Source organism: Hevea brasiliensis, chromosome 17 (assembly GCF_030052815.1).
Source record: "Hevea brasiliensis isolate MT/VB/25A 57/8 chromosome 17, ASM3005281v1, whole genome shotgun sequence".
NCBI classification, from domain to species: Eukaryota; Viridiplantae; Streptophyta; class Magnoliopsida; order Malpighiales; family Euphorbiaceae; genus Hevea; species Hevea brasiliensis.
In genome coordinates, this window is record NC_079509.1 from 42,844,368 (window position 1) to 42,916,456 (window position 72,089).

Consider the following 72,089-nt stretch of genomic DNA (forward strand, 5'->3'; position numbering starts at 1 on the left):
TGAAATCTTTATTAATAAATTTGAGAGACAAAAAGTATAGTCTGTATAAAAAATTATAAAAATAAAATATAGAAATTTAGCTTATTTATAATTAATATGTATTATTTTTATGTTAATAATTTAATATTCTTTTTGTTTCACTTTCTTAAGATTAATTAATGTTTATGATTACTATCGTTATGACCAACTTATGGCCATTGAATTGAAATGATCAAGGAGAAACATTTTACTGTTACAAAAATTGTATTTGAATGCATTTGCTACCATTTTTCATTTAAATAATATTTAATTATAAAATTAAATTTTTATTTAAATGGTTTTTATTTGTTTGTTTGTATAGTATATCATAAGAAACATCACTCTCCTATCACTAAATATTTCCATTTTACCTAAGTATTCTCAAATCTTTTTTTACTTTGCTCTATTTTTTTATTATTTCTTTTAAAAGTTATTAGTTATCATTCTTAAAATTTATTTATTTAAATATATTTATTAATATTTATTTAATTACTAATTTTTTTTTATAAATTTCTTACTTAATATTTCTTAATTAAACTTTTTAATATTTTATTTTATTATAATTATATGTCGAAAGCAATTATAACTAATATTTTGATTATTTATATTTTATCATCATTCATTTTCAACAGAATTATTTTCAAAATTTAATTAAATACCTATATTTCTATGCATAAATTATTTCTCAATTATATTTTTATATAAAAGTAGAATTTCAAAAATAAATTACAAATGTGACTACATGAAAAATTTTGCTATAAGTAAAGATGATTTTAAAAAAAATTAAAGTTACAATATCAAAATTATGATATCTGCCTTTTGAAAAATAATGTGTATTTTTAACATTTATTATATTAATAAAAAATAATGATATTTTTAATTTTTATGAAATATTTTTATTTTATATCATAAATTTATGTAAAGTGATAACCATTTTTTAAAAGAATTATTTCATAAAAAAAGATATCAGATTAACAAAAAAATTACACTATACAAAAATTTAAAGATATAGTATTTTTAAAAAATAATATAATAAAATGTTATTTTAAATTAATAATGATATATTTTCATTATTATTAAAATTAAATAATTCAATTTATTATTAGTAATTTATATTTTTATATTATATTGAAAAAATATTAAATTTATATATTTTTAAAATAACATTATTTTCTCATTAATTTAATATATTTTTTTGTAATCTATAAAAAAATATCAATTTACATAAATTATGAGATAAATATAAAAATTTAATGAAATTTAAATTATTTTTTTAATAAAATAATTATATTACATTTTAAATGAAGTAATCATGGAAATCACTATATATATATATATATATATATATATATATATATATATATATATATATATATATATAAAGAATTAAATAGGTATTTTAATTAATTACTTCATAAAGTAATTAAAATTTTATTATTATAATAGGTAAAAATTTATTCAAATTAAATTAAATAGAAGATGAGTTTTAGTAGAAAATCAATTTAATAGTAATAATTTATTTTTACTTGGAATGTAATTAAAAATTAAATTAAAAAATAAAAATTATAAATTATTCATGGATAAGATGGGTATTATGCTAGTATCTATATAAAACAGAAAGGTATTTCTATGATGTTGCCACGTGACATTTATCTATTTAATTCTTTTTAACTTTTCTTTTAACTATATAACAATATTTTGATATTTAAATGATAAAAGTAGTCATATGATGGAATCAATTTCAAATGATTTTATATCTTTGAGCAATATTCCTATTATATTACTATATTTTTATTAATTTTATTATAAATATTTATTAAAAAATTTGAGAGATAAACAATTAATAAAAAATATGAAGCAATATATAATTAATAAAAATAAAATATACAAAAAATAACTATATCTTTAAACAATATTCATATTAAATTACTATATTTTTATTATGAAATCTTCATTAAAAAATTTGAAAGATAAAAAAAAATTTAAAAAAATAATATTTAATTAATAAAAAATAAAATGTGTAAAAAATAAAATATGAAATAATTAATAAATAATTATAATATTATTTAATTTTTATATATTAAAATTAAAAAATATAAATTAAAATTATTTATATATTAAAATTATTAATAATCGCGTGCATTAACATGTTAAATTCTTAGTTTAAGTTAAGAGCTTAATTTAAATTGAGCTGCATTAAAATCTAAATTGTTAATATTGAGCTAGCCTATCATTCATGGACAATTTTATACATGAATTTTGATTTATATAAATTTAAATCTATCTATCTATTAAAGTACGCCAAGCTTTACTTAAAGTTATCATATTGGGAGTTTTCTCTTGAAATTGTCACATGGTGCAATGAGAGCTTAGTATACTTATTTAAATAATTATCTTTTTCTTTAATTATTATATTAATAATTTTTTTAATCATTTAAATTATATTTAATATTAATACATATTATAATCTTTGTAATTAATTAATAAAAAATAATTATTTTTGTTATAATACTTATTTTCATTATTATCATAATATTTATTATTATTTAAAATAAAAATATAATTTAATAAATTTGGCTTGCTTATTATTAATTATTATATTTTTCTTTAATTAATTATTATATTTTTCTTTAATATTATTATATTAGTATTATATTTTTAAAAATTTAAGGTATATTTAAGACTAATTATGGAGCCTATGTATAATACATATTGTAGACTAATACATATTATATTAATTTGTGTCCTAATTAATAAAAATTACCTTATTTAACTCTTTTTATATTCCAAAATCAATTTATTTGATTTTATAAAATTATTTTCTTTGCCTAAAGTTCATATTCTTAAAATTTATATATATTGTAACATAAATAATATATATATATATATATATATATATATATAAAGTAAAGAGGTATTCAGAATAAAATAATATGTGACACTTTATTTGAAAAGTTTGCTATGTGTCACATTCAATAAATACTTTCCTTGATACTAATTATTATTTAATTTTTCTTATTTCTCTTTTAATTATCATTATTATTTACAATACTATCTTAATATTTATTATTTAAATTATTATTTTTTTAAAATTTAATTTTTAAAAATTAAGATCTTTTATAATTAAATTAATTTTTAAAAATTATTTGTATTATTTTATAAATTCTAATTATTATTTAATTTTTTATTTCCCTTTTAATTATCTCTATTATTTATAATAGTACCTTAATATTTATAGTTTAAATTGTTATTATTTTTAAAATTTATTTTTAAAAAATTAACACCTTTTTTTATTAAATGTAATATTTAATAATTATTTATATTACTTTTTATAAATTTATTTATGCAAAAAATATTATTTGCCACTTGTTATCCATAATAATAATAATAATAACAACAAAAACAACAACAATAATAATAATAATAATAAGTTACTAATGGTTATTAGTTTAAAGAAAATTGATAATTAATTTATGATCTAATAATTAATCATAAATATTCTCCTCTATACTAATTATTATTTAATTTTTTATTATAAATAATAATAATTATTATTTATAATACTATGTTAACATTTATAATTTAAATTATTATTTTCTTTAAAATTTAATTTTTAAAAAATTAAGACATTTTCTGATTAAATATAATATTTAAAAATTATTTATATTATTTTTTTATAAATTTATTTATGAAAAATGGTATTTACAATATGTTACTCTCCATAATAATAATAATAATAATAATGATAATAATAATAAAATATCATTGATAACCATTAGTTTAAAGAAAATTGACAATTAATTTGGGATCTCATAATTAACTATCATATAATTTAATCAACTTTAAATTATTTGATATATTTAATAAATATTTTTATTACATTATTGTATTTTCTATTATTTTTATTATGAAATATTCATTAAAAAAATTTGAGAGTTAAAAAATATAATTTACATAAAAAGTTATAAAAATAAAATATAGAGATTTGTCTTATTTATAGTAAGTCTGTATTATTTTTTATGTTAATAATTTAATATTATTTTTATTTCATTTTTCTAAGATTAATTAATTATTATTATTATTATTATTATTATTATTATTATTATTATTATTATTATGGCAAATTTATGAAGATTTAATTAAAACGGTCAAATAAATAGGAAACATTTTACTATTATAAAAATTGAATTTGAATATTTGTAACTATTTTTTAATTAAATAATATTTAATTATAAATTAATTTTTTATTTACATGATTTTCATTTGTTTATTTATATATAGTATGTCATATGAGACATTTAATACACATCAAGCACTCTCTTCTCACTAAGTATTTTTATTTTACCTAAATACTCTCAAATCTTTTTTTAATTTGCACTATTTTTTTATTATTTATTTCAAAAATTATTAGTTATCATTTTCAAAATTTATTTATTTAAATATATTTAATTAATATTTATTTAATTATTAATTTTTTATAAATTTCTTATTTAATATATTTTAAACTTTTGAATATTTTATTTTATTATAATTATATATCGAATGTAATGATAATTAATATTTTGATTATTCATATTTTGTTATCATTAAATTTTAATAGAATTATTTTTAAATTCTAATTAAATATCTGTATTTTTATGTGAAAATTATCTCTCAACTATATTTATATGTAAAAGTAGAATTTCAAAAATAAATTACAAATATAATTTCATAAAAAATTTAATTATAAATAAAGATGATTAAAAACGATTAAAGTTACAGTATTAAAGTTATAAAATTTACTTTTTTGAAAAATAGTATGTATTTTTAATAGTTATTATATTAATACAAAATAACAATATTTTAAAATTTTAATTTTTATGAAATGTATTTATTTTATATTATAAATTTATATAAACTGATAATTATTTTTGTTAAAGAATTATTTTATAAAAAATACATGAGATTAATAAAAAAGAGTTTACACTTAGATATAGTATTTTAAAAAAATAATATAATAGAATGCTATTTTTAATTAATAATTTTTTTATATATTTTCATTATTATTAAAATTAAATAATTCAATTCATTATTAGTTATTGAATTTTTTTATTATATTAATAACAAAAAATATTATATTCATATATTTTTAAAATAATATTATTTTTTTATTAATTAAATGTATTTTTTATAATTTATAAAAAAATAAATATTTATTTACATAAATTATGAGATAAAATATAAAAATTTTATAAAACTTCAATTATTTTTTAAATAAAGTATTTTTATTACATTTTAAACGGAATTAAATATATGTACAAAAAGAATTAAATAGGTATTTTAATTAATTATATCATAAATTAATTAAAAATTTATTATTGTGACAAGTAAAAATTTATTCAAATTAAATTAAATAAAAGAAAAATTTTAATTTAAAATTAATTTAATAATAATAATAATTTATCTTATTTAAAATACAATTAAAAATTAAATTATAAAATATAAATTATAAATTGCTCATGCATTATATGCGCATTATGCTAGTTAATTAATAAAAGAAAGTAATTGTTTTTATCATAATACTAGTATAATGTCGATACTAGAATGATTTATAATTTTTATTTTTTAATTTAATTTTAAATAAGATAAATTATTAATATTAAATTAATTCTAAATTAAAATTTATCTCTTATTTAATTTAATTTTATTTAAATAAATTTTTATCTATTATAATAATAAATTTTTAATTAATTTATAGTATAATTAATTAAAATATTTATTTAATTCTTTTTATACATGTATTAATAGTGATTTCTATGATTATTTCATTTAAAATGTAATAAAAGTACTTTATTCAAAAAATAATTTAAATATCATAAATTTTTTATATTTTATCTCATAATTTATCTAAATTGATGTTTATTTTTTATAAATTATAAAAAATATATTAGATTAATGAAAAAATAATATTATTTTAAAAATATATAAATATAATATTTTTATTAATATAATAAAAAAGATTAAATTACTAATAGTGAATTGAATTATTTAATTTTAATAATAATGAAAATATATAACATTATTATTAATGAAAAATAATATTCTATTATATTATTTTTTTTAAAATACTAATTGTAAATTTCTTTTATTAATTTGATATATTTTTTATAAAATAATTCTTTGATAAAAATAATTATCACTTAACATAAATTTATGATAATAAAATAAATACATTTCATAATTTAAAATTTTAAAATATCGTCACTTTTTATTAATATAATAATATTGAAAATGTATATTATTTTTTAAAAGATAAATTTCATAATTTTAATACTGTAACTTTATTTCTTTTAATTATTTTTATTTGTAGTTAAATTTTTGGTGCAATCATATTTGTAATTTATCTTTAAAATTCTATTTCTATATAAAAATATAGTTGAGATAATTTATGCATAAAAATATAGATATTTAATTAAAATTTTAAAATAATTCTATTAAAAATTAATGATAAAAAATATGGATAATTAAAATATTAGTTTTAATTGTATTAAATATATAATTATAATGAAATAAAATATTGAAAAATTTAAGAAATATTAAATAAGAAATTTATAAAAATAATTAATAATTAAATACATATTAATTAAATATATTTAAATAAATAAAATTTGAGAGTGATAAGTAATAACTTTTAAAAAAAATAATAAAAAAAGCACAAATGAAAAAATATTTAAGAGTATTTAGGTGAAATGAAAATACTCGATGAGTGTTTGATGTGTATCATATCTCTCATATGACATACTATACACAGACAAATAAATAAAAATTATTTAAATAAAAAATTATTTATAATTAAACATTATTTAATTAAAAAATGATAGCAAAAATATTTAAATTTAATTTTTATAATAATAAAATATTTCTTATTTACTTGCCATTTCAATTAAATGATAATAATAGTAATAATGATAATAATAATAAGCATTAATTAATTTTAAGAAAATAAAATAAAAAAATTAAATTATTAACATAAAAAATAATTTATACTAATTATAAATAAGTCAAATCTTTATATTTTATTTTTATAATTTTTAATATAGACTACACTTCTATCTCTCAAAATTTTTAATTAATATTTCATAATAAAAATAATAAAAATATAAGAATATAATAAAAATATTTATTAAAAATATGAAATAATTTAAAATTGATTAAATTATATGATAATTGATTATTAGATAACAAATTAATAGTCAATTTTCTTTAAACTAATGAACATCAATTACCTTATTATTATTATTATTATTATTATTATTATTATTATTGAGGGTAACATATGATAAATAATATTTTTGCATAAAAGAATTTATAAAAAAATAATATAAATAATTTTTAAATATTACATTTAATTATAAAATGTCTTAATTTTAAAAATTAAAATTTAAAGAAAATGATAATTTAAATAATAAATGTTACGGTAGTATTGTAAATAATAACGGTAATTAAAAGATAAATAAAAAATTAAATAATAATTAGCATAAAGAATACTACTTATGATTAATTATGATATCACAAATTAATTGTAAATTTTCTTTAAACTAATAACCATCAATGACCTTGTTATTATTATTATGAAAGGTAATATGTAGCAAATAATATTTTTACATAAATAAATTTATAAAAAATAATTTAAATAATTTTTAAATATTATATTTAATCATAAAGGTCTTAATTTTAAAAAATCAAAATTTAAAAAAATAATAATTTAAATTATAAATGTTAATGTAGTATTGTAAATAATAATAATAATTAGAAGAGAAATAAAAAATTAAATAGTAATTAATATTTATAAAATAATATAAATAATTTTTTAATATTACATTTAACCACAAAAGGTCCTAATTTTCAAAAAATTAAAATTTTTAAAAATAATAATTAAAATAATAAATATTAAGGTAATATTGTAAATAATAATAATAATAATAATAATAATAATAATAATTAAAAGAGAAATTAGAAAATTTAATAATAATTAATATAAAGAATAATATTTATAAAATATAACGCATAGCAATTTTTTCAAGAAAAGTGCTACATAAAATTTTCTCAGAAATACCTCTTTTTATATATACATATATATTTATTATATTGGATATAAAATTAAAATTAAAGGTTAAAATTATGGACAATTAATATTCTATAAATAGTATATGAAATTTAACCAATATTAATAAATTCAATTCAAATGATTTTTTTTTAAATTGCCATTAATAAAATCGATATATGTAATAAACGAAAAAATTGCTAGCAATAAATTTAATTTAATATTGCCACTTGATTAAATATAATAATTTTAAAATCTTATGTGGTAGCATAAAAGAAAACTTGATTGTTTTAAATATTACCACGTGAGATAAATATAATAGTTTTAAAATCTTATGCAACAAATCTGTGTACTTTTTATATATATAGATAGATAGATAGATTAGTTGTCATTCAATATTATCATAATTGTTAGGGTTAATTGCAAAAAAAAATTATGAAATTTGTCAATTTTTGTAATTAAACTCTAAAGTTTATATAATTGATTCAACTGTTAACAAACTATTAATATATTTCGATAAATAAGAAATTACAAGTCAAATTCTATTATATTTTTTGTCTTTATCAATATTTTAACTCTGCTCTATAAATAATTAATTAGTGCATCATTTTAATTACATTATTCATTAAGCTGCATCCATTTCTTAGTGATTTTATTATTAATTTCCTCCAATTCTGTAACTTTCTTTTTAAGAACATTTCTTTGCTGAAGTAAATGTCAGTAGCTCATTCTCAGGACCATTGTAAGGTTAATCAAATTACTAAAAAAAAAAACAGTCATTCTCTTTTAATCAATTATCCATTAATATCAGCTATCAATAAACTTTTAAAGTGTAAGTCCTAATCAAAATAGTCAAAATAAAAGTTATTACAATTATCTCCCATGCAACACATATTAACATCTTACTGATGATCGGGTCAATCTGATATATTAATAAATTAAGGGTTAAATCAGTAATTATATAAATTTTAGAGTTTAATCATAAAAATTAGTAGGTTTTATGTTTTTTTTAATAATTAACCCTAATTGTTATTATTATTTAACATAAACAATAATTTCATTTAATACTAAAATTATAACTAAAATTTATAAAATATGTAATTATATTTATTTAATTAAATTTAAATATTTTCAAGATTATTTATTTGCTTATCATCGTTACGATATTTTTATATTGTTTTTATCTTTTTCATTTATTTATTTTTATTAGTGATAATATATTTTAATTAAATATATTGACTAATTTGTTGTTTCATAGAAAATGAAATGCAAAAAGTATAACAAATGCAAGTTTATGGAAATTTAAATAGAATATACAAAAGATTAAAAATATAGTATTAAAATGAGAGTTTTAAGATTTTATAAACTTTAATAATCAAATTATATAAAAGATAATATAAATTATTTTAATAAAATAAAAAATATTAAAATATAAAATAAATTTATAAAAAAATTAATTTCTATTAAATATTAAATTTGTGGATAGAAATATAAGTGGAGAGCTTTCGCATCCATCACCTTTCTGTCGATAGGCTTTCAATTGTGGGGTTTTTATTTATTTATTTTTATTTTTAATTTTTAAAATGTCGAGCAAATACTAATTAGTAATTACAAAAAAATTGAGCGCCGCATGCACCGTCCATCCTTTCACTGTAACTGCTGCGTGTTCTTGGCGCCTTAGGGTCTACGGTTCCCTTTTTGTACATTTTAGTACTGAAATGAACTGAGCGACGCTTTACTCCTTTCTTTGCGTCCAAACATCCATTGCTCAATTTAACAAATTTTCTCTTAGATTTCATGCTTCTGCTTTACAGTTATTATTTCTCTGATGACTAATGATTCTCTGCCCCGTATGATCGCCGCTACTTCGCTGCTTCTATCCCCGAAACAAATCGCGGTTTTCAACTCTGGTCATCACTATTCCGGTAGTTTGTTCTGTTCTATTCCTTTAGGATTTGTCTCAAATTTGGGTTTTGGAGGGGAGCGTGCTCTGTCGACGGTGGGGGGTCCCAGGATGATGGGGTACTTGCGGAGAATTGGTGGCGGCTGGTTCAAGGGGGGTAATGGGAAAGCGCTGAAGATTGAGGCTGACGGTGGCGGCGAGGACGTTTTTTATGCGGCGGCTGCTAAGGCGAGGGATCCGCCAGATCATATCGTCATCATGATAAATGGGATCGTAGGGAGGTAAAAAGAAAATATAAAAGGCCGCCTTTTTTTTTTTTCCTTTTTCAGTTTTCTATTGGAGTTTGAATTGAATTAGTAATTGCTAGGATGCTTATGTGATTTGGAATTAAAGGACTTCGTATTTTTCAAATTATTAATAAAACATGCGAGTATGTGAAGTGAGACACGAGATTATTCTCTTATATTAGTTATGGTTCTGGAAGATTACTGATAATCAACTCATAGTTGAAATTGTGTATGTTTTTAAAAACTCACCTCCTTGAAGTTCTCCAACTTATATCAATTTCACAATGGAGTCTTGGAACCCTTAATTTTCTCAAGCAAAAATTCTATTGAGCCCTCCAATTTTTATTTTAATCTGTCATTTTTTTTTTTTTTTGATTTTGAATATACTAAGTCTAATTTTTGAATATATATGAATAAAAATGATAAGAGGGAGAAAGAGGAGGATTGGATTATTTTTGAAGAGAAGAGGCTGGAAAACATGGATAATGTGAATTTCATAAAAATTCAAAATGTGACTGGATAATATGATAAGTATTTACTGAAAAATGCATGTTATTGACAATTTTAACATCAACACTAACTATTAATTAATTAATTAATTAATTTTTGCGTGCAAATATTTTAACTGCAAGATATGATTGTTGCCACCAAAAAGGAGTGTCATGGATGTTCTATCCAGTCTAAATGATCCTAAACCCATCTACATAAATTTAATTCCAATGGCTTGCTGTGTGGGCCAAACAAATCATGAAGGACTTTGTTTTGCACCTTGCTTTGTCATGTTGCTTTTTTTTTTTTCCTTTCCTTATGTTATTGTTGCATGTTTTTGCTAACTACAAGGAAGGCCTTACGTATAAGCTTAAAGCATATTGAAAATGTGATTATACCAGTACAAACATTGCAAGGTTTTCTTGATCTTTGGGCATTAGCTCAAGTGAGATGGTGGGGATGGTGTTGAGTTAGATCTGAGCTTAAAATCTAAAATGCTAGGTCATACTGAGATTAGGAAACACTTTTTATTCTTGATTAACCTACATGTGCTTCCTTAGTTTACTTTTGATGTAAATGTAAATATCTTATTGATGCTGTGGCTATCACTCGTCAGCAGTTCTATTTTTATGGTATTTCTGCATATAAGGAGTTGAGATATTGTACCTTGCATAATAATGAATTGCAAGGAAACTATCCTGTAATAGATTTTTGTGTGCAGTTCTGCAGATTGGAAGTATGCTGCAGAGCAATTTGTGAAGAAACTTCCTGACAAAGTAATTGTGCACCGTAAGTCCTTCTAACTTGTCCCAGCCCTTCCCTTGTACATTGGAGATTCTTGTTAATATAGTGGAATGATGCATGCTCTTGATTTTAGCACTTTCAGCACTTCTATAATAAGTTCATAATCTACATAAAAAATTAGTTAAAAATACAATAAAATATTATTTAAAATTTAATCTCTATTTTATAAGTTTAGTTGGTAGAAAATATATTTAATAATAAAATACAAATACACCTATCACTTATTATAGATTTAAAGATAGGGAATATGTTTGTTAACGTAAATTTATTATGTCTTTACAAATTTTTTGCAATAATTAATTTCATTTTAAAAAATAATTGAAAAACTAAATAGGCCAGTTTGGAAGAAATAAACTAGAAATAAAAAGGAAAAAACTAAAGTAAAAATAGAAAACAAACTAAAATGCCACATGAGAAAAAAAACCATTTTTAAAGGGTCTTACTTTTAATATGAATTCCTTAGCTTTTAATCCCTTTGTCCCAAAAACATGGTCAACTATTCCTTTTTATGATGGCCCAAATTACGTGCCCACTTTTTATAAGTAAAAATATTTTTAGAGAACTTTTCCTATTCTACACCATACTAACTCCATAATAAAATGTGAGATTGTTGAGAATTATGGGCCCAAGAGTGTTAATATCAAACTGGCAGGCTACATGTTGAACTAGGCTTGAAATTGGGCTCCCCATCACCAAAATGGCCTAAGCCGTTTTGGTTTGGTTTGCTTACATTTATATGCCCCTTAATTTTTTTTGTACATTGTCGATGTGAGACTTTTTTTCCCACAAGTGATATATCAACACTTCCTTCAAGTGGCAACAAGACATCCATTTGACACTTAAGACCTGAAACTGAATGTAGCGGAAATACTGAGAAATTGAATTGAAACTAAAACTGGGCCCTGACTTGCTTTGATACCATGTTAAAAATTATGGATCCAAGAGTATGAATACCAAATTAGCAGGCTGCATGTACCTCACTCGCCAGCGTGTGGAGGCGCGTCTGACACTGTCTGGTGGTTTGTTTTCTCTCTTCGATGTCACCTTGAAGGTTGGAGTGCAGTCTGTGGATGACTTTGAGTTTTGGTGATCCCTGTTGGGACTTGGGAGTGCCACCTTGCGAGTGGCTTAGTGTTTTGAAGCTTCTTTGTGAGTTTTATAGCCTCCTTAGGTTCTATTTTTTGCATATCTTTTCTTTGAGATCTGTTTTAAGACTGTTTGGGTTGAGCACAAGCTTTGGTATTACTTGGAAGTTGAAATTTTCATGTTTTGGGTTCTGTTTTTGCTGTTCATTTGAGTTCTTGGTTCAATTATGTGGGTGTTTGGGTTTGGACAATCATCATATCACAGTCCTGTGAGCTGTTGTATAAGCGTTCGCCTACTTTTGTTGTCTTTTTCCTTGAAAGAATTGCCTTTGGAAAGGGAAGTGCAATCCCAATTTATTGCTTTGTGGGTATTGCCTTTGGAAAGGGTTTGTCTTTTGTGTTTGTGCTTTTGTGTTGGTGTTTCTGAATTCGGTACGATATTGTTCCTTTGTAGTATTGAACCTGAGGGATCACCAGACCTGTTGTAGTCTTCTAAGAAGAATCTCATCAAGAGGGAGTGTTGGAATCGATGAGATTCCATTTTAAAAGGGAGTGTTATGGAAAGTCAATATGGATTTTAAACATTACATATATAAATATGTAATGTTCTATTTTATACCATCTTGAGAATTATGGACCCAAGAGTGTGAATATCAAATTGGCATGCTACAGGATAAATTGGGCTTAAAATTAGGCTCTCCATCACCAAAATGGCTTTTGGTTTGCCTGCACTTATGGTGATTAATTATAATTTTGTCTACAAGGCAAACAATTGTAAGTAAAGGTAAATATTGTTAATTTTTCTTAAAATTGATGAGGGATGTTAAAGGAAAAATGAAATAAAAAATGTGAGATGGCATGATATTAAAAAGTTTTTTTAAACTATGTGAAAAAATGTAAGGTGAAATCTTTTTAGGACCAAGGGTATAATATATTATGTATAGGTAGGTAAAAGAAAATGAACATAGTAATCAAATATGAAGAAAGCACATAAATCTAACATATTTTATTATAATTATTAACTTTGGTTGTTCAAAAAAAAAAGAAAAAAGAAATCAACCCTATTTGTTAAATATGATATAAAGCCATAATTGGTTTTCTTTTTCTTTCTTTGGCATCAGTTAAGCATTATTTGGTGTTCGGTTAACTTTGATTGAAGATCTAAAAAGAGGAAATAGTGGACTATGGCACATGCATTAATAAAATATTCTTATATTTATGTAAGGATATAAATAAGTTGAAAAAGAAAGTAAAAAAGGTTACTTGTAGAATTAGTTTAGGTAAGTGAGCTGCAAATACAATATTTAAAACATATAAAGAAGGAAATCAAGAAGAATGTGATATGGACCTGCAGCAGCTAGGAGAATCCCAACTTGCCGTGTCAGTTTATTTTTCTGTGTTAGTTTATTTTCCTATTAAATTAAAATTCCCTATTAAATTATTATTTCCTTTCTAGTTATAAGCCTGATGGAATTATGAATTCTAATTCTAATAGGATTCCAATAAATTTTGTGTAAATCTCTCTTATAAAAAGGGTCACTTAAATTAATAAAATTAAGTAGAATTATTTTCAATTAAATTATGGACTTTCTCTTCTCTAACGAGTCTAAGGTTAGAACTTCCTTTTAACAAGATCACGTCTCAACAACAATAGGTTGAGAAAAAAAATCGAGATAAAGCAAAAGCTTCAGCTTTTGAGTCAGATTTTACTGTTAGTAGGCCTGTGACCAGATCCTGGGCACAAGAACATAACAAATTAGTATCAGAGCCAAATGTCATAGGTGACTCACATACAAGAAATGACTTGCGGGCCCTTCTCTAGGAAGCACAAGCAGCTATTGGAATAAGGGTAGCCCAGGTTCAGTCAAGAATGGAGGCTAGGGTAACCCAATCAGAGTCAAGACTAGAAGCCTAGCTATAGAACCTATCTCAACAGCTCCAAGAACTCCTCAGTGGTATACAAAGGAACCAAGGAAAAGAACCAGCAGATGGCACAAGAAGTAGCGGTAGCAAACTGGTAAATCTTGACAATAGAATTGAAACAAAGACACGAAACGGGATAGGGATAGTACCAAGGTATGCAAAGCTGGACTTTCCCACATTTAATGGAGAGGACCCGTTGAGTTGGTTACACAGATGTGAGTAATTCTTCTCCAATCAGTGAACACTTGAAGGGGATAAAGTAGATCTTGTAACGTTTCGTATGATGGGAGACGCACAACTTTGATTCTATAGATTAGTACAAGAAGAACCCTGACTATGTGGAATGTATTCAAAGAGTATTGTAATTTGAGATTCGGGCCTCCACTCAATGGCAATCTTTTGGGTGAATTGGTTAATTTGAACCAAACATGAATAGTATAGGAGTACCAATGCCAATTTCAAAGTTTGCTTGAGCAACAACAGTCTGAGTAAACTATTTACTGGGGCTGCCTACTTCAATCAGGCTTGATATGGAGATGCAAATTCCACCAAGCTAAGTCCAAGCAATGAATTTAGCAAGAGCTTTTGAAAGAAAACAACAGTTGGGGGGAGACTTACGGCAAGGAAATTAACCAATTGATGGTCCAATACTTCATCAATTCCATTTGTAACTAAGGCCACCCCTAACTAGATCATTAACACACCATAGAATTTCAGTTCAAGAAGTGTTTTGTCGCCCTTTGTTAAAAGATTGAGCTGTGCAAAGATGACTGAGTGAAGAGCAAGGGACCTTGGCTATAATTTTGACGAACCATATTCCTTGGGGCATTAGTGTAAGAAGTTATTTTGGTTGGAGATGGATGATTCAAAGGAAGTAACGGGGAAAAAGGACTATGGATGATTCATATCTTATTCTACTCTTGAGCTTGAGGACAAGCTCTTTCTCTAGGAGAGGAGTGAAGATATGGACCTGCAGTAACTAGGAGAATTGCACTGCAACTAGAAGAACCCCAAGTTGCCTCATCAGTTTATTTTTCTGCATTAGTTTATTTCCCTATTAAATTACTATTCCCGTATTAAATTATTATTTCCTTTCTACTTATAAACCTGATGGAATTAAGAATTTTAGTAGGAATCCAATAAATTTTGTGTAAACTTCTCTTATAAAAAGGGTCACTTGAATTAATCAAATTAAGTAGAATTATTTTCAACTAAATTGATATCTGTACTCTCTCTTGTCCAATGAGTCTGAGGTTAGAGCTCTCTTTTAATGAGCTCACATTTTAGCGACAGTAGGTTGAGGAAAGAATTGAGGTAAGGGAAAAGCTTTAACTTTTGAGTAAGATTTTATTGTCAACAGGCTTGTGACTAGATCCTAGACGCGAGAACATATCAGAATGTTTGTGGAATTTTATAGGAGTGCTTTTTATAAATATCGACTCAAATCATGTACTGTTTTGTATGTTCAAATATCTTTCCTCTCGGATTGTGTGTGTGTGAGTTATAGTTATTAAAGGCTTAAGGTGCACTAAGGCAACAATTAGTCCTGGAGCCTAGGCGCAAGGTACAAAGCTAAGGCACGCGCCTGAGCGTGGTGAGGCGCAAAAGTAAAAATTTTAAAAAATTTGTAAAAGTCAAATAAATGTGATACTTTTTTTTTTCTTTGGCATATATCTTGAATTGAGTTTGCTGGTTTGAATTTAAGTAATAGTCCTTTTTGCTAATGAAAGTGCTCGCTAAAGATGGAAATAAAGAAGATATACCTTTCTAGAATCTTGTGCCTGGAATAAAGGCGCACACCTAGGCGCATAAGGCATTAGGGTTTGAGCCTGGTGAGCCTTGAGCCTGAGGTGCGCCTTTAATAACTATGGTGTCTGTGTGTGTGTGTGTGTGTTATAAATTATAGATGGTATTTGTTGTCTTAATATTTTAAGATGCCTTGCATGCCTCTATACATGATTTTTTTAGGGGGCAAGGAGTTTGATAAGTCCTCTTTGCAGTTTTTGACTTGATATTTTTGCAAGCAGGCAGTGAATGCAACTATTCAAAATTGACATTTGATGGTGTTGATTTGATGGGTGAAAGGCTAGCTAAAGAGGTATGTTTGGCAGGCACACTTGAGTCATTGCAATTGCAATCCCTTTTTTCACTGAGCTATTTTTGCCTAGTTTAACTGCTTCATTTTTTTTTTAAATAATCAATAATGGTAGAGTCCCTTAAGAGCCAATTCACATGAATTTTGAATTTTGGGATAATATCTGATGCAGGTATTGGCCGTTGTCAAACATAAGCCTGAGCTACGGAAGATCTCCTTTGTGGCTCACTCATTAGGTGGCCTTGTTGCGAGGTATGCTATTGCAAGGCTGTATGAAAATTTACCAAAATTGGGTCTCTCAAGTCTTTCTGTGAATTCCTTAAGTCAAGAACATATGAATTCAGTGCAATGCCCTGAGCAGCTTTATGAAGCCAGAATTGCTGGATTGGAACCCACGAATTTTATAACATTTGCAACTCCACATCTTGGTTCAAGAGGAAATAAACAGGTTAAGTGATCAATGTATCCACATGCTTTAGCTCAATTGCAAGAAGTATACATGCAGTATGGTTTTATTGGTTTGTCTGTTTCCTTGCTAATACAACCTTTTTCATTTAGTTTTGCTTTTACTAAAATGTTTAAAACATTAAGGGAAACCTTTTAGTCAGTAGCTCTTTTGGTGAAGAGGTAGCTGAATTATATAATGATTCTTTAAGGAACTTTACTTGGCTAGAATGCTGTACAACCTCTAATTAAGTTAGTGAAGGAAGCATGGAAGCCTTGATGTGATAATTGTTTTGATAAAATGGATTTTGCTCAGAGATTGGAAAGCAACTTGTTGAAGTTCCAATGATGCATTATTTTGATACTTTTTTTAAACAAGCTGTCTAAAGGCACTATTTTTGGCTCCCATTTTTTTTATTTAATATTTCATATTGAATTATATATCTAGTTTGTGTTTTTTTTCTACAGCTCCCATTTCTCTGTGGTCTCCATTTTCTTGAGAGAAGAGCATCCCAGACTGCTCATTTAATTGTTGGAAGGACTGGAAAGCATCTCTTTCTGACTGACAATGATGGTGGGAAACCTCCCCTCCTCCTTCAAATGGTTAATGACTCTGATGACCTAAGATTCATGTTAGTATAACTTACCTGTAATGCTGTCCTCAATTGCTCACACAATAAACTTGTAGCAAATAAAGGTTTGGTAACGTCATTTATGACCTGTGTAGATCAGCTTTACGTGCTTTTAAGCGTCGTGTAGCATATGCAAATGCAAATTATGATCGTATCCTTTTCTCTGCTACAGTAAACTTTTGTTTTATGAATATCTTTTTGTATATGATCTTTTCTCTACCTTTTATGTGAATCACTTCACTTATATTTAAGATATGGTCGGGTGGAGGACTTCGTCAATTAGGCGTCAACAGGAACTTCCTAAGGTTATATTTCCCCTTAAATTAACCATATCGAACCTTTTTTTTTGTCTTATGTATAGAGAAACATTTCTCATTTTTCTTGTTGTCATGAATAACTGACTTGGGATTTTCTCCAGCCCAACCTTCTTGTGACAAATCAGAAATATCCACATATTGTGTATGTTGAGCAAGAAACAATGAGCAACTGCCGTAATAAAGAATCTACTGCCATTAGGGACCAAACAACTGATTTGGAAGGTTTGTTAATCTTCTCTCTTTCAAATATTGCTCACATTTTTGGCAAATGGTTGAATCTTTTCATTGTGGAGCATAGATTGCATTCTTAGAAGTTAGAGGTTACTTATTCATGGGATCTTTAATTGAGACTTGATAGGACAAAGAAGTTTACAAATATATTTGATAATTCTATATAACATGAAATGACGCTAACAGAATAGCAGTAGGGAAAAAGTTATATCAGAATTTCTTGTAAATCCTTTCTTCTACCCTCTTTTGTCTATAAACCATTGGTGATACATATCATGTTCAAACTTTAGTTCTTAACCTTTGATCTTGTATATCTTTGATTCTTAGCTTATCATAAAATACATAAAATCTTGTCTCGTTCAATGATTTCATCATGAGTTAGCATACCTTGTGATTGAGTTCAAGTTGTAAATATCTTGAGTGTATTGTGCTTTTCACAATAGGTTGAGGAGTACTTGAAATTTGAAGTTGCACTTTTTTTTTTAATTGAAAAAAGAACATGTAGAAGAAAAGAGAATTAATGATAAGTGTTAGTAAGGCTATCTGTGAATGGCATGAGGGAATTGAATTCGTCTTTGAGTGTATCTACCTGACCCAAGTAGCGTGCCATGCCATGTCCTGATGATCCTATTGCAAGTAAACACTGTTAACTTTATAGATGTGTTGAACATCATTTGTTTATAATGTTTTAGCTGTGGCCCATACTTTGCAATATGTTTTGCAGGATTGAAAGAGAGTGAGTAACTTAGGATCAAGAGAGTGCCATAGTATACTACATAGTTGTACATCTATTTTTATCTAGGTTGCTCAATCAGAAGCTGCAATATTTATAGAGTTTTCACTAAATCATCATCTTACCCTTGTTCCATGAACCATAACTCCACAAAAGTTGCTCAGGATATATAATTGTAATGTAACTGCTGTATTTTGACAGTAATAATTATAAATGAAGACATCTAAAAGAATATTGGTTTTTCAACAACTAGATTTGAGGAAGTAGCTCATTTTTTAGACTTTTTTTTTTTAATATGTAACAGAAGAAGGTTAACGTAAAGAGAGAAGGGGTCCTCTTCTCTTGGGATTCAGTTGCAGGTGACTAATTAGACTTAGGTGACCTTGCTGGAGAGTAGTTCAGCGTGAAACGGTGGCCGGAAGAGGTGTGACTTGCTAGCACATGGAGGCAGGCAAAAAGCAAAAACAATGCATGGGCAACATGTGCCTTTTTCGACGAAGGGCTTCTAGTGGTGACCTTGCGGGCTTTTGGCGCTCCTGTCTAGGTGGGCGATGACACTTGAAACTTCCTATTCAGTTGGGAACCGCTTGAGGGTTGAGAAGCAAAGTCTGTTTCTCTGCGAAATAGGAGGGAAAAAAAAAAAAAAAGACCGAGAGCTTAGGGACTCAAACCTACTCAGATACCACGAAGAAGAAGAATTTAGGAGAAAATAGCTTGGTTATTCTTTCAGGCTTCTGGGGTATAAATATATATTTTTTGTGATACAAATAATTAAGGAATCCCTTAACTACAAGTATTTAATCTTCTAATTTCTTTGATAAAAGGAAATAAGAAAGGAAGATAAACCCTATACAAATATAGAAAAGCTCTATATTCATTGTGCATGTCAACTAAAGAGATTTCGTTGGAAAACCATTAATTGGGCACCATAGAGAAGCTAAAAATTTTATCACATGATAAACATGGAAACAAATTATGCTCTTTGAAATTAATTGCCTTAGGCTCCATCAAAACACATTCCACAGTTGCAAAAGTGATGCAGGAGCATATGAAGTCCTATTCAATTTTGGATTTTACTTTGTTTTCTATTCTATCCTGGATTTTATTTAGTTTTCTTCTCCTTTATTTAGGATTCGTGTTCATTAAGTTTTATTTATTAGGATTAGTTTTTAGTATTTGAATATGATTTATCCTACCTCATATAAGTAAGGTTGTTGGTACACATATCAGCAATTTTTTGTTTTTTTTTTCTTTTTCTTTTATTCAGAATTTCATCCAGGGCTTTTCTATAAACCCTAATTATCTTTTTCTTTATGTTATGAAAAGTCAATATTTGTATTTAGTTATATTTCTATTTAGTATAGAGTTTATATTCCTAAATATATAATTTGTATTCCTAATTAGTAGACCTATTTAGGTAGAATTTATATTTCTAATTAAATGGAGTAATTATAGGAGATTTATATATAATATGTAATGTTCTATTTAATAAAATTAATGAGAATAATAAAGATGTAGCCCTTTGATTTGTCTATTCTCTTCCCTTTCTTTTTCTTCTTCTAATTTCTAAATCTTAACATGGTATCAGAGCCTCAGTAATATTTGTTTTGTTTCTTGTTGAGATTTAAAACCCATTCTTAGGCTTCCCTGTGTAGAGAAGCCTTTGCCTCTCTAGCTCGCTACTTTAGGGTAGTCTTCGTGCCTCACCACCCCCCAAGGAGTTAGTTTGGTCGCCGACTAGCCTTCCCACAAAATCCCGTCACCAGTGGATTGGTGAGTAGCCCTCACGTGTTGGATCAAGGTTTTTGCGCCGTAACCACCGCATCTAACGTATTCTGGTGGTCAATCTTCTTTGCCCGTCATTGCCTTAAAAAGTATAGTGCATCCTTGGTGGTTTTTTGGTGTTTGGATGTCACCTTATGGTGTTGGTGAACCTGGAATGCTATTGTGAATTTACTAAAACTAATACCTGTTGCTGCAAATTCTTCTAAGGAAGCTTTTGACCTTAGTTTGAGTTGGGTTTTGGGACTTTTCTCTTGGTGGTGTTTTGGAAATTTGGCTGCTGTGTTCTTTCAATTCACCTGTTTTGCTTCTATCTTCTTTTGATAAGTTGTTCTATTTGGGTTATGATTTTCGTGCAACTTGCTTAGAGATTTGTTTTAAGACTGGTTTGGAGCATTTTTAGGTGCTCCAAGGCTTCAGGCACTCCTTCAGGGAATTCCTTAGTTGTTTATATGAGTTTGTCTTCCTTTGAGTACCGTTAGCTGGTGTTCCCTTTGAAGGTTTGTTGAAGTTTGGCCAGCTACTGTATTGCAGCTATATGCCCTGTTTGGGTAAAGATCCGCCTACTGTTTTGGTGCTTTGTCACTAGCATTGCCTTTGGGGAGGGAAGTGCAACCCTGTGAGTTGCTTTGGTGTTGATGCTTCCTCTCCAGCATTGCCTTTGGAGAGGGTTTGTTTTGGTGTTCGAGCCTTTGTGTAGGTGTTTTTTAATTTGGTACTGTACTGGTACTTTGTGTTTGAACCTGGGGGATCGCTAGACCTGTTGCAGTCTTCTAAGAATAATCTCATCAAGGGGAAGTGTTGAATTGAGATTCCATGCTCCATTTTTGGGAGAGTGTTATGGAAAGTCAATATTTCTATTTAGTTATATTCTCGTTTATCATATGATTTATATTCCTAAATAGATATAATTTATATTCCTAATTAGTAGACCTATTTAGGTAGGAGTTATATTTTTAATTAAGTGGAGTAATTATAGGAGATATATCTAAATTAGTGAGAATAGTAAAGATGTAGCCTTTTGGTCTTTCTTCTCTTCCTTTCTTTTTTTTTTTTTTTTTTTTTTCTAATTCTTAAATCTTAATGTTAGGGTTTTGGATCCCTAACAAGAGAAATTAGGAGAAAAGAAGAAAGAAGTAATTGAGAGGGAAGAAGAAAGAGGATCATAAGAGAGAAGAATTAGAGAGAAAATCGGAGAGAAGAGAAGAAGAATGTTATTTCTGAGATTTCAGTTATGCTGTTACAAGGTAACTCCCCTGTTTTATACACTTCAGCAGTTGTAATTCCTCATCTAATTAATTCCAGCTGCTTATTGACTTCTATAACTGCTATCAACCACTCTCCTTCAGTTAAAACAGTCTTTCCCTCGTTTTTATTCCTAAACTTCTTCCTATAATACGTAACAATTAACACTTAGTTCCAACCACAATTAACCCTATTTTAGCCTTAATTGTTGATATCTAATTGTCTTAAAAAAAAACTGTCTGGCAACCTCACAACTATAAGATATATTAATTACCTTCCTTCTCAAACCTCTAAATTGAAGCAATAGAAATTCCATAATGTGTTGGGGAAACTAATTGCTCACCAAGTAAAGCAAAAAGCATGTTTCTTATCTCGTGTGATTAAGCAATGCAGAGTAAAGTTCCCATTAATTTCATTACTCCATAAATATAAAAGGCAAATCAGGGGATAAAACCTTGTAGGGCCTTCAAATCTGTAACTGATCATGATGTTGATTCTATGAAGCACCATTAAACTGCCTTTCCCTTGAAGGGACTTTAGCATTCCATATGAAATTAGAAAGAGGGGGAAAAATCACAATTTGGAACACGAACAAGAAAGTATAGAATCAGAATTTGTGTCCTTGAATTTTTTGTGGAACAAAGTGGTGTTTCAACTTTTATGTGGATTTATGCTTCTGGAGCTTTTAGGGGTATTTCTTTGAGCTGTTTTGTAACTTGGTCAGACTTAGCTTGTATTTTATGCTTTTGTGGTTGTCTATTGAATTTTGTACGAGGATTCCTTGTCTTTTAATTAAATTTCTTCTCATAAAAAGAAAAAAAGAGCCTCACATTGCATCGTAGGACACAAGAAGCATAATTTCTGGTATTTTATTCATGGAAAATCTTGTTAATAAAGAACTACTATTATTTGTAGTTTTAAATAACTTTAAACCTATTATCATATAACTCTAAAAATTTATAATTATTCAAACTCCAAACAAAGGTCCCTACTTTTTTTCGGCTACTAGACTAATTATGACTTTATTATAGACTTAATTTAAGACCCAAAACATTGCAACTTAGCTCAATCCAGTAAAGCTAGAAATTATTAAAATATTCCAAAGTCTTAAAACCAATGATAAATACTTAATTCAACAACTAATTGTTTGAAATAAACATAAATACGAAACTAAAGTACATCTTTGCAACTGGAAAAGACTTTATGAGATCCCAAAACTAATCTAGGTCAAATATAGGAAGTTTCTTGATTTTTCTTCTTGTTTTTCATGGAGCTTCTTTTTGGCTGCATCAAGTGCCTGTCCATACTATTTCTTTATTTTTTATTTTTTTTTTAATTTGTCTTTCTAATTTTTAATTCTGGTTTTAAGTGTACTTTGTTTCTACATGTAGAGGAGATGATTAAAGGTCTCACTCAAGTACCATGGGAACGTGTCGATGTTAGCTTTCACAAAAGCAGACAGCGGTATATTGCTCATAGTACCATTCAGGTAAGTTCCATTTTAAGAACCTGCAATTATTATTGCATTTTATGTAGAACTTAGCTGATTGATTTATTTAGTCAAGCTTGGCTTTTCCACCTATGGTTGGAAAAATATGAATCACAGAAAATAGTTATGGACCTGTAGTTTAACTTACACTTGTAAGTTAATCTTGGTCCATGTATCTAACTAAAAGACCCTAGATGATTAGTGATTTGAATGTCATCAAAGTAACTGTAACTAAGATGGTATATTCATAATACATTGTTTTGATTAGTTACCATATGCATGCCATTTATGTATGAGTTAGTTTTTTTGGGCAAAAGCATATCCCCTGAACTTTTTACTTAAAAGTCAATTTGCCCCATTGATTTACAAATAAACTAATTTGCCCTCTCAATTTAAAAAAATGAACCAATTAAATACAATTTTGCTGTGCGGGCTGAAGAACCCATCATTGAATAAATATATGCAAACGTGGATTTTTTTTTTATTTTTATTATTATTTTTTTAAAATGGCTAGTTTCTCACTCCTAGGGATTTATGACCACTTCCTTGTGCTCCCCGTTGGTGGAAATCCATTCCTTGAGACAATAATCCAATGACTGTCTCTCTCTCCACATCCAATGAGTTTGGATCTTCTGGCAGTGGTGGTAAGTGGTTGCCATGGAGAATATTGCTGGAGGCGTGGTCAATCAAAGAGAATATCTTCTGGGTTGATGAAAAGCACGCTTGCATTTAGGGAGCAATCTGGGTTTATTCATCTATGGGCTACCTGCGTTGAAGAAACAACTAGAAAAATGATCTAAAGAAATTGATCCTCAATCATCTCGCAAATACAAGAAAGAAGAAGTGGGTTCTTGTGCAAGTTTATAGTTTACAGAGAAAATGGACGTAGTGGAAATGGCAATGCCAAAAGAGTATGGATATGCGTCTCTTATTCTTGTAGCCTATGCCCAATCTCTGGATGGCTCATTAGGTTGGCAAGGCCCGCAAGAAGTACAAGGTTCCATATCCTACCCTTTATGCTCTAGAATCTGAAAGCAAAGATGCTAAGCTCTTCAACTGTGTCATGTTTGCCTTTCACTTTGCATTTAGGTGTAAAAATTTTGATGGGTTTTGGGTTTTTCACAATTTGATAGCCTTGGAATATGAAATTAAGTGTAGGAGGCACAAGAACTCGTTAGAGATGATGCCGATGTTCTTCGTGTTCTGGTGCTGGTGGGCAGTGATGGATATATAATTCCTTAATTTAAAAGTGAACTAATTTGCTCCCCTAATTTAAAAAATTAAATCAATTAAACACAATTTTATTTAGTCAGCTGTGATATGGATAACACATCAGATGGGTTTTTGCTGCGTGCACATTCATGCATTCCCTCTCCTCTTTGCATGTGTTAAAATGGTTTAAAAAATGAAAGTTTGAATAGTCAATCTGTCAATTTTTTTAAACTGAGGGGGCAAATTGGTTCATTTGTAAATTAAGGGGGCAAATTGACTTTTAAGTGAAAGTTCAAAAGGTGGGATATGCTTTTGCCCTAGTTTTTCTAGTCAACACTTATTTTCCAGTAATCTACTATTAGTAGTATTCTAGAAATTAATGGATGCTCAACAAAGCTTTATTATTATTATTATTATTATTATTATTATTATTATTATTATTATTATTATTTATTTCTCCCCCTTTTCTTTTTTCCTCATTTTTTGTCATCTTCTTGCTGATGCATTCAGGTGAAGACATACTGGTTAAATTCTGATGGTGCCGATGTGGTTTTCCATATGATAGATAATTTCCTTCTCTAGCTATCCACTAGTTGTTCGCATCCAGTTGGTGATTTAACATTGGAATGGTTTGCTTCTGTTTTTGTGTATCATATACATGTCATATGTGAATCCATTGCAACACGTATTTGATGTCAATGATGAGATACTGGGGATGCTATGGTGGTGGTCCAATCTATATCCTTGTATGTGGCTTGTTTGCTTACTTCATGTATATTGGCATTGCTTTTCAAAAGTTATAATTTCTCATCTACCAAATGAGAAGTCATATAGAGGTGATTTTGTGCTTACTGCATTGAGGTGAGCTTTACATTCAACTTGATTGAAAAATTTATCTTATATCCTCAATTGTTGGGAAAATATACAGAATATGGTGGTTAGGTGGCTTTTTTTTCCTCCCTCCCTATTTCTTTTTCTTCTTTTCGGGCAAAGGAACCATGTCGCATGGCTTTAAATGCATGGTAACACCAAATGGTTAGCACTCCTTTCTGGGGTGACACAATTCAGTTAACTGAAATGTGGGGTGCATTCTGAATTAAATCTAAATTATCAACTAGGTTTATCGATTCAGTTAACAAGGATTTTTTTTTTTTCCCTTAAGCAGCCTATATTTAATTTGTAATCATTAATTTAATTTGTAACTCTCACTACTCGCTAGTTGTACCTTCATAATGAAACCATTTTTAGAATTAAAAAAATGCACTTTTTAGAATACAAATATACATTAAATCTAATTAAGCTAATTATTTAATAAAAGCTTCAATTACAAATTCAGCATGATAATAACTCCAAACTCTCTAATAAGTGTGATAGAATGACAATTTTAGAGATCTGGGGTTGAAAAAGAGGTGTTAAAGATGCATCTAAAATGCCAAATTTCTTTTGAATTGTGCTCGTCTTTAATTATTTTTTTCATGGAGTCTTTTGATAGAAAGAATGCGCCACATTTTTTATGAGTTTGGGCTCTTCCATGTGGGTGTATGTTTTTCGAGCTTTTAGGCAAGTTTTTTTTTTTAGAATTATTCAAATTTATTGGAGGGCTTGAACATGCTTTCATATTCTTAAACCGAAAATTTTTCATGTGAAAATTAAATCAAACTGATTTGTTCAATAAACCACTTTTGTCATATTGGGTTTTGGATTCGATCAAAGAATGATATGTATATTATTAAGAGTGATTATTTATTTTTTTGAAATTTAAAAAAAGAAAAACTTTGTATGCACATGACTACAGAAATTGAACATTAGATACAATTTAGTAGCATATTGGTTGAATTTTCTTTTTCAATTTTTACAAGTTAGAACCAAAAGATGGATGAATTTATGATGCATTGCCAATGTGTAACATAGAAACGGCATAGCCAGCTTTTCACCCCCTTTTGAAATTACCTTTTATCATTATGTAATAGATTATATGGACAATACATAATGCTTCAAGGATAAAATAAGCCATAACTGCTATTTCTGTCATTTAGGTGAGAGAAAAAGCTATAAAAAGGAGGAAGAAGATTCAGCCTGTTAATAGACCCTCTGCTCCTTCCTTTATTTTATTTAGGTCTTTTCTTGGCATAAAACCTTTTTCTAGAATTATTATGCCACATATTAATCTTCATTTACAGTAGGAAATATTATACTATTGGCTCTAGTCATATTGGGAATTTAAAAAAAAAAAAAATAGAGCACAAGAAATTGATTATTATTTAAATAGGGAATTGATTATTTAACTTCATAAGAAGTTGAATAAGCTATATATATTACTTGGGGATCGTCGTTTCCCGCAGTCATGAAGTATCTACCTTCTACTAACACAATGTAACACATGAAGGTTTGTCAAGAAAATGTCCTTTAATTGCAAGCTGTTAGGCTTTTTCTTTTTCTTTTTTCAAATGTTTGTACATGTGTAGCCTTGTTAACATGAATATGGGACAGCCTAAATATGATGCTTTTATGTTATCATTTTACATCCAATGGTTTTTCACTAAATAAGAAGTTGAATTTTTTTTTTCCCTGGTTGACTCTGATGAGTGTCATGGATATCTCAGGTGTGAAATTGTCATGTTCATCTTTGAAAACGTCAAGTTGGGTAGCTGATTTTTCTTTTGTGACAGAATAAACTAATCATTTGCATTTCATGCCAAATTGATGCCAGGTTAGAATGTTTTGAATCCTCTGTTTCATTGGTTCAAATTCACTTTTTACGTGATTATAGCTTCTTTTTTTTTCAGTTTATTTTAAATATAGTCCTATGAGAATTTAGTAGATCAATTGGGTAACTATATTAGATGTCCCCATAATTGTAGCTTCCAATTGGTTGGAATCGTTCTGCATGTGGAGTATGGTTTAGGAATGTGATTAAATCTTCTGGAAATTATTATTTAGTTCATATATTTTAATAAAAATAACTATTTAGTCATTGTATTTTAAAAAATATACTATTTAGTTCTTATATTTTGATTCTTTTAAACTATTTAGTCTATCCTTTAAATTTTTCATTAGTCAAAATGCTAGTCAAATTTATGGGACCCTCGAACTTAGTTTAACATCGTCTTCTAATAACAGTACCACGATACTTGGATATTAATGCCACTAAGGTAGAGGAAAGAAATCGCCACCTGAGTAATAACCAGGACAAAAATCATAAAAGGGAATTGGATGGCAACTTACCTTTACAGAGATCCATTACTCTTATTTTATCATGATTTTTACGCTAGTAAGTACAAGAGAAGGTGTCAGTCACCCTCTACACCTAGACTTACTTAAGAACAAGAGTCAACCTCTATTATTAATTCTTAAAGCCTATCTTATTGCTTTTTTATTAAATTCTCTAATCATACATTTATGCAAGCTAAGGCTACACACATTTTAAATTCAACCATTTGAAAAAAATAAGCACTGAATAGTTACTTAAAATGTCATATGTTTATTATTGCATACTTAGTCTTTTGAGTTTATTTCTTATTCAATTACTTAATGTTTGTTTCTATATTATTAGGTGTTTACAAGAGCAAGAAATAGTATATGAAGTATAAAGAGGTGAATTGAGCATAAAAGGAAGCAAAGGACACATCAATGGGCGATTTTGAAGAGGCCTTGGCCATTGACAAAACGAGCTTAGATGAGTCTTATTCATAGTATTTGGTGGCTAATGGTGAAAAAATGAACAGATTTGAACACCAAACTATGTTGGGCGAAAATCGAGCTTCTTTGGACAACCTTATTGGTGCTTATATGTGAACTACTATTTAGAGTATGAATTTGACTATATGGGCTTAGAGGGACCTTAATTGACATATGTTAAGTTGAAATATGAAAAATGAGTGCAATTGGATTAGATTTACTTGCGGGTCACATGTTGAGTGTGTTTGAGCTCTTTATGTTAAGTTATGTGTGGTTAAGAGTTAGCGCCTTAATTGATGGATTTAATTATATTATTTAGGGCCCAAATTAAATATAAAAAAAAAGGTGTATAAGTCCTCAAAGTCGTGCAAGTGGAAAATTAAAATTAAGTCATATTGCACCTAGGACTTCAAATCAAATCTGGATCCTAACATAACCTATTTTTCTCTATAAAAAAGGTTTCAAAAACAGATCTGAAGCTTTTCTATTTCCTTTTACACATAATGGCCAAATTCTCGCTTTGTGCATTTAAAGGTTTTGTTTGCTTGATCTAGTTGTTGGTGTGATTTTTTCTTCTTTTTTTGGCTTGTGGAGCTATTCTACATCCCTTTGGAGTGGCTTGGCATCATCATCAACACCAAATTCAAGTTATTCGAATTACATCATAAGGAGGCAACATGCTTTTTACTCTTCTTTTGTTATTTTTTTATGTTTAATATTTTCAGTTATGTGTGAGTAGTTTTGTAGTTCAGTAATAAGATAGTTAAAGCCATTGGACATGTTATCATGAGACTTTAAGTCATGTCTAATAAAAATCTAGGTTTATTTTATATTGAGTATTACTTATCTTTTGGTTTATTTTGTGAATATTGAATGTATGGTTAGTTAGAGTGGCTAACTAATTAATTTATACATGAAAACATTTTGTTAAATTAAGATAATTTGAGCATGTAATAGCTTAAATGATCTTGCTACAAGTTGCACATAATGATGTATTTCATTATGAAGATAAATGTCTAGGTTGAATGAACCATGCTGAATAAGTTTGTTATCTTGAATTAAGATGTCTTTCTAATGACTAATGTTATCATAAAACTTCATCTTAAGCTGTGCTAGTCGTAGGTTAAGTGTGATGGTATGGGATTGATTGCAGAGCTCTTCTTGGTTAATCTAAAATGTAAGAAATGAAAAGAAAGTTGTTAACTCCTATAACTAATTTACTCAATCGAATAAATTTGTATCTTTAGTCAATGATTGATACATGCTAGATGGTAGATGCACCCTCTGATGTGCCTTGTGAAGGAGAGAATGAAATTGATAAGTTATGAAAAAATAAGAAATTCTTCTGGAATGAATTGAGGAACAAAAATAAGCTAAAATTAAGCAATATAACACCAAAATCAACTTCAACAAAAAAAAAAGAAAGGATTTCTTTTTGGTATTTTATGATTTAAGATGCAATAGTAATGAAAGACGAAAATAAGAAGATAACTATGGAACATAAAATTTGATAAGAGTAATCTCGCTGCAAAGATTATAATCCCAATGAAGACGCCACACAAGGAACTCTTGTGATAAGTCAAGACTTCGCCACAAACAAATAATGTTTGATAAGAAAGAAAAAGCAGCACTTGCTATTGATTAAAATTCAGAATACTTTGAGCTTATAGGAGTTGGCTTTTATACAGGCTAATTACAAGCACTATAAAGGAAAATAGCAAGGTTACTAAATAGGAAGTTTGTATAGTCTTCTAAGTAGGAAATAATATTGAATTTTTGAGAAAAAATACTTCAGAAATCTGCCCATAGAGTGAAGCACGAATTTGAGGAGATTTGGTGACTTTTCAACCTTACTTTCCTTCTTTAATTGAAAGATATTTCAATCTCCCTCTGATTTCTTTGACTTGGTCAATTTCAAACAGCAAATAGGGACCTTTGACCCACATATGGGCTTGTTTTTTTTCATAATTAGCCCATTATCTTTATTTTAACTTAAGTCCAAACATTTTAGTTTGCACCGATCTCACATGCCCCATGGACTTGCCAAGTCCAGCCCAACTTCTTTAATTTTGAATACAAGCAAGCAAAGTAATGAGCTTGCTTTTGGACCTAGTTGATGGGCCTTCGTATGTCATGTCATCATATGGCACATCATCTCCCCCTTGTTGATTAGGATTTGCCCTCAAATCCAATTCTTCCCCATCCTCAAAATCATCTTCCAAGTAAGGAGAAAGATCCCTCATATTGAAAGTAGAAGAAACATTGTACTCACCAGGCAAATCCACCTTATAGGCATTATCATTGATCCTTGCTACCACAAGGAATGGACCATTAGCTCTTGGCAATAGCTTGCACTTCCTCTGATTTGGAAATCTCTCTTTCCTCAAGTGAAGCCACTCTAGATCACCTGGTTCAAACCGCACTTGCTTCCTTTTCTTGTTAACGGTTTTGCTGTATTGTTCATTTTTGGCCTCAACGAGCTTTCTAACTTGCTCATGCATAGACTTCACCATCTTTGCCTTCTTTTCCCCATCAACATTGGCTCTTTCTTGAATAGGAATTGGCATCAAATCCATTGGTGTGATTGGATTGAAGCCATAGACTAATTCAAAAGGAGATGCTTAGTTGAGCTGTGCACACTTCGATTGTAGGCAAATTCAACATAGGCAGCATTCATCCCAACTCTTCAAATTCTTTTTTATGATAGTTCTTAGCAAAGTAGAGAGAGTTCTATTCACCACCTCCGTTTGCCCATCTGTTTGAGGATGGCAGGCTGTGCTAAAGGAACTCCACTCATTTGGTATGTTGTTTATTCAGCTTACTTTGTCCTTTTAGGTGCTTCAAGGACTCATAGTCTGTGTGGATAACAAACTCTCTTGCCAAGAGGTAGTGTTGCCAAGTCTCCAAGGCACGAACAAGAGCATAGAACTCTTTATCATAGGTTAAGTAGTTCAAACTAGCTCCATTCAACTTTTCACTGAAATAAGTAATGGGACGTCCTTCTTGCATAAGAACAGCCTCGATTCCCACTCCGGAAGCATCGCATTCTACCTTAAAGGTCTTCAAAAAATCCGACAATGCAAGTATTGGAGTAGAGGTTAGTTTTGCTTTGATGAGTTCAAAGCTATTTTGGGCAGCTTCACTACAATTAAATTTCCCTTCCTTCTTTAAGCATTCTGTTGTGGGGGCCATGATGGTGCTGAAATTTTTTACAAACCTCCTGTAGAAAGAGGCTAGGCCATGAAAGCTTCTCACCTCCGAGATTGTAGTTGGTATTGGCCATTCTTGTATTGCTTGCACCTTCTCTTTGTCCACGTCCATGCCATGTTTAGTTACCACAGAGCCAAGGAATGTGACTTGATCATGGCAAAAAGTGCACTTCTTGATGCTCGCATACAACTTTTCTTGGTGTAGAAATTCAAAAATAGCCCTTAGATGCTTGAGATGATCTTCAAAACTCCTGCTATAAATCAAAATATCATCAAAATAAACAACCACAAATTTGCCAATGAAGTGGAGAAGTACATGGTTCACGAGTCTCATAAAAGTGCCAGGGGCATTAAAAAGGCCAAAAGGCATGACCATCCACTCATACAACCCAAACTTTGTTTTAAAGGCTATTTTCCATTTATCCCCCTCCTTCATTTAAATCTGATGGTAACCACTTTTCAGATTAACTTTTGGAAAGATAACAGCACCATGTAACTCATCAAGCATGTCATCAAGTCTAGGGATGGGATAGCGATACTTTATAGTGATTTTGTTGATGGCCCTACTATCAACACACATGCGCATGGAACCATCCTTTTTGGGCACTAACAAAGCTGGAACAGAGCATGGGCTTATGGGCTCACAAACATAGCCTTTTTTTAATAGCTCCATGACTTGCTTATGCAATTCCTTAGCCTCTTCGGGATTGCTTTTGTAGGCTGGTCTATTTGGTAATGCCACTCTAGGAATTAAATCAACTTGATGTTCAATGCCACGAAGGGGAGGTAGTCCCTCTGGCAATTCTTCAGGAAAAATATCTTCAAATTCTTTCAATAGTTTGGCCACCATGGGAGGAACTGTAATGTGATTAGATTCCAGCAATTATTTAACAATAAGCATAAAAGCAAAATTAAAGTTAGTGATAGCCTTCAAAACGTCCCCCTTGTTAAGGAACAAACTATCCTTCTTTTGTTTGTTACTAATCAGCTGCTTTTGATGTATTTGTTAGGGACTAAGAGGGGCTAATACAATTCTTTTCCCATCCTTCATAAAAGAATAAGTATTTTTAAAACCATCATGCACAGCCCTTCTATCAAATTGCCATGGCCTCCCTAACAACAAATGGCTAGCATTCATGAGCACAATGTCACATACAACTTCATCTTTATACTTGCCTATGGAGAAAAGGACAAGTACTTGCTTAGTCACCTTAACATCACCATCATCATTCAGCCATTGCAATTTATAAGGATGAGGATGCACTAAGGTGGGCAGATTAAGTTTCTCAACTAAGTTAGTAGAAGCAACATTAGTGCAGCTACCACCATCAATAATGACATTACATACCTTGTTGAGAATAGAGCATCTGGTATGGAAGATGTTCTCTCTTTGCTCTTCCTCTTTTGTTGCATGTGCATTTAAGGTTCTTTTGACCACTAACATCTCCCCAACTTCAGCATACTCTACTTCCTCATCTCCATATGTTGTTAAGCACATTTGTATACTATTTCATAGCATGTAGGCAAACAATCTCATGTATAGTCATTAATTTCATTAACTTTTGTGATTTTCATTGACAAACTCTAAATTCTATGTTTTCTATATCATTTCAGGTGTTTGGATGAAGTTTCAAGGTATAGGAGTACAAAAGAAAGCTTGGAAAAACACAAAGGGAAGAGAAGTGTTGCTGATACACTTTACACTGATCGTGTAAGCAAAGACACAGACTCATGTAACCTAGTGCTAAGGGAAAGCTAAAAGAGACAAGAAAGAAATGCAATACAAGGGTCTTGTACTCAGACCTATGTAAATCATAGCTAGGTTTAAAGAATTCTCTGAAGAACAAAAGTACACGGGTCGTGTACTTGGACCCATGTAACCAACTGCGTCTCGTGTAATCTTCAGTGAGATTGCGAGATGCAAACCTTCAGAACTCCAGTTAGTTACATGGCCCTGGGTCGTGTAGTGATACACGGGCCATGTATCAATTGACAGCCAGTTTCCTGATTTCGCTCCAGCTTCAGTTTTTGACAGAGAGAAGAAACTCCTAACGCTTTTGGGGACTCTAAAAAAAAAAAAGAAAACCTAATCCTAGGCTAACTATTAAAAATAGAAGCTGCAGAGAAAAAAAAAAGGGAGAGGGGAAGAAAGAAAAGAAAAGAGAAAAAAAAAAGAGGGGAAGAAAGAAAAAAAAAGAGAGAAAAAAAAGAGGAGAAATCCCAGAGTCGTATAATCACTTTCTCACAGCCGTCTAGAGGAGTAGGACATCAGTATCAAGTAGGAGCCTTCAGCCGAAGTTCCACAAGATCAAAGCTGCAGATACTCTTCGGTTCTTTCGTTCTATTTTTTTAGAGGATTTTTATTGTCCCTTACTTTATTTTTATCATGTTTGCTGAACTCACCATGAGTGATTAATTTTCATATTCTGGAATTAGGAGAGTAATGCTTGTAATCATTACTATAGATAAACATTAAGTTTTATTTATTGGATTTGAGATTTGTTCCTTAATTTAATTTCTTGTGATGTTAATGCATCCTATGTGTTGGAACCCACTTAGTATTGATTATAGATATTAATTGAAGGACTGAAAGGTGAAGATTAATGTTAGAAAATCAAGATTTTGAACCTAGGAAATCTGACCTAGAGATAGACTGATGACCTTTGTGGAGTTTCGAAATTAGTCAAAGATCTTAAAGGGTTTTAATTAATTTAATCGCCATGAAAGTAGGGTTTAGGTTAATTAAAATACACCTTAGGTGCCTTGAGAGAGGACTTTGGATATCTTAGGATTAATTTCCGTCAAGGCAAATGATTCTCAATCCAGTAAATAGACAAGATTACATCCATAGTGAGGTTAAAGTGTGAAATCTTAATTCCATAATTATTTCAAAATAAACTATTCCATTTTAAGTTTATTATATTTTTTTTATTCTAGCGTTTAAAATAGACAAGTTTCATTCTGTCATTTTATTTGATAGCCTAGATAGTCAAAATCACTGTATAGTTTGGTATTTACTAATTAAATTCCTCGTGGGATGATACTCTACTCACTACTTTATTATTTGTTTGCAATCCATGCACTTGTGGGGTTGTAAAACCAACAAACAAGTTTTTTGCACCGTTGTCGGGGAATTTTAATTTTAGTAATATTAGACGATAAGTAATTTAGCTGATTTAGGCATTTTAATTTATTGTTTACTTTTGTTTAAATTGTTTATTCTCAGGTGATTGGTTTGGTACATGACCAGAATGAGACCAGAGGAAGAAATCTTTGATTTGGATCCAGAGATAGACAGAACCTTAAGAACTATAAGGAGGAAGAGGAAACGTGAAGAACAAGATCAAAGAAATCCAAAAATTCCAAATATGGCCAGCAATAACAACAACAGGCCGAGACTCTTGAAGGATTACGGAGCTCCCTCTATATAAGGATTCCAACCTAGTGTTACAAAACCAACAATAGATGCCAACAATTTTGAATTAAAATTGGCATGGCTCCAGATGATTCAACAGACCCAGTTTGGGGGTTCACCAATAGAAGATCCGCACTACTACCTCCAGTGCTTTTTTGCCCTTTGTGACACTTTCAAGATGAATGGAGTCTCTGATCAAGCCATAAGACTTAAAGCATTTCCATTTTCCCTTCGAGATAGAGCAAGGAAGTGGTTACTTTCTCAACCAGCTGGAACATTCACCACTTGAGAAGACCTCTCACAAGTTTTTCTAGCAAGGTACTTCCCACCTGCAAAGACTACAAAGTTAAGAGTTGAACTCAAAACCTTTAGGCAAAGGGAAGGTGAATCACTCTATGATGCATAAGAGAGATATTAGGACCTACAGAGAGAATGCCTACACCATGGCATAGAAGATTGGCTCCTGATTCAGAACTTCTATAATGGTCTACTGCCCTCTACAAGGAGCATAGTAGATTCAGCAGCAAAAGGTGACCTAATGGAGAAAATAGTGGATCAAGCACTTGAACTTCTGGAGAGGGTCGCATATCACAACTATGAGTGGTCGAATGAAAGGGGGAATACAAGGAAAACAACAGGGATCCTAGAAGTGGATGCCCTAAGCATGATAAATGCTTAATTTGACCAGCTCACAAAGAGGCTTGACAAAATACAAGCCAATGCTACAGGGATGAACAGTCAACACGAAGACAGCTATGGAGGAGGATACATCGGTTCAGAGTATAATAGCTTCAGTGAACTCCCCACATAATAGATGAACTATGTGAATAATGGAGGGAACTTTAATCAGAGACAGTCCCACAATCCATATTCAAATACATACAACCCTGGATAGAGGAACTACCTAAATTTCTCATGGTCAAATTTGCAAAATCAACCAATGAACAAACAGCAAGAATACAGACCACCAGTACCCCTGGGATTTCAGAATAGGGGACAAAACCCTACACAGCCATTGCCAACCCCTCAGAGCCAAAGCCTGAACTAAGGTCGACTATGGAATCCATGATGGAAAGCTTCCTAGCAACCCAACAATAGCAGAATGAAATGATCAAATGGCTAGCTTCCAGAATGGACCAACTTGCCACCCACAATAAGATGCTTGAAAATCAAATTGCTCAGCAAGCAAGCTCTTCAAGCAAAATTGCTAGTAAGCTGCCTAGTCAACCGAAGATGAACCCAAGAGAGCACTGTAAGGCAGTTACATTGAGGAGTGGAAGAATTTTAGAACAGTTAGAGGAAGAACCAACTGAGAGAACCTCTGATAAATCTGAAAACCAAACAGAGGAGAAAAAGGAAGAAACTAAAGAGAATCAAGAAGAGGAAGCAAGGAAAAAAAAGAAGCTTCCAGAACCATATCAGCCTCCTCTACCCTTTCCTCAGAGATTCCAAAAAGCCAAATTGGACAAGCAGTTTAGAAAGTTTCTAGAAGTTTTGTAGAAACTCTATATAAACATTCCTTTTACAGAAGCACTCTCTCAAATGCCATCTTATGCCAAGTTCCTCAAAGACATTTTATCAAAGAAAAGAAAGCTGGAGGACTATGAGACTGTTGCTCTTATAGAGGAATGCAGTACCATATTACAGAACAAGTTGCCACCAAAACTCAAGGATCCAGAAAGCTTCTCCATACCTTGTCTTATCGGTAACATGAATATAGACAAAGCCCTCTGTGATCTAGGTGCAAGTGTGAGTCTGATGCTTTTGTCAATATGTAAGAAGCTTGATGTAGGGGAACTTAAGCCTACAACAATTTCATTACAATTGGCTGATCAATCTATGAAATACCCTGTGGGCATTCTAGAAAACATCCCTATCAAGGTGGGAAAATTCTTTATCCCAGTTGATTTTGTTGTACTAGAAATGGAGGAGGATGTCCAAATCCCTATAATCCTGGGAAAACCTTTTTTAGCAACTGCTGGAGCTATCATAGACGTTAAGAACGGACAGTTAAATCTCAAGGTAGGAGATGAAAAAGTGGAGTTTAGCCTATTCAGCACAATGAAATACAAACTTGAACCTAATGAATGCTTCAAGGTTGATATAATTGACAAGCAAGTTGAAGAGGAATTCATTAAAGCACACCCTGAAGATCCTCTAGGAGCATGCATCGTGCATAGCCACACAACAAAGAAGGAGAACATAGAAATTGTAGCTTGTGTGCAATCCTTGACAGCTAATCCACCCCTACTATTGGCTCAAGTTTTCACTATAGAAGAGTTAAAGGAGGAACAGCCCAAAGGCAAGTTTTAGGAAAACACCAAACAGGTAGAACTGAAACGTTTTCCCTCTACGCTAAGGTATGCATTCCTGGACTCAAATTCTGAATATCATATTATTATCAATGCCAGTCTATCTAAAATAGAAGAGAAAAAATTGCTAAGGGTACTTAGGACCCATAGCAAGAGCATAGGGTATAAAATAGAAGACCTGAAAGGGATTAATCCTTCCATTTACATGCATAGGATACCTATGGAAGAAAACAATAAACCCACTATTGAACATCAAAGAAGACTTAACCCAAACATGAAAGAAGTAGTAAAAAAGGAAAATTTGAAACCATTAGATGTAGGTATTATATACCCGATTTCTTATAGTAAATGGGTTAGTCCAATGCATGTAATGCCTAAGAAAGGTGGGACAACTGTCATTCAAAATGCAAACAATGAACTAATCCCTATTAGGGTAGTTACTGGTTGGCGCATGTGCATATATTACAGGAAATTAAATAATGCCACCAGAAAGGACCATTTTCCTCTTCCTTTCATAGACCAAATGTTAGAAAGATTAGTAAAACATTCCTACTTCTACTATCTGGATGGGTATTCGAGATTTTTTCAAATTCTTATTCACCTAGAAGACCAAGAAAAGACCATATTCACATGCCCTTATGGACCATTTACATATACAAAAATGCCCTTTGGTCTTTGTAATGCCCCCGCTACTTTCCAAAGATACATGATGGCCATTTTTTCTTATTATATTGAAAATATTATGGAGGTTGTTATGGATGATTTTTCTGTCTATGAAACTACTTTTGATGATTGCCTAACTAAGTTATCCAAAGTATTACAAAGATGTGAAGAATCAAACCTGGTCCTAAATTGGAAAAAATGGCACTTCATGGTAAGAGAATGTATAGTTCTGGGACATTTGATATCAAAAAGAGGAATTGAAGTTGATAAGGCAAAAATTGAAATCATTGAAAAGATGCCACCACCAACATCAGTCAAAGGAGTACGAAGCTTTTTAGGACACGCAGGCTTCTACAAAAGATTCATTAAAGATTTTTCCAAAATAGCTAAGCCACTTACCAACATGTTAAGTCAAGATGTTTCCTTTGATTTTGATGAAAATCGCCTTGTCTCCTTCAACAGGATCAAAGAAGCCTTGATTTCGGCACCAATAATGCAACCACCAGATTGGGGGATACTGTTGGAGGTGATGTGTGTTGCAAGTGACTATGCAGTTGGAGCAGTGCTTGGGCAAAGAAAAGGTAAAAAGCTCCACACCATTTATTACGCCAGCAAGACAATCGATGACGCACAAATTAATTATGCTACCACATAAAAGGAATTCCTAACAGTCATGTTTGCAATTGACAAATTCAGATCCTACTTAATTGGGTCAAAAATCATTGTATTCATAGATCATGCTGCCATCCGGTACCTTTTGAACAAGAAGGAGGCAAAACCAAGGCTAATTCAATGGATTTTACTCTTGCAAGAATTTGACCTTGAAATCAAGGACCAAAAGGAATTCGAAAATGCAGTAGCTGACCATCTCTCCAGGTTGAAACTGGAAGACACAGGGGACATTGAGGATTTGCCAATTGATGATTCATTTCCTGATGAGCAATTACTAGCATTCTCCCAAGCTCCATGGTGTGCTGACTTTGTTAATTGTCTTGTATGTAGGGTATTGCCTCCAAACATGACTTATCAGCAAAAGAAGAAATTTTTGCATGTTGTGCAGTTCTACACATGGGATGAACCTCTATTGTACAAGAGATGTAATGATGGGCTAATAAAAAGATGCATACCAGAAGAGGAAATAGAGAGCATTCTGCAATACTGCCATTCATCATTATATGGAGGACACTTTGACACCACAAAAATAGCAGCCAAGGTTTTGCAAGCAGGGTTTTACTGGTCACATTTGTTTAAGGATGTAAGGTCCTTTGTGCTAGCTTGTGATCAATGCCAAAGAACGAGAAACATTTCAAGAAGGAATGAGATGCCCCTACACGGTATACTTGAGATCGAACTATTTGATGTGTGGGGAATAGACTTCATGGGCCAATTCCCAACTTCTTTTGGAAATAAGTATATCCTAGTTGGCATCAACTATGTGTCAAAATGGGTAGAAGCAGTAGCCACACCAACAAATGAGGCAAGAGTGGTAACGAAATTTCTCAAAAAGAACATCTTCACAAGATTTGGCTCACCAAGAGTGGTAATCAGGGATGGAGAAAGTCACTTCTGTAATCGACAATTTGAAAATTTATTAAAGAAATATGGAGTAATTCACAAAGTGTCAACTCCTTACCATCCTCAAACCAACGGCCAAGTAGAAATTTCAAATCGGGAGCTAAAACATATCCTTGAGAAAATTGTCAATCGCTCAAGGAAAGACTGGTCCATGAAACTAGATGATGTATTGTGAGCATACCGCACTGCATATAAAACTCCCATTGAAATAACACCCTTCCGTTTGGACTATGGGAAGGCCTGCCACCTACCCATCGAACTTGAACACAAAGCCTATTGGGCCATCCAAACCCTAAACTATGACCTAAAAGCTACTGGTGAAAAAAGACTTCTACAGCTCAATGAGCTGGAAGAGATCAGACAGGACGCCTATGAAAACACCAAAATCTTTAAGGAAAAAAAAAATGGCACAACAGGCACATCTCGAAGAAGGAAATCAAAGAAGGAGATCTTGTCCTATTGTTCAACTCCAGATTGAAACTCTTTCCAGGGAAGCTGAAATTAAGATGGTCTAGACCTTTTAAGATAACCCAAGTCTTCCCGCATGGAGTAGTAAAAGTGTGGAGCGAAACCTCAAGCGCATTAAAAGTCAATGGGCAGAAGCTGAAGCCTTACTTTCAAGGAGAACCCATAGAAAAGGGAGCCACTGGCACCTTCGACAACCCTCCAGATAGACTATGAACAATAAAATCAAAGTCCAGCTAAAGACTATAAACAAGCGCTTTTTGGGAGGCAACCCAAATTTTTCTGAATTTTCCTTCTTTCTCTTTCTTATTTTGATTTTTGTTCTATATTTATTCGTGTTTTATTTTGTAGGAACCCCAAGATATCAATTCTGAAAAGCAAGGAACTGAAAGCAAGAGAGGAGAGGAATCGTCAAGTCAAAACCACACAAGAGGAAATTGAACAAAACCGGGAAAGTAATCATGCTGTTAATTCTTGCATTCATCTCATTTATATAAATAGGAATGGTCTGAGCACTTGAAAAAGAAAAAAAAAAAAGAGAAAACAAAAAAATAATAATAATAAAAATAAATGAAAAGGAAAAAATTTACACGGGCCGTGTAATAATTTACACGCGCCGTGTAACATTCTGGAGCCCGGAAATAAGGCTATATAAGGCTACAGGAAGTTACACGGGTCTTCAATGTAATTTGCATGGGTCGTGTAACATATTCAGTAAGACAACTTGAGAGACAAGAAGTTACACGGGTCCCCAAGCTAATTTACACGGACCGTGTATCTTAGCAGAAGTAAAAATTTTCAGACAAAAAATTACATGGGCCCACATGTCAGGACCCGTGTAGTGATACACGACCCGTGTATCATGTCAAAGATTCGACTTGAGTCTCAAAATGTGTGAAACGAAGGGTCACAATGACCCTTTGAATTCACCTCTCGTCCTTAAACCGTTCGCCATGCCAAAACCCTTCCTCTCCACTTCTCCTAGCTTATAAAAACCTCTCTAATCTCCTCTCCCCTCACCAAACCCTAGCTTTCCCTCTCCTAAAGTCGCCAATGGCTCCTGCAAAGAGACCAACAAGAAGAATGGACTCTCCCTCAAGATAAGGAAGCAGCTCCTCGCCCTCACCCCCTAAACCATCACCACAATGCCTAAGAACAAGGGTAGCACCACCTCCACCACCTCCACTGTATCCCCAACAGCCACCACAGCTAGAATTCTCCATCACTTAGGGATTCCGCGATGACACCCATAAAGATCTATGCAACTGGCTTTGTATCTGGAAAATAATCTCCACAAAGTATATGAATTTTGGGCTGGTGGAACAAATAGGGCTGCAAGACGAAATCAACAGACTCCTTGACAGTGTTGTGTGGACCAGATTCGCCTAACTCTAATTTTCGACCTACTGGGACACCACACTAGACTTTTTAGGGAGCTTCAAAGCCACTTTATGGCCCACTGATAGGGAGGACAGGGGCAAGATTGAATTTCAGCTCCTTGGTGTTGTCCGGGTACTGAATATGGACGAGTTCAATGCCATCTTCGGATTCGATAGCACCAGACACCAAGAGATCTCACAAAACTTGATGGTTTATAATAGCATTGACTTCTGGCATTCTATAACCCCAAACACAGAGCCTTACAACTCTAACAAGTCAAAATCTATAGGTATCACTAGTCCTGCTTTGCGTTACATGCACCGGTTAGCGGCACACACTATCATGGGTTGCGGTGACAGCTTAGGTGTAGTGAATGCTAATGAACTCTTCTTCCTTTGGTGTATGGTCACCGAGCAGCACTGCAGCATTGAATTCTTCTTCTCCAACCACCTTTGCCGCCTATCACACCAGCCTACAGGGCAAATCATGCTTGGTGGCCTTATCACAGCCATCGCACTCCACTTCGAATTTGTTCTAGGTCATCACAGGCTGCGCTTTATCGCTAGAACCTCAAAGATTGATCAAACCATCTGCGTATCCATGGGGATATGTAAGAAGGTCGGCAACACCGGCTACCTGATTGACGTCAAAGGGAATGTTATCCCTGAGAGAGACGAAGCACGAGAAGGCCTTAGTGAACCCTCACATGCCCAGGAGGAAGCCCAAGAGCCACTCTATCACAAGTTTCCCGCTTGAGTGCTCCATATACACCACCACCTGCAGACCCGATCCTTGCATACCTGCAGCGTATGGAGACCATGCTAAAAAACAAAATGCATGCACTTGAGGACAGCCTCTAGGAAGCCCATAACAAGCTGGACATGATACTGAAGAGGCTTGATGAAGATGGACCATCGTCACCATCAAAGACCTTTTAGAGTTAGGACTATAGGATAGGTTTTTTATTGTATAATTTCATATACCTTAGTCCTAAACTGCACTCTTAAGTCTGTTTTACTTGCTTTTTGTTCAAACTTTCAAATTCTTAATACACAATATGCTTCCTCATAATTTTTGTGCTTTCTTTTAATTTTGCATATTGTGTTTACATTGAGGACAATGTCTGATTTGAGTTTGGGGTTACAAGGTCATTCCATGCATTGCATATCATTACATTGCTTAAAGTTATCTATATTATACTTGTGTATCAAAATTCCAGAAAAATTTTGTAAATTTTGAACCTTGAGTTTCTGAAACTTAGAACTATAACTAAAAATTCTAGTGAGCTAATAATTGGACTCCATGGGATACAGGAATGAACGTATCTAGATAGGCAAAAAGGACTTTAATTTGTTGTCTGTGAAAAACCTAATCACCTTAATGGAGCTAGACTAATTAAACCCCTTCATAGCTATTAATTTGTCACATTATACTTGTGAAGTTAGGAGAAAATTTTTGAAATATAGACAAACCAAAAAAAAATTCCTCACTAGCTCTAGAACATGTCTCTTGGACCTATCAAGGTGAAATTTTAGCATATGCTTGATGAAGAAATGATTAAGATATTCTTTGATATAGTCTCATTAAGCCTTGACCACCCTAGTCACAATATATTCCTTGTAACAAATTTGAGCCTATACTTTTACCTATATGATTTTCCTTATTTACCCACAAATATTTACCTAGACCCTAACCTAAACTCTCACCTCACCCTTCTGAGGAAGCCCAGTGTATGAAGGATAGGTATACCATGTATTAAAAGAAAGTATGAGGAGAAAATAGGAAAACCAAGGAAAATGCAAGTGTACAATCAAATCAAAGAATGTTTTGCCTTTTCAACCCAACAAAAAGCAATGAGTTTGGAGTAGAGGACAAAAGGGACTTGATTTTAAGAAAAAAAAAATGAGAGAGAAGGAAAAGTCCTAAGATAAGTATCATGAAAGCACGCTTAGCACTATCAAGAACCCTTCTTTCTCACACAAAATCAGCAAAATAAACTTGGTATACTTAGAACTTTGTACATGAAAGCTATTCTCGTGTTTGCATTCTTTAAAACCCTTCATTGGTAGCCAAATCATCACCCCCCAACCCCAATACAACCTATCTAAAGATCTTTTGATCTTTTAGAAGTGTCTGCTTCGTTAGTGGAGATAGGAAATTGAGGCATGCCTATGGAGTTAGAATTAAATCAAACTCGCCACAATCATCATTAATAGAGACAATTTGGGGGAGTAAGTATTTCTTAATTTCATTCTAACAAAATAGGTTATTTGTGACTTATTAATAGCTTTGCATAGAGGAATAACTAGTTAAAACACCATGAAGGGAGAGTAAGTTCTAAGCAGGTAGCTATTGGAACCCTTATGCCTTGAAAGAGGGTAATTGGTATGAAGGATTGGAGGAGTTCAATTATGTGCTTATCAAATCGTTGGTTATATTCCTAAGTTATCTCCTAAAATATATTTTAAAACTGGGTTTTATTTTACTTGAGGACAAGCAAAAGTTTGAGTTCGGGGGTATCTGATATACTTGTATTATATAGATGTTTTTAAGCACATTTATATACTATTTCATTGCATGTAGGCAAGCAATCTCATGCATAGTCATTAATTTCATTAACTTTTGTGATTTCCATTGACAAAATCTAAATTCTATGTTTCCTTCATCATTTCAGGTATTTGGATGAAGTTCCAAGGTATAAGAGTACAAAAGAAAGCTTGGAAAAACACAAAGGGAAGAAAAGTGTTGCTGATACACTTTACACGGGTTGTGTAAGCAAAGACACAAACCTGTGTAACCTGCTGCTAAGGGAAAGCTGAAAGAGATAAGAAAGAAACGTAGTACACGGGTTGTGTACTTAGACCCGTGTAAATCATAGAAACCTGTGTAAGTCTCTGCCTGGCTAGGTTTGAAGAATTCTCTGAAGAATGAAAGTACACGGGTCATGCATTTGGACCTGTGTAACCAGCTGCGTCCCATGTAATCTTCAATGACATCGCGAGATGCAAACCTTCAGAACTCCAGTTAGTTACACGACCCTGGGCAGTGTAGTGATACACGGGCCATGTATCAATTGATAGCTAGCTTCCTGATTTCGCTCCAACTTTAGTTTTTGACAGAGAGAAGAGACTCCTAACGCTTTTGGGGACTCTAAAAAAAAAAAAGAAAACCTAATCCTAGGCCAACTATTATAAATAGAAGCTGCAGAGAAAATGAAAAAAAAAAGGGAGAGGGGAAGAAAGAAAAGAAAAGAGAAAAAAGAAAGAGGAGAAATCCCAGAGCCGTATAATCACTTTCTCACAGCCGTCTAGAGGAGCAGAACATCAGTATCAAGGAGGAGCCTTCAGCCAAAGTTCCACCAGATCAAAGTTGTAGATCCTCTTTGGTTCTTTCGTTTTATTTCTTTTAGAGGATTTTTATTGTCCCTTACTTTATTTTTATCATGTTTGCTGAACTCACCATGAGTGAGTAATTTTCATATTCTGGAATTAGGAGAGTAATGCTTGTAATCATTATTATGGACAAACATTAAGTTTGTTTATTGGATTTGAGATTTGTTCCTTGATTTAATTTCTTGTGATCTTAATGCATGCTATGTGTTGGTACCCACTCAGTATTGATTACATATATTAATTGAAGGACTGAAAGGTAAATATTAATATTAGAAAATAAAGATTTTGAACCTAAGAAATTTGACCTAGAGATAGGCTGATGACCTTTGTGGAGTTCCGAAATTAGTCAAAGATCTTAAAGGGTTTTAATTAATTTAATCACCACGAAAGTAGGGTTTAGGTTAATTAAAATACATCTTAGGTGCCTTGAGAGAGGACTTAGGATATCTTAGGATTAATTTCCATCAAGGAAAATGATTCTCAATCCAGTAAATAGACAAGATTACATTCACAGTACGGTTAAAGTGTGAAATCTTAATTCCAGAATTATTTCAAAATAGACTATTCTATTTTAAGTTTATTATTTATATATATATATATATATATATATATATATATATTTATTCTAGCATTTAAAATAGACAAGTTTCATTCCCTCATTTTATTCGATAGCCTAGACAGCAAAAATCACTGTGTAGTTTGGTATTTACTAATTAAATTCCTCGTGGGACGATACTCTGCTCACTACTTTATTACTTATTCATGATCTGTGCACTTGTGGGGTTGTAAAATCTGCAAACAATCAGCATACTCTACTTCTTCATCACCATATGCTTCATGATTCTCTTCCTCTTTGCAAGTCTCATCTTCACTCTCTAGCTCCCACAACACCATTACTCTCTTGTTGGGACATTCTGAAGCAATGTGTCCATGGCCAAGGTACTTGAAGCATTTTATGTCTCTACTTCTTTTGGAAGGGGCTAGATCTACTTCCTTCTCCTAGCCCTTGCTTACACCAACTGGTGCTTTGGCAGAGCTCTCCCCTTTGTCATGCTTTTTCACACCACCTTTATCACTAGTAAGTGGGGTGCTAGTGTTAAAAAGTTTTGTGAATCTTTTGGTAGTAGTGCCCTTGTATCCACCTTTCATTCTTTGCCTTTCAACCTTAATGGCAAGTTTGATCACATCTTGCAAAAACACATATGGTTGCAATTCAATAGTATTAGCAATTTCATAATTCAAACCACCAAGAAAATGGGCAATGGTTTGTTCTTGTGGTTCCCTCACATCACATCTCAACATTAGCATCTCAAATTCTTTAACATAGTCTTCCACACACATTCCACCTTGGTGCAAACTTTGGAGTTTGATATACAACTTCTGTTTGTAATATTCGATTACAAATCGCTTCTCCATGATTCTTTTCATTTCACACCAAGTTTGTACATCATCAAGCCCATCCAGGGTCTTTGAGCCTTTACGTTCTCCCACCATAAGTTTGCATAATCAACAAACTCAATGGCAGCAAGTTTGCACTTCTTTGCTTCGCTGTATTCCTGATACTCAAAGATCTTGTCAACTCTTTGTACCCATTCTAGGCACTCTTCAGGCAAGCTAGTACCTCAAAAGGTTGGAATCTTCATCTTGATGTTGTCTCTTTGGCCATGTGGATGCTTGGGCAGGTGCTGATCATAAGCACCTTCTTCAACTCCATGTTTTTCATCATCATCACTGCGACCTTGTTGCCTAGGACCATTGTGCTCTCTTTGTGGCTGGAGTGTAACTAGTCTTGCCAAAGCTTGTGTGATCTGACCAATATGCTCTTGCATTGCATTCTACTGTCTTTCAAGTCTTAGCATATGTGCTTGATCCAATATGAGACCTCTTGGAACTGGTGGAGGCACCTCTCCTTCATCAGACATGTTGCTATCACAATCAAACTCACTAAGTGTTTCACTCGATTAAAGGACAGGTTGGTTCACTCCCTCACTTGTTTGCACTCCAAAGGCTTTAAAGTGTTGCTTAACTAAGGCTCTGATACCAAACTGATGTGCCTTGTGAATGAAAGAATGAAATTGATTAGTTATAAAAAAAATAAAAAATTCTTTTGAAATGAATCGAGGAACAAGAATAAGCAAAAATTAAGCAATATAACACCAAAATCAACTTCAACAAAAAAAAAATAAAGAATTTCTTTTTGGTATTTTATGATTTAAGATGCAACAATAATGAAAGACAAAAATAAGAAGATAACTATGGAATGTAAAATTTGATAAGAGTAATCTCACCACAAAGATTACAATCCCAATGAAGATGCCACATAAGGAACTCTTGTGATAAGTCAAGACTTTGCCACAAATAAATAATGTTTGATAAGAAAGAAGAAGCAGCATTTGCTATTGATTAAAATTCAAAATGCTTTTAGCTTACAAGAGTTGGCCTTTATATAGGTTAATTACAAGTACTATAAAAGAAAATAGCAAAGTTACTAAATAGAAAGTTTGAATAGCCTTCTAAATAGGAAATAATATTGAATTTTTGAGAAAAAAAAATACTTCAGAAATCTGCCCATAGAGTGATGCACGAATTTGAGGAGATTTAGTGACTTTTCAACCTTATTTCCTTCCTTAATTGAAAGATATTTCAATTTCCTTCTGATTTCTTTGACTTGGTCAATTCCAAACTGCAAATAGGGGCCTTTTACACACATATGGACTTATTTTCTTCATAATCAGTCCATTATCTTTTTTTTTTTTAACTTAAGCCCAAACATTTTAGTTTGCACCCATCTCACATGCCCTGTGGACTTGCCAAGTCCAGCCCAACTTCTTTAATTCTGAATACAAGCAAGCAAAGTAATGAGCTTGCTTTTGGACCTAGTTAATGGGCCCTCGTATGTCATGTCATCATGTGGCACGTCACCCTCTCTACTAAATTTGTTGCAATCTAATTGTATTTAACAGTCATCAAGATTATTAGTTTAAGTTTACCTTCTGCATCCTTAGTTTTAATCTTAGGTAGTTTAGTAATTTTAAATCAAAATCCCTTTTTATTTTACTTTGCATATTTATTTTGATAGATTAGGTGTTTATTGTGTGTGTTATTTTCATATCAATTAATTCATTATTATTTGAGTGTGTTAGTGTCTTAATTCATGTGGTTTGACAAGCTATTGTGTGGCATGTGTATTGTGTCTAAGATCTATTTTCTTGTTTACATTTACTCATTTCTTGTGGAATCGACCTCTGTTTATCCTATATTTAAGTAATTTAGGTAGAATATTTTTAATTAGTGCATTCGGCACGCATCAAGTACATGAGCATTGAAAGTACTAGCATATGATGTTTCTAAGTTAAAAGAATTAACTTATTTACCATATTACCCTACATTTATATTTAGCCAAGTTAATTACATGCCAAGTCATTTTACATGTTGTAACATACAAAAGAAAAAGTTATGAGTAGATCTAAATAACATACTTAAAAATAAAGAAAAAGGTCATAAATATGCATAATTTCTAAGTTAATATGGGCTCATTTAATTAATTTACATAAAAATAAAATAAAATAAAATAAAGTAAGTATTTAAATAAAGAATATGGAAAAATATTTAAATAAATAATAAACATAAAATAAAAGAATCAAAATTGAAATTAGAAATTAATTCTAATTAATTTAAACGTCATAGTCTAATTAAGTTAATGAATCCTAATTCCAGTAGGTTTAACATTCGTAAAAAAAAATCGTAATAAATCGAAAAAAAAAGTGTGGGTATTAATTTCTAAATGCAAAAGAATTCTATTTTAACTTAACTAGTCTAATTTTTGGAAAGTTTCATATCAGTACAAAAATTTTGAAAATTACATAAAAAATGTGAAACTTAATGAAAGAAAATCCAGAAAAAAAAATATCTAGAACCTAAACATATCAACCTTCAACATGGGAAAAACAAAAATACTAAAACCTGACACTAAAAATCATACAAATTCAATAAAAGGCACTGTTATGGTAATCAGCCAGAATTGAACAACAGAAAGTAAAAGTACACTAAAAATACTAACAGATGAAACATTTGATTATGAGCCATCCAATTATCTTTTTGAGAATCTAGGTGATTATTATGCGACTTAATTAAAGATCCTTTGTTTTACGTGAAATGTGCTATAAATGTCTAGTTACAGTAGTTGAGGCATTGTCTTATTATTGGCGGGTTGATCTTTAGTTTTTGATTATTAATAATAAAAATTGAATCTCATTTTCAGCTATGAATTATGTTTATATCGTTTTCACATAGAAATGTTGTATGCATTACTACTGCTATAGATACCAGAGCATATTCTAACTCGAGGATGAAGAAAAATGGTTGTTTTTCATCAATCCACTTTTTAACTGATATGATTGGTTAATACCAAAAACCAATTCACATCACTGGAATATTGAATTTATTGGTTTTGTTATCCAAAAAAGACATTGTTGACGTCTTTACAGAAGAACATGTAAAGCTCGATGAATAAGGAAGGGAAAAAAGAAAATGGCTACTAGTTTAGGAGCGTGACCAGACTTGAGGCAGTAGATTGGAGGAAGGAGGAGAGAGTCTTCAAGAATAGGGAGGAAGAAGAAGAGAATCTTCAAGGAAAGTAGAAAAAAGATAGATCAATTGAAGCCAGTAGATTTTCTATGTTGATTTTATTTTGGTCACTCACTCTTATGCATGTGAATTAACATCCTCAGCTAATTGTGCCTTTTATTTTTAAATGTTAAGTTTTTTTTTTTAATTTTTTTTTTAAGTTCAGGTGTTCAGTAGGTAAAAGAATCAATTAAGTTGTCTGTTAGGTAAAAGTAAGAAAGTTTAGGTGTCTGATGATGTATTTGGCTTTTAGAGAATAAAGGCCATTTTAGAATTAAAAGGATTGTGATATGACTTAATTATTGACATGGCAACAATTTAGTAGAGGTTGTTTTAGAATTACAGGAGTTGTGATTACTGGTTGCTATTCTTCTAAATTGTGTCTACCCCACATTTTCAGAAAAGTGGGCATGATTTAAAAAATATTTAATTTTCCTTTGACTACTCTTTTTGTGTTCAGCTTATAATAGAGTAAATTATTTTTTAGTTCCTGAGTTATTTAATAATTAATGCATATGTTTCTCTTTTTCTCAATGGTTTCATCCCTGAGTTTTGATTCCATCAAAATTGAGGTTCTTTCATCTAAAAGAGTCGTTAATGAAGTATGTGATGATCATATCACCCTAAATTGAAAAATACTTAAAAGAGCTGTCACCCTCTTTTTGACATCTCTCACCATTAAAAAAATTCCTATTTTGGTAATGATGTTTCTCTCAGCCATTTCATCAAACAAGAGAAAAGCATTGCATAAATCAACATACATTCCACAATTTCCATCTAGATTATCAATCTATAAAGAAAAAAAGCTAACAAGCTAACTTCATCAGATTGTTATGACCCAAATGTAACTTCATTCATTAATTTTCTTTTAATCATAAAAATCAACATGCATTCCACAATTTCCATCTAGATTATCGATCAACAAAGAAAAAAAGCTAACAAGCTAACTTCATCAGATTGTTATGACCCAAATGTAACTTCATTCTTTAATTTTCTTTTAGTCATAAAAAGGCGACACACCAAATATTATGAAACCTAAAACTTTTATGAGTTAATAGCTAATGTCACGAAAATGGATAACAAATGGAAAATGGAATAAGGTGGAATGTCATATGACCACCTGCAATTATTCCTCATCCTTTACCTATTCTAGCCAATTAATAAAGGGGTTACGACCATCATTTCTTTTAAAAGAGTAAGAAATAAACTAAGTAATATCTTAGGAACCTTAATCAGTTTCACATTTGCCCCTTCTATAGTTTTTTTTTGTACTTTTCTTTGAGTTGCATTTGGCACAAATAGTAAATTGTTATGAGACGCACCAAATCGAAGAAATTGTGAAGATTTATAAAACAGATGTGTTTTGCATCAGGTTACCATTAACTCTCCTCTCTCTGAATGACCTAGGTTCCATTTCCTACGTCTTGAAATGTCTTTCTAAAAATCAATTTTATAGAGAGACCTCACTATTTCAGAGTAAAGAATGGTGTTGCAATGTTTCATTTGTGGGTCTTAATCTATGTGCCATAAGAGTAGGTCTCTCATTTGAGCTCATAAACTTTGGGAGACTAATATTTTTAAAGAGAGAGAGAGAGAGAGAGATCACTTTTTTCTACACCTAGTAATGTCAGCCACATGACCACCATCAGCCACTTGAAAGGAAGAACCCACGCAAGCAACAAAAGCAATAAGAAAATGATTTGTCAAAACTCATTTTTCAGCCAACTTTTCACGAAAAATCACAAAAGCAACAAAAACTTTTTTGGCCCTGAAAAATCCCAACAGAAAAGCCACCACCACTCTTACTATCAGCACGAAAAGACCCACCACCATTCTCATTCCCGTTCATCATTCAAGAGACCCAATCCTTGAAAATGGTGAGAAAGAATCATGACTGAGTCATGAAGACAAGAAAAAATTGGTAAGGGACAACAAATGGGTCACCTGTTGAATGGGTAAAGAAGAGCAAAGATGGAGAAGAAGTTTTGAGGGATTAAAGGATTTTTTATTTCTAAATCTAGCTTAGTATGGGTACTTTGGGAAATAAAGAGAGGCCTCTTATCATTGACCATGTTTTAGCTAGTCTTTGACCTAACAATTTTCATGGATAGAAGGAATTTTTGTGGGACGGAATTAAAACAAAAGGATTAAACCGTTTAATTTTAAAAATAGAGGGACATATATGTTAATTATGATATAAATTGGAGATTAAAAAGTAATTTACCATTCACAATAACTTCAAATTATTTTATAACACATACGTGATCAATATTATTTTAACTACAAATTATAATATCTATTTATTAAATCTATTATATTAATCAATGATTTAGTTCTTGAGAAGTAAATCATTAAAGATAATGAAAACTGCCACATAAAATTTCTATACATATATAACGTAAAAAAAAAATTGTCACTAGTGAAGTTCTTAAATATACATGCAAACAATATAATATAATTTATAATTCAACCTTATAAAATTCTATATATATTTAATCATAATATAATTACTATTATCCTTCATTTCACAATATCCAAACTTTTTATAATTAAAATAATATTCAAAATAAATAAAAATGTCTTTGCCAACATAATTATTTTCATATATAAAAATTAAATTAAATTATTAAGAATATAAATCCGCGATGCACAGTACATATCCAACGAATAATTATAATAGCTTTGCTTTACTTGCAGAAAATATATTGGTTTTACAAAATTTTGACAATTTGTCTAAGAAATGGTAAGCTACTCTGTTAATTTATTAGTTAGCAATCTGTTAATCATTGAAGATTTTAATTCTCTCTCATATGGAATGAGGGTGGAAATTATTTTCTACACATCAGAAGATCTAAAGGGACTTCGTTTGCTGGGAGTTTTTAATGATTTTTCCCCTGAACGTTTTAGGAGGAGGAAAAAAAAAATCTCATTACAATAATTCATGATATCTGATTACAAAGGCGTATTAATTAGAGGTATTAAAAATTAATTTAAAATTAGGTTGGGTATTGTGGGGTGTGATTTATCGACCTGATTTAATTGAATATGGTATTGTTAAGTTTTCCTAGTTTATTTTAATAAAATATAATGTTTATAAAAAGAAAATTGATATGTTTAATGATGAAAATTTTAAAACAATTATGCAATTTTTAAAACAGTATTTAAAATAATCTTTTAATTTTTCAGTCTCAAACCATAATTGTGTCGCATGCATCAGATTTATAAAATTAAATCAATGAATGAATGTAAAGTATTGTAAGTGCTATAAACCTAATCAATAAATGTCATATATTTCAAATATTAGACTTGATATCTATTTATCAATTAATGATAAAATTTATTTCATTTTTAATTTTTTTTAATTTAATTAAAATTTTTAATTTAAATTTAATTTAATTTAACTTAAAAATTAAAATTTATGAACTAAATTTCTCGATTTAAATAAAAATAAAAAGTAAATTTTTTTTATTTTGAGACTAAATTTTTTTATTTTTTAATTTAAATTTAAAAATTAAGAAGTTTAATTTTTTTATTTTTTTATTTTTTAAATTAAATTAAATTTAAATTTAAAATTTTAAATTAAATTAAATAAAAAAATTAAAAATAAATTAAATTAAACTTTCGGAAAAATATGTAGATGTAGTTCAGCTGAAGCCATTAATTAATTAATTCAGGCAAAAATATTTAAATATTGCATTCTCAACCAGTCATTTCAGATAATGATCCCCATCCCTCTAAAACAGAGCAGCAGAAGCAGTCGGCACAACTCAACACGGAGAACACACAGGAAAAAAAAATGAAGCTGAAATTCCAAATACTATCTCTAACGATAACCTCCGTTACCCTTCAACTCATAAACCCTTCACTGCAACGGCCTGACTCAACGCTAACCCCAACCCCAACCCCAACCCCAATTCCTACACCTTGGCCTGAACAATTTCATGCGCTTATCTACACGAACTTGAGCACAGGCCAACTCCAAGTTAGCAACATATGGTATGATTGGCCTAAAGGCAGGAATTTTTATATAAGGCAGAATCAACTATCAACTCTTATATATGATGTAGAGTGGAGTAATGGGACATCCTTCTATTATACAGTGGAAGAGCCTTACTCATGTGATATTATAGATTTCGGAGTGGGTATTCCTAGACCTGATTTTCTTGATGGAGCTAATTATCTAGGGACCAGGGTGGCTGATGGGTTCTTGTGTAATGTGTGGGAGAAGGTGGATTTCATATGGTACTATGAGGATGTTTCTACTAAGCGGCCAGTCAAATGGGATTTCTCTGATGGTATGTTAGTTTTAACTTGTTACCTCTCTCTAATAATCTGTCATCGAGCATGTTCATATTTTTGTTATTTTCTCTTGGGTTCAAGATTATGGCACCTATAAACTATATAGCTTTTCTGGGTTTATTCTCTTCTATGTTAATTTTCAGTATATTCTTTAAATTGATACAATTTCGTGTATAATTGGTAAAATGTAGGACTGTCGCATAAATGTTCATTTTCTCCAGATCAATAAGCCACAGTGAGCATGATCATAATTACTTATTTATTTATATTTTGGGTCTGATGTTGTTCTGTTCGTCTGCTGCCTCATTCTGCTGCAAATGTTTTCTGATCTTGAGTTTGAATACCCTGTAGTTCTTTTGAATTGTGTCTTGGTGTATAGGAGTTTTGGTTTCGTGGGGTCCCATCCTTCCATTTAACATAATCCTTTGCTTATATAAAAATAATGATAATAATAATTATAAGACAAAAAAAATGTATGGTCCAGTGATGAATGTTGCATCAGTACTAAAGTTGCTTGATCCTGCATATTCATGTATATTTCAATGTAATTGAATAAAACTTGGTCATATTGGCAGGTATATCAACACATGTGATTACATTTGATGTTGGTGCAGTTTTTTGGGATGATTCATTGACTCAAGCGCCTGCATATTGCTTCAGCCAATCCAAAGACATGTAAATTTCTGATTTTGCTTTAATAGTAGTTTAATTAGGCGTCCGCATATTGAAGGTACCTCTACTAACAGAGCTGAATGTATGCAACCAACTCCATCTAATTAGAGATTAAAACTTAATTGTTGTAATTAGGTGTGTATATAATGTGTTGCTAATAATCTCTATTTTTAAAAAATGATATTATAAATGATTTTTAATATATATATATATATATATATATATATATATATATATATATATATATATATATATATATGGTAGAACTAGTTGTTTTCGATTGCACGTTATTTATACTCGTTTTATATATACATGATTTTTTATATATATATAATTTTTTATTAATATTCATATATAATACAAAATAATATGATTGATATATATATATATATATATTAAAATCGTTATTTATAATAATATTTAATTTACAATAAATACATTACTCTAAAATTTTATGAACATAAGCTAATTATGAGATTTTTAAACAAATTTTATTATAATCCATTAATTACTTTAATGCAATAGCAATTTAAAAAAGTTATAATTTATGATTATTTCATGTATATTTACATTTGAGTATTTATCATTCAATTTAATTAATATAATATGTTATTAAAATAATAATTAAATATTAAATTACAATAAAATATTTTTATTGTGTTTTAGTTATTGTATATATTCATTTTATTTACTAAAATAATTATCCAAAGCTTTGACTAGTAAATACTCCTACAACATCTACAAATATTCTATATCTACAAGAAAACTTGAATCTAATCCTTCCCAACTATCTATATATTATTAACGTTATCATGATTTAATAAGTAATAGAATTATATTAATAATATTTGTATAATTAAGATTGTAGAATTACCAGAATTTCATAATTAAGAATTATAATAAAGTTTTTGATAAAAGTAGATTTATCATTAAAATAATATTAAAATTTTAATTATAATAATATTAGAAATTAAATTTACTTATAGACTTGGCCTGTCATATAGACTCTCATGGCTAAAAATTATTAGCGATAAATTAGTCATTACTAAAAATTATTAACGATAAATTATTATGGATTAGCAATAGATTTATTATCATTAAGCCATATTAATTGAATCTTGTACAAACCAGCATCAAGCACTACTATATAAGAATTTTATTAAGTTCATAATATTATATTTTAATATTTATTAGATTTTTAATTTTTTAATTTTTTAATTTTATGATATTCTTATTTTAGTCAAATGATATTGATGTTCAATAATCAATTAAATCTAGTTCTTCATTGTTGTCCATCAAATAAATATTATTACATGACAATTCTATCAAGTTTCTAATACTATAAACATAAACATGATTATTTAACATTGGATAGAGTTTTTTATTCAATTTTTTAATTCATTATTTTTTTTAATATTAGACTCATGAAATATCTAAAACCACTGGTGGAGCCACATTACATTGAGTGGTCAATTGACCCATTCAACTTTATAAAAAAATTTAAAATGATATATTATATAAAATATTTTTAATAATTTTAATAAATAAATTTCAATGAAATTAATAAAAAATATATAAATTGGGATAATTTTATATTTAAATGTATATAAATAAAAGAGTTTAATTTTAAATATTTTTATAACTATATAATTCATTTACATAATATTTTAATCTTTTAAATAATATATAAAGATTTGAGATATAAATGTACATATTTTATATTTAAATTTTATCAGTAGCATAAATAAAGAGAATAATTTTTAATGTGTAATGATTATTTTAATATTTTGATGTACTAAAATAATCATAAAATGTCTTGATTATTAAAATTTATTTTTGATATTAATTTTTTTATCATAATGGATTAATTTATTTTAAATTTTAATTGTGGTTAAAAATTTAATATATTATGTTATATATTATTTTAATGTTATATATTATTTTGCAAAATAATAATAATAATAATAATAATAATAATATTATTATTATTATTATTATTATTATTATTATTATTATTATTATTATTATTATTATTATTATTATTATGTTTTTAAAAACTTTTTCATAGATATAATGCTACAAAATTGAAATATCAATAGAAAAAACATCATAAATTTTCTAAGGCGAGTTAAAATTATTTATAATGATGTTAATAAGTGATGATGATACTAATCGGTAATACATGTTGCTTTATAAGGTAAATTAGGGGATTACATTGAAAATTTATTACTTTTTATTATTTATAATAATATATTTATATCGTGAACAATTATAAATTTAAAATAATAATGAGAATTATTATTATTATTATTTTATGTATTTAATTTTCTTTTTTACTCTATTATTATTACATATTGACAATTTATATATTTCATTTTTTTCATTTCAGTAAATAATTTATTATTATACATATATTTTTCCCTTTGTCGCAACGTGTTTTGCGGTCGCCTGGACGAACCCTCACCGAAGTGGGAAAGAGTGAGGAGTCGCCACCTTAGTTTTGAGGGAAACTAAAGAAAACCATTTGAGAAGATAAATCGAAATGAAACCACTTCAAGACAGAGATTCTAAGTTCGGGGTCCGTAAACGGGTGGGGAAGGTGTTAGGCACCCCACCTCGTCCCTTGATAAGGGTAAGTAGATTTAACTTTGCGTTCTTTATAAATCAGTTAGTAGGGCTAAAATGGAAATGTTAATCCTTTTAACAAAAAGGAAAATTTGATTTTTCACTAAATTCGGATTACCCAGATACATAAGTAAATGAGACAACCTTAGTGAGTTACTGTTGTATGTTAATTTTGTTTGAAAGGGCTATTTGGTTAAAATTCAATTTGAGAATCGGGTAAGAACTCTCCTCCGATCTCTTTTAGTTAAAATCTTGGGTTGAGAATCGGATAAGAACTCTCCTCCGATCTCTTTTAATATTTATTAAAATTTAGCTTGAGGATCGGATAAGAACTCTCCTCCGACCTCTTTAATATTTATTAAAATTTAGCTTGAGGATCGGATAAGAACTCTCCTCCGACCTCTTTAAATATTTATTAAAATTTTTAGTTGAAAATCGGATAAGGACTCTCCTCCGATCTCTTTTATTTTAATGGGACTCGGATAAAGACTCTTCCGATCTCTTCGAAATTTGATCACAGCTATATATCATAAAAGTCAAAGTTTAAGAGTTCTAGTATTCAAAGATGTCAAGGGTCATAATAAGACTTCTTTTAACTCATTGATACTTTGTGACTAAATAAGGGATGCCGGACTGAATTTTACCGACCTCCCATATGGTCGCCTTACCAGTATCCTATCCGTTCCATTCTACTTATCTGAGATTTGATTTTTATTCCGCCTTATGGCATTATGCCGGATCGCCTTATACGTCAGCCTAGTGATTCAATTTTGCTACTTCCCTGACGTGTTATTTAGACCCTCTTTTCAAAGAGACCATAAAAATACAGTTACCTACATTTTGTTCAGTTACTTCTACGCTATTCGGGACCAGAACTCCTGTGTTAGGAAGTAATAAAGATTAACCAAAGAATGGACTGATTAACAAAGAAGTAAACTCGAGAATGACCGTCTTCGTGTTTAAAATACAGTATAAACTTGGTGAAAATTACAAACATAAAAAGAATAAATGAAATACGTAAATAAAGAAGAACATTTGATAAAATAGCGATATAAGCACTCACCTATAGGGAGTCGAATCTACTAAACTAACTATGGAATCACAGAATGTAATAGGACTGCAGGTTGATAGCTGGAGGACTAAGGTTCGCCTTGAAATGAAGGATTCTTTGCTAAAATGTAATCGGGTCAAAATAACCAAGCTTGAATGGAGTTGAACTTGGACAATATGAATGGAAATAGGAGATAACAAAGACAGAAAGTGAGAGTGCCACAGGATAATGAACGGACTGAAAATGAAGAATTTCAGTATTCAAGAATCCCTTTTCAAGAAAACACTTCAGAAAACTGGTTTCCAAAGTTTTTCTTATGAAAGCTAAAAAAATAGCAGAGTAACGAACTGAATTAAGTTTCAGAGTTCTTCCACTATAGTCACTGCCTTTTGTCTATTTTTTCGTCCCCTGAACAGTTTTTCATGCAGGTATTTATAGGAACCGGGTGCCCTCCATGAAGGGTCAAGATCTATTTTGAGGAAGACGGAGGGTCAGGATTTCAAAGGACATAATCGGATGCTTGAGAATTAAGGCGAATCAAAATGAACGGCCGAGATCATTCTCAGGATACTTGTCCTTTTCTTCTTCTAATCTGACGGTCCAAAACTTCGTTGACCTGGGCGATCCAAGGGCAGGGAATAAAAGGCGCCGGTCTTATCGTCTTCCTCTTTGATCGAAAGGCTCTGGACTCATCCTTGCAAGTGAGACCAACGGTGGAGATTGGGATGTACAGGACTGTCATGACATACTCTGGCACCTGTCAGCATTGTGGGTGATTCTCAGGCGTGCGGTGGAGATTTCGTCTGCAACACTTTAACTACCTTGGCTCTGATTCTGACGACGGTTATTGGGATTTGTTTTATTCTCTTTGCCTTCCGATCTCCCCTCTTCCTGATCTTCTTGACACGCGCCCCTTTCGATCTTTCATACCGGTCTCCCCTCTTCCAATCTCTATCATTCCGATCCTTTCTTTAGTCAGGCCCGGTCCGGTCAAAGCATTAATTTCCCCCGATTCTCGAAGCGTTTTCCCCTCGATTCTCAAAGCGCCCGCTTCATTTTCTGCTTAGCAATAAATGCCTGACTTTCCCCTATATATACCCCTGACAGAAGAAGCTTTCCTCATTCGATTTTCCTCTCTCCCTTCTCCCTTTCCTGTTCTAGCTGCTCCAGCGATAGTTCCGGCTACGACTATGGCTTTTGATCCCTTTCCGATGGACTTCTTTATTCCCCGACTGAAAATTTACGATCCCGGTGACCGAATGATCGTGATAACCTTATCTAATGATGGTGAGAGAATTGCTAAAGTTTCGTCGACCCTTGGCGGTTGCTCTTCCAAATTTATTCGGCTTTTCATCACATTGAGTGTTCCGACAGTGGCTTTCCTCCACATTGGGTGTTCCGACAGCGGCTCGGTCCGGGTCGGTGACACCCCTTTGGATCAGTCACAATGTTGGCTGTGACATAGACCCCCTTTAGATAGGATGTTCTGCCGATCTTTAGAGGTCGACCTTTTGTTGTAATCAGATTTTTAATGTAAACCGATCTTGAGATCGCCCAAATGATGTAATCTGATCTTTTGGAAATAAAAAACTCATTTTGTCAATTATCATTTCATTGATTATTTTTCGATCTTTGATGTGTTCGTCCGATCTGGTTCCTAACTGAACGACCCTTAACTGATCCTTTATTCAAAATATTCATCTTAATATGCCGATCTCCAGTTAACCGATCTCTTTATGTAATTTGGAATGTTCGAGAGACGTGTCAGAACAGCTGGCGAATCCCGCTAACCGATGCATTGCCTGGGACATCGTGAGCATTAAATGCTCGGACGAGTATAAATAGGGGTGGGGGTTAGCCAGTTTCTCACTTATGCCATTTTCTGTCTCTTGTAAACAATTCCAAAATTCTCCCGATTTTCAAGCTCTTCCGACTCCGATCAAGCTCCGGTAAGGGTTTTGATCCTTCTTTTACTTTTGAGTTCTTTATTTCTTTTGAAAATGAGCGGCGCCGAAGGTCAGAGAGCGGCAAGCCCACTTTCCGTCCATGTTTCATGGTCGTCCGACGAAGCGGAGGTGATCGGACCAAGCGCGCAACCTGAACCTCCTAGGGCCTCTGTTCCAGTTCGGGAGCGAGCAGAACCTTCAAGGCATGTACATTCTTCAGGGAGGGAAAGTCTTCCTATAGACGAGCTACCATCGATCCTTCAAGAAACCGACCTCCAATCGTTTAGCCAAGAATACAACATTCGGCCTGATTCGTACGAGCTAATTAAGTGCCACGGCGATCTTCGTGCCGATCACTTCTTCGAAGAGAATGATATGATCATGGTCTACGAAGAACAATTAAAAGCCGGTCTGCGGTTCCCTCTAGACGATTTCTTCAAAGAGGTCTTAAAATTTCACCAAGTGTGCATCGCCCAAGTTCACCCGAACTCGTGGCGGATCCTGGTGGCTTTCAGGGGGCTCTGCCGTGCCAAGGGACTCTATCCTACAGCCAAAGTATTTCTTTGAACTACATAGACCCGACCCAGAAAGGACGGCGAGTATTGGTTCTTTCAGAGAAGCCTCATTGTGGGCTCTTTACCGATCCGCCCTCCTCCTCAAGAATTGGAAGAACCGCTTTATTCGAGGAGCAAAATTCGAACGCCGAGGGCTTCCTCGGCGGCTACATCTGAACCCTTCGCGTCCAAAGCATCTCGCCCTGAATAGGGTAGAGGGAGCCGTGGTGATGGAATTGAAAGATCAAGCGGCTAGGGAGAAGTTTTCTTGTTTGGATGCAGTGACGGCCGAACTGCATCATTGGACGATGCAGCTGATCACTGGTCAAGATCGGGGGCTTCAACTCTCTGACCTCGGCATCGGTATTTTCTTCATCTCAGATCTCAGGACCTTAGCGATCTCACTGACCTCTCTTTTGTGCAGGTATGGCAAGAGACGAAGCCTCCAAGGAGAAACGGAAGCGAAAGAGGGAGATCTCCCGGAAAGTACGGGAGATGAAGCAAGCCGAGGAAATGCAGACACCCAGGCATGAGTCCGGGGAAATACAAGAAGGCCCACCTCAACCTTCGGGGCCGCCGATCGTAGAAGCTGTCCGATCTCCTCCTCGCCGAGAAGAGCCGCCTCCACCACCTCCAGTTGCTCCAAGCACAGAAGGGGGTCCTTCTCAACCTTCTGTGAGGCCCCTTTCTCGTGGCGCTCAAGTGTTGGTCACTTCACTGGAGAAGAGCCGGACGATTCGAGAAAATCCAGACTTCGCTAAGGTCTTGGGGTCATCCATCTGTCTTCGGGAAGACCGGGATAGGCTGTCTCCGGATACTCTTGATGACATCTTGACCAGATCCATGAGCCTGAACGTGGAGTGCTTGGTGAATCAGCATATAGTTCGGGAAAAGGCTTATCGCCTGGGTAAGGAGGTCGAGAAGAAGAGTCAGGAAGTGGCTTCCCTTCGATCCTAACTTTTATCCGCTCAGAACTATATATCCGACATCGAGGGGCAGATGAAACTTTATGAGGATAAGCTAGCCGAGCAGACATTCTGGAAGAAGTTCAGGCACTTCGGGCTGATGAAGCTGCTCAACTCGCTCACCTTGCTGAGGGGCTCAAAGCGAAAGAGGAAGAGATGGTGACTGAAGTGGCCGGCGCTTATGTGAATGCCCACAGAGATCTCCTGGCGGAGCTTAAGAAGCGTTACCCTGAGGAAGACTTCTCCTGGATGGCCAACCTGGCTCCCGAGGATGAAGATGAGGAGAGTGAGGAGGAGGCTGAGGGTGAGAGGGGGAACGGACAAAATGTAGATCAGGCTGGGGGTGAGAGGGGGAACGGACAAAATGTAGATCAGGATGGGGGTGATCCTCTAGCTGAATAACTTGTACAAATTTTTGAAATGAAATGAAATGGAATGCCTCTTTTGTTCGATGAATGGTTGTGATCGGAACACTTGATTGTCTGAGTATGTTGAAATTACTGAAAGTGATTATTAACCCAAGTGTGAGAGATCGGAAAACACAATGAGCATGAGATCGGTAGAGAACCAACGCTAAACAGGACTTAATTAAAATTGAAAATTTGGCTTGAACATTTAAGATCGGGATCATCATTAAACCGAAACGGAACCTTTGATTGTTCTTAAACTTTGAAAGGGAGATCGGCAATAAAACTGGTAACAAAGATTTAGTGTCAGTTCAATTTCATTTGTCAAAAGAGATCAGGAACATACTTGACTGGTCAGGAGATTCGACAATGGGTTTGAGAGATCGGTGAGTGATTTAATAGACTGGTAAGGCTTCATTGGATACGAAGGCTTAGCATTGACTCAACTCTCCCTGTGAGGAGAGATCGGAAATGTGGTTAAATGGCAAGGTGAGACTTAGTGTTGGAGATCGGTTTCGAAGTTTATTGATTCTGGGGATCGGCCAAAATATGGTGTCGATAGCTGCCCCTCTTTACATAATTTCTATTAAAGGAAAAAAAAATTTTCCCGTGTAGGAATTATGTAAAGATTCAGACCCATATTTTGGACGATTTGATGTTCGAAGTTAGAGAATTAAATGATACCTAAGTTAGTGACCTAGAGATTGGCAACAGGAATTAAAATCCATTTGGATCCAAGAACCAAGGGTTGGTGTCAGGAAATGTAAATTGCAGGTAATTAAAATCAACTTAGATCAAGGAACCAGAGGTTGATAACGAGAAATTTAAATTGCATGAAATTAAAATCAACTTAGATCAAGGAACCAGAGATTGATAGCAGGAAATGTGAATTGCATGAAATTAAAATCAACTTAGATCAAGGAACCAGAGGTTGATAGTAGGAAATGGAAATTGCATGAAATTAAAATCAACTTAGATCGAGGAACCAGAGGTTGATAACAGGAAATGTAAATTGCAGGAAATTAAAATCAACTTAGATCAAGGAACCAGATGTTGATAACGGGAAATTTAAATTGCAGGAAATTAAAATCAACTTAGATCAAGGAACCAGAGGTTGATAACGGGAAATTTAAATTGCAGGAAATTAAAATCAACTTAGATCAAGGAACCAGAGGTTGATAGCAGGAAATGTAAATTGCAGGAAATTAAAATCAACTTAGATCAAGGAACCAGAGGTTGATAACAGGAAATTTAAATTGCATGAAATTAAAATCAACTTAGATCAAGGAACCAGAGGTTAATAACAGGAAATGTAAATTGCATGAAATTAAAATCAACTTAGATCAAGGAACTAGAGATTGATAACGGGAAATTTAAATTGCAGGAAATTAAAATCAACTTAGATCAAGGAACCAGAGGTTGATAACATGAAATGTAAATTGCATGAAATTAAAATCAACTTAGATCGAGGAACCAGAGGTTGATAGCAGGAAATGGAAATTGCAGGAAATTAAAATCAACTTAGATCAAGGAACCAGAGGTTGATAACAGGAAATTTAAATTGCATGAAATTAAAATCAACTTAGATCAAGGAACCAGAGGTTGATAACAGGAAATTTAAATTGCATGAAATTAAAATCAACTTAGATCAAGGAACCAGAGGTTGATAACAGGAAATTTAAATTGCATGAAATTAAAATCAACTTAGATCAAGGAACCAGAGGTTGATAACAGGAAATTTAAATTGCATGAAATTAAAATCAACTTAGATCAAGGAACCAGAGGTTGATGCACTTACAAAGCGAGCCTAATCCGGACACAAGAAGTTCTTCCCCAATGAAGTGTACTTAACAGAATCCCGAAGGCCAATGATGAACGGAGGACGAGTTGCAAGACTTGACCTATGACCTCATTTCTTCAAATCCCCCATCTCTATTTTTTGACTTTCTCCCGAAAAGCGCCCTTGTGGGTTTTCACTTCCCCTTTGTCTATGTGACTAGAGGCGCCCTTCTGGGTTTTCACCTCTAGTTTTTTTTTTTTTTTAGGATGCCCTTTCGGGTTTTCACTCCTATTTTCTTTTCTTTTTGTGTACCTTTTTCCAGACCATTCCCTGCAAATCTCATAGTAAAGTACGTGAGGTTATCAATTTTCAAATCCTAATCTTATGGCAAAATTTTAACTGATTAATAGCGCATTAAACAAAGAGATAATATTAAAGAGTGAGTAAACAGGAAAAATAAAAGTAGAAGGAATAAAGTATAATTTTATTATGGTTTTAGAAAAAAACAAGGATAGACTTTCAAAGGAAAAGGGTACAAGGATAGATCTCACATATTCCTTATGGTTGGCTTTGAAATCCCTTAACCGCCATTATTTCAAGTTCTCTGAAGCCTTATGCCGTGACAGTTTCCTCTTCATCCCGGTTTCATGCCCCATTCCTTATTTCTCCCTTTTGTTCTTAGGATGCCCTTTCAGGTTTTCACCCCCAAATTTTTTCTTTTTTTTTTTAGGCATAGTATTTCTTGACGGTGTCAGCATTCACAGGTCTTGGGAATTCTTCACCGTCCATGTGGGTCAAGATCAAGGCTCCTCCAGAAAATGCCCTTTCAACCACATTAGGTCCCTCGTAGGTTGGTGACCATTTGCCCCGGGGATCGTTTTGATTCGGCAGCACTTTCTTCAGAACTAGGTCCCCGGGTTGGAATTCGCGTGGGCGAACGCTTTTGTCAAATGCCCTAGCTATTCTCCTCCGGTATAATTGCCCATGACATGCTGCTGTTAACCTTTTCTCATCCAGCAAGTTTAACTGATCCAACCTTGACTGGATCCATTCTGACTCATTAATCCCTAATTCCTTCAGAATCCTTAGGGAAGGAATTTCAACTTCTGAGTATCGCTTCCATCCAGTAAACGGTGAGTGCGGAGTTGCCGGTTGAGGTTCTTACGTAATGCGGTATGCGTGAAGAGCGTAAGGAAGCATATCATGCCAATCCCTATATGTGACTGTCATTTTTCGGATTATCCTCTTGAGATTTTTGTTCGCAGCTTCCACCGCTCCATTCATCTGGGGACGGTATGGGGAGGAATTGAGATGTCGGATTTTGTATTGATCACACGATTTTTGAATCTTTGGACCATTGAGATTCTTAGCGTTGTCAGTGACGATTTCATTGGGGAGACCATGCCGGCAGATGATGTTGCTTCTGAGGAATTTGAGAAACATGTTCTGTGTGATGTGAGCATAGGATGTCGCACTTGGAGAAATAGTCGATGGCTACTAGGATGAATCTGTGCCCATTGGATGCCTTGGGATTGATGGGACCAATCACATCGATGCCCCACATTGCGAAAGGCCACGGTGAGACGAGGTTGAACAATTTGTGAGGTGGCACATTTATCGGATCAGCATAAATATGACATTTATGGCATTTTCGGAAATACTCGATGCAATCCTTTTCCATTGTGGTCCAAAAATACCCGCGTCGCATGATTTGCTTAGCCATCATGTGTCCATTGGCATGGGTTGCATAATTTCCCTCATGAGTCTCAAAAAGGATTCTCTTCACCTCTTTTGCATCCACACATCTCAACAATTCACCGTTGGAGCTCCTCTTGTATAGGACTTCTCCACTGGGGAAGTATCCCAGTGCTAATCTCCGAATCATCCTCTTTTCGTTTTTGCTTGCCCCGAAGAAATTCTGCAGTTCTGCAGTAGATCAGGATGTCATGATACAAAGGCTTACCATCGGGCTCTTCTTCAATCATGAAGCAATAAGCTGGCTCATTCCTTGCCTTAATTTTCAACATCTGAGTCATCTGCCCTTCTTCCATTTGGGTCATAACAGCTAGAGTAACTAAGGCATCAGCAAATTGATTCTTGTCTCTACTAAGGTGAGTGAAAGAGATTTCTTCGAATTTCTTAATCAGCTCCAGTAAGTACTTCTGATACGGGATTAGCTTCGGATCCTTGGTTTGCCATTCCCCTTTGACTTGATAAATAATCAGGGCTGAGTCTCCATATACCTCCAACTTCCTGATTTTCATTTTGATGTTAGCCTGTAGACCCATCACACAAGCTTCGTATTCTGTGACATTGTTGGTGCAGTCAAATCTCAACTTAATAGCTATCGGAAAGTGTTTTCCATCCGGGGATATCAATACAGCTCCAATTCCATTACCGGACAAATTGACAGCTCCGTCGAAATACATTTCCCATACATCGGCTGGCCCCCCTTCTTCGCAGTCTACTTTGTTAATGTGCTCATCAGGGAACTCAAAATCCAGAGCTTCATAATCCTGGATAGGATTTTCTGCTAGGAGGTTAGCGATCACACTACCTTTCACCGCTTTGCGGGTCATGTAGACTATGTCATATTGGGAGAGTATAACCTGCCACTTAGCTATCCTACCTGGCACGAATGGGCTTTCGAATACATATTTGATAGGATCCATCCTGGAGATGAGCCATGTCTTGTGATTCAACATGTAGTGCTTGAGGCAATTTCTTTGTCGAGCTAGCTTGTGACAAGTCTTTTCTAAGAAAGAGTACCTTGACTTACAATCATTGAACTTCTTGCTCAGGTAATAAATAGCCCTCTCCTTTCGGCCGGTATCATCATGTTGTCCCAAAACACATCCCATCGAGTTCTGTTGGACCGCCATATACAGGATAAGAGGCCTCCCCGCCACGGGTGGAACCAACACTGGTGGGTTGGACAAGTATTGCTTGATTTTCTCAAAAGCCTCTTGGCAAACTGAATCCCATTGGGTGGAATTGTTCTTCCGGAGTAGTCTGAAAATAGGCTCAGCTTTGGCAATGAGATTAGAAATAAATCTCGAAATGTAGTTCAACTTTCCCAGAAAACTGCGCACCTCCCTTTCTGTTTTTGGGGATGGCATTCCTTGAATAGCTCGAACTTTGTCTGGATCTACTTCTATTCCTTTCTCGCTTACTATGAATCCCAACAACTTTCCAGATCTAGCTCCGAATATGCATTTGGCAGGGTTCAGTTTCATCTGGTATTTCCTGAGCCTTTCGAATACCCTTCTCATCACCTGAACGTGGCTCTCTTCTCCCCTGGATTTGATGATCATATCATCCACGTACACCTCCACTTCTTTATGCATCATATCGTGGAATAATGTGACCATTGCGCGCTGGTAGGTAGCACCAGCATTCTTCAACCCGAAAGGCATGACCCGATAGCAAAATACTCCCTATTGAGTGATGAAAGCAGTTTTATCCTTGTCTGCCTCGTCCATTGGGATCTGATTGTACCCTGATGCCCCATCAATACATGAACACCTACCTAATCCCGCAGCATTGTCTACTAACACATCAATGTGGGGGAGAGGAAAATCATCTTTCAAGCTTGCTTTATTGAGATCCCTGTAGTCAACGCACACCCTGACTCTCCCGTCCTTCTTCATTACCGGGACGACATTAGCCACCCATTGGGGGTATTTGACCACTTCCAGGAACCCAGCGTCATACTGTTTCTTGACTTCATCCCTAACTTTGAGCAGTGTGTCAGAATTCATTCTTCTTAGTTTCTGCTTCACCGGGATCATTCCTGGAACTAGGGGAATTTTGTGCGTCACTATCTGGGGGTCCAAACCAACCAGATGATTCATTCTTCTTAGTTTCTCCCAATTCTTCACTTTCCACTACCTTAAGTTCCTTTTTTACTTCTTCAGTGCCTAAGTTTACGGTGCGTGTTTTGTCTCCACAAGGCACTAGGGTAGGTTCATCGCTTTCTTCTGTGAGCTCTTCTTCAGAATCACTTGAAGTAATGGCAGTTATGGGGATTTCAAAATTAACCAGAGGAATTCCTGAGTCTATTGAATTATTAGGTGTTAGTTGATAAATGGTCCTGGATGAATGAAAATAGAACATATTATAAGGATGGAATTCAAAAGGAAAGAAAGAAAGAGTTGAATTTAAAATGCGCTATTAATTCATTAACATTTATGCCATAAGAAAAGGGTCCATTTGCAGAGTTACACTTGTCACAATGGACAAAATGATCAAGTGTAGATAACCAAAGGTACTTTACTCGAAATTGATTACAGGGATGTCCTCTGCTGTCCAGTTGTCCAGTTCTTGCCCCTCAGCTATTGGCGAGACCAGAGCTCCATACAAGGAATCCAGGTAGATGACATCAATGGATGGTTCATCGGGTGATTCTTCCACTTCTGCCGGATTTTCAACAACCGGCTTAGTGAAGACTTCTGTGATTTTCGGGACTACCTTCATTTTCCCGAGTTTCTGATCAAATCTCTGGTCCCGAAGTCTGTTTCTCATCCAGAATCGCCCATCCATGAGGGCGTCTTCCTCATAACCCAAACCGTAGCGGCCTATCTTCTGGATAGCCGGTATAGGCTCGACGATTCCTTGCAAAGCGGCTCCTAGGCCTTTGCCCTCTTCATATCCGTTCTTTGATAGTACTTTGGTTACCATAGCCATAGCCCCTTCATTTCTTGTTTCTTGTAGTTCGAGGGCCTGGAAAGAGCTTTCCAACGACTCCTCAGCAGCTTCCACGTAAGGAACTGATTGTGGCTTAGTGACCAAAATGGCTTCTTCCCCTCTAACAGTGATGATTTTGCCGTCCATGATATAATTTATTTTCTGGTGCAAAGTCGAGGGAACGGCATTCGCAGAATGGATCCAAGGCCTCTCTAGCAACATAGTGTAGGCCGGTTCAATGTTCATCACTTGAAATGTGACGTTGAAGGTGCATGCTCCAATTTGGAGTGGTAAATCAATATCTCCCAACACTTCTCTTCTAGTACCATCAAAGGCTCTAACCACCATAGCACTTTGACGTATATCTGATTGGTCAACTGGCAACCTAGCCAAGGTAGCACTAGGCAGTACATTGAGAGCTGATCCGTTATCAATAAGTACCTTGGCTACTATACAACCCTTACATTTCACTGTTACATGCAGAGCTTTAGTGTGCCTTAAACCTGCTGGGTCTATCTCGTCTTCCGAGAAAGTAACAAAACTGGATGCTTGGATTTGTCCCACTATCTTCTCAAACTGCCCCGGAGTGATGTCGGGGTTTACGAAGGCCTGATCCAGGATCCTCTGCAAGGCTTGTCGGTGTACTTCTGAGCTCAGGATCAGCGATAACAGCGAAATTAGGGCAGGTGTCTTCCTCAACTGCTCCACCACGTCATACTCACTCTGTTTCATTATTTGGAGCAGCAGTTCCTCCTCTTCTTTATGCCCGGTAGGCTCTACTTCCCCTGTCTTCTCAACCTCCTCTTCAGTATTCTTCAGTGACTCTCCCATCTTTGCTTTCCCTTTTCTCTTTTCTTTCTCTTCGTTCCCGTAACACCTCCCACTTCGAGTTATGAACTCGACTTCTTGCTCAAGTGAGTAGGATTTTGTGGCAGCGATGGGCTGAGGATTAACTTGGGGAGTAGTACTGGTGGCAGGTCCTGGATAAGTCATTTTAAAATGCTCATGAGGAGTGAAACATGGTTTTGGTGGTGCCGGAGGTGAGGCAAGATTAGGAGCTGATGTACTGCTCGACGCTCCTTGAGTGAAAACTTGGAAATTATAGTTCCAAGGGACAGCATGAGTATTTGTGATAGGGAGCTGAGGCGGAGTCCAGATAACTGTTACTGGCGGTGAGGCTACTGGAGGTGAGAAGGTGATTTTGGGTTTGGAGGTAGAAGCATATTGGCTGAATCTAGTTGTGTTCACTCCCCCTTCCGTCCTCGACCTTGTCTGACATCTCAGAACTTTGAGGGATAACAAGTTCTAAACTTCTTGCTTGAATCCCTTACAGTCCCGCAGCTCATGATCAGCTGCCCCTCCATGGTAAGGACACCCCGTACTTTCTTCCGATCCTGTTACCTGAGGGCAAAGGTAGCCTTCCCTCATTGCCACAGCAAAAATTTCCTTAAAGTGAGGAACCAGCTTGTCTACTTCCGGTGATGGTCTTTCTCCATCAGACTCTATCATATTTACACCATTGCCCGCATTATGGTTGGGTAATGGGTTTGAGGTAACATTGGGGATGGCACCATTTCCCTCAATTTTCAGCCACCCGTTCCGGATTAAGGCGTGCACTCTCCCCCTGAGTGCTTCGCAGTTGTCAGTTGAATGCCCTTGTGCCCCTCCATGATACTCACAACGGGCAGTGGCATCATACCTGTGACACCCCTTACCTGTGTACAGTATACCCGAGTAAGTAATGCCACACGGTGTACCGGCACACTCTAATATACCTTAATTAATTTATGTCATGCTTTTAAATATAATTTATGAAATATAATTTATTTAGGCCATTTATCAAAAGTATTATTCATTTAAGGTTCCGAAAATTTTAAAGAAAATCCGGTAGAGTACCGGCTGAAAATGGAGAAAACAGTTCTTCGGAACCTGTTAAAAAACACTTCCAAATAATTTCCAAACAATCCCAACTTCAATTCATCAATAGAGTCTCAACAATTTTTCAATTTCAGGTCTCAACAACCTTTTCATTTCTCAAACATCCATTTCTCAGGGTTCTCATATATAAACAATAATTAAATACTCAAATTACTTCCATACATAACCATAAATCTTTATTATTTACATGAACCTCAAAATACATTACATAAATCCCAAATACATATGAGAAAATAAAAATTTAATTACAAAACGACAAAATGACATCTAGTGTCCTACCAATGCACTGCAGGTGACGAGGTGACACGGACATCGTGCGAAGCTGCGGGATGGACTCACCCAGTCTGCTGTCTACTGGGCTCACGATCTGTATCTCCAGAACCTACGCGTGGCAAAAGCAACGCGCTAAGCAATAATGCTTAGTGGTGCAATAATAAAATAACAAGAAATAACAGAAAATAAATATGTATTGCATGTGCATGTTTTGTTTGTCATGTATTTGTATATCCATTCATTTATTTCTTTTACTTTGCCCATTTTCATTCATTTGGTTGCCCAAGTAACCTACACTAGGCAGTGGATGGATAAGCAAGTAGCGCCTTTGGGCATCTAGTACTTCGGGCCGTCACACCATTGGTCACATATGCATCTCCCGGTGTGCAACAGAACAACTAACAAGCTGTAAATAATATCAGGCACAAGGCCAAATCTCAATGCAAGGTCAGAATGGCTAAAAGCCATGAAATCACAAAATGGCATATTGTCATGTGCAGTACTGCTAACTGAACCCTATTGGCATGCCAAACTATCCAAACCAATCTTGTTAGGTATACTAGGGCATTTGAAACTTTTAAATTCTTCAATTTGTGAATTTCAAGTTTTGGTGTCACTATTCACCTCATTGGTCAACAAAAATGTTGACTTTTGGATAGAAAATATGTACATTGACTTTGGCACTCCCAACATACCACATTTTACATTTAAAACTTGTTAGAATTGGTCACCATTACCATTTCTAACTTAAAACCAAGAGGGCAGAAAATTTCAGTTTTTGAGCCTAAGTTTACTGTTCCATTAAACACTGTTACAGTGGAAATTTGAAGAAATGGCAAACATGAAAGTTGTTCCTTATTTTGTCTAATTGAATTTCCTTTTTTGAATCACTCCATTTGGAGTTTTGTAGCTCCAGATATGGTCCAAAAACCACAGCTGGCCGGATTGCCAATCTGCAGAATTGACCATATCTACAGTAACATGAACAGTGAATGTGACTGCATATTTGAATAGGTTCTGGCCATAATTTGGGGTAGGTTCCTTCATAAAAGTTGTTTATCTATGTCTTAACTTGTTGCTGTAAAAATTTCAGGTCAATTGACCAAATCTACAGTGAGTTATGGCCAAATGAACAGTTACTGTTCATTTGGTCATTCTGCAGAATCAGTTGCAGGGTATCCGGATTGGGGCCAAGTTTTGGTCCTCTTGCTTTGGTCTTTTGGGCATGGTTTCTTCAGCAAAAATGTGCCATTATAAGCCTAGTTTCATGTCCAATTGGCCAAACACCAATTGGACCAACACAGCCAAAGTTATGGCTGTGTAATTGGACTGAAATCTCAGTCCATTGCTGCTGTCCCTAGGCAGCATAGTCATTCCTTTTACCATGCTATTTTTCAGTCCATATT

The 72,089-nt window shown here is 32.8% G+C and overlaps 3 protein-coding genes and 1 long non-coding RNA gene across 5 annotated transcripts; all 4 read left to right on the forward strand.

The window, feature by feature from the left end:
• The first annotated feature begins 9,719 nt into the window (after positions 1 to 9,719).
• On the forward strand, positions 9,720 to 25,643 carry LOC110649782 (uncharacterized). 2 transcript variants are annotated; one of them, XR_009145471.1, is made up of 11 exons: positions 9,720 to 10,285; positions 11,502 to 11,569; positions 16,620 to 16,690; positions 16,860 to 17,135; positions 17,600 to 17,763; positions 17,859 to 17,914; positions 18,016 to 18,068; positions 18,182 to 18,302; positions 23,463 to 23,560; positions 24,089 to 24,557; positions 25,283 to 25,643. XR_009145471.1 is itself a non-coding variant. In XM_021804480.2 (10 exons), the coding sequence occupies exons 1-10, from the start codon at positions 9,930 to 9,932 to the stop codon at positions 25,352 to 25,354; spliced, it is 1,335 nt and encodes a 444-aa protein (XP_021660172.1). In that variant the 5' UTR covers positions 9,722 to 9,929; the 3' UTR covers positions 25,355 to 25,643. The 2 variants fall into 2 exon arrangements, 1 of the variants encoding a protein (XP_021660172.1); XM_021804480.2 differs by lacking the exon at positions 24,089 to 24,557 and having other exon boundaries at positions 9,722 to 10,285.
• Positions 25,644 to 26,808: 1,165 nt separating this feature from the next.
• Positions 26,809 to 28,670, forward strand: LOC131175433 (uncharacterized). Its single transcript, XR_009145627.1, has 2 exons — positions 26,809 to 27,482; positions 28,326 to 28,670. It is a non-coding gene; the product is annotated as an uncharacterized LOC131175433 (long non-coding RNA).
• A 7,946-nt stretch (positions 28,671 to 36,616) lies between these two features.
• LOC110660141 (uncharacterized) lies at positions 36,617 to 40,530 on the forward strand. The gene is made up of 4 exons (XM_058139000.1): positions 36,617 to 37,171; positions 38,512 to 38,591; positions 39,052 to 39,262; positions 40,441 to 40,530. Exons 1-4 carry the CDS (start codon positions 36,617 to 36,619, stop codon positions 40,528 to 40,530), a joined length of 936 nt encoding a protein of 311 aa, XP_057994983.1.
• A 12,687-nt stretch (positions 40,531 to 53,217) lies between these two features.
• Positions 53,218 to 54,589, forward strand: LOC110650453 (uncharacterized protein At4g14100). The gene is made up of 2 exons (XM_021805416.2): positions 53,218 to 53,782; positions 54,362 to 54,589. The coding sequence occupies exons 1-2, from the start codon at positions 53,284 to 53,286 to the stop codon at positions 54,463 to 54,465; spliced, it is 603 nt and encodes a 200-aa protein (XP_021661108.2). The 5' UTR covers positions 53,218 to 53,283; the 3' UTR covers positions 54,466 to 54,589.
• The last annotated feature ends 17,500 nt before the right edge of the window (positions 54,590 to 72,089 follow it).

Bases quoted from the DNA above. Each gene is read 5' to 3' on its own strand.
- LOC110649782 (XM_021804480.2), top strand. From the start codon at position 9,930: ATGACTAATGATTCTCTGCCCCGTATGATCGCCGCTACTTCGCTGCTT. The intron at 16,691-16,859 runs GTATGTTTGGCA...TATCTGATGCAG, and splicing joins GTGAAAGGCTAGCTAAAGAG to GTATTGGCCGTTGTCAAACA. The intron at 17,764-17,858 runs GTTAGTATAACT...TGACCTGTGTAG, and splicing joins TCTGATGACCTAAGATTCAT to ATCAGCTTTACGTGCTTTTA.
- LOC110660141 (XM_058139000.1), top strand. From the start codon at position 36,617: ATGCCATCTTATGCCAAGTTCCTCAAAGACATTTTATCAAAGAAAAGA. The intron at 37,172-38,511 runs GTTGATATAATT...CTCCTTCAACAG, and splicing joins AACCTAATGAATGCTTCAAG to GATCAAAGAAGCCTTGATTT. The intron at 38,592-39,051 runs GTGACTATGCAG...TCTTGTATGTAG, and splicing joins GGAGGTGATGTGTGTTGCAA to GGTATTGCCTCCAAACATGA.
- LOC110650453 (XM_021805416.2), top strand. From the start codon at position 53,284: ATGAAGCTGAAATTCCAAATACTATCTCTAACGATAACCTCCGTTACC. The intron at 53,783-54,361 runs GTATGTTAGTTT...TCATATTGGCAG, and splicing joins CAAATGGGATTTCTCTGATG to GTATATCAACACATGTGATT.